The sequence below is a fragment of the Schistocerca americana genome, chromosome 2 (genome assembly GCF_021461395.2).
Source record: "Schistocerca americana isolate TAMUIC-IGC-003095 chromosome 2, iqSchAmer2.1, whole genome shotgun sequence".
In the NCBI taxonomy this organism is placed as follows: domain Eukaryota; kingdom Metazoa; phylum Arthropoda; class Insecta; order Orthoptera; family Acrididae; genus Schistocerca; species Schistocerca americana.
Window position 1 is genome coordinate 560,829,583 of NC_060120.1, and position 72,089 is coordinate 560,901,671.

General features: G+C 42.0%; 1 protein-coding gene across 2 annotated transcripts; it reads left to right on the plus strand.

The window, feature by feature from the left end:
• Positions 1 to 21,311: 21,311 nt before the first annotated feature.
• LOC124596542 (polyadenylate-binding protein 4-like) lies at positions 21,312 to 30,923 on the plus strand. 2 transcript variants are annotated; one of them, XM_047135720.1, is made up of 10 exons: positions 21,312 to 21,824; positions 21,909 to 22,102; positions 22,784 to 23,062; positions 23,144 to 23,260; positions 27,527 to 27,721; positions 27,802 to 28,017; positions 28,877 to 29,123; positions 29,313 to 29,473; positions 29,629 to 29,841; positions 29,951 to 30,923. In XM_047135720.1, exons 1-10 carry the CDS (start codon positions 21,632 to 21,634, stop codon positions 30,020 to 30,022), a joined length of 1,887 nt encoding a protein of 628 aa, XP_046991676.1. In that variant the 5' UTR covers positions 21,312 to 21,631; the 3' UTR covers positions 30,023 to 30,923. The 2 variants fall into 2 exon arrangements, with proteins under 2 accessions (XP_046991676.1, XP_046991675.1); XM_047135719.1 differs by having other exon boundaries at positions 21,313 to 21,824; positions 28,874 to 29,123.
• The last annotated feature ends 41,166 nt before the right edge of the window (positions 30,924 to 72,089 follow it).

Consider the following 72,089-nt stretch of genomic DNA (forward strand, 5'->3'; position numbering starts at 1 on the left):
GTAAATCGTTAGGGAATTCAGTTTTCTGGTAACCGCATTGTCAACAATGTGCCGAGAAAACCATACTTCACGCATTACCTCTCACAACGGACAACGCAGTGTCCGATCGCCTTCACTTAATAACCAAGAGCAATGGCGTTTGAGTAGAGTTGCTAGTGCTTACAGACAAGCAACACTGCGTGAAATAACCGTGCAAATCGAAGTGGAACGACTAAAGTTAGGGCTTTAGTGGGCTATAGATGCAGACGGAAGACGCGAGTGCCTCTGCTAACAGCACGACAGTGCCTGCAGCGCCTCTCCTGGGCGCGTGACCATATATTGGACCATAGACGACTGGAAAACGGTGGCCTGGTCAGGTGAGTCCAGATATCAGTTGGTAAGAGCTGGTGGTGGGGTTCAAATGGCTCTGAGCACTATGGGACTTAACTTCTGAGGTCATCAGTCCCCTAGAACTGAGAACTACTTAAACCTAAGTAACCTAAGGGCATCACACACATCCATACCCGAGCAGGATTCGAACCTGCGACCGTAGCGGTCGCGCAGTTCCAGACTGAAGCGCCTAGAACCGCTCGGCCACTCCGGCCGGGGGTGGGGTTCGAATGTGGCGCTGACCCCACGAAGCTGTAGACTCAAGTTGTCAACAAGGCACTGTGCAAGCTTGTGGTGGCACCATGTAACTCATCCACGAAAGAAGTGGCTTATAAGGCAATTGTTCGCCAGATTTCGAGCATTGTTCATCTATCTGGGATCTTATCAGGTAGGACTGAGGAGATAGAGAAGGTCCAACGAAGAGCGGCGCGAAGAGCAGTCTCTGCCCACGCAGCATACAATGCAAGAGATGGCTGTCAGTTGTGCCTGCACTCCCGTGAGCAGAGTTACCACTGGCTACCTACTTGGAACAAGCTCCATGTATGTTTCAGCCCCCTCCCAAAACTAGCACTCCTCTACTGATTGGTTTGGAAAAGCTCCCTGCGAGTTACAATGTATGCACACACTTTGTCTCCCCTCAAGGTCATCCCCTCCCCCATAATATCCTCCCCCTCTTTCCTCACATTTCCCCCATCCCCTTCATTTCCCCTCCCACGTCTGTGTGTGCCCTAAACTATTTCAGATATTTGGTATTGGATCATGAATGAAGCACACCTATCAGAGCTACCGTCAGGTGGCCTGCGGAGTTTGAATGTAGATGTAGACGACTTGCACTCGAAATACACCTGCATTTTTTTCTCACATAGTTGCCAGAGCTAGAAAGAAGAATCATACCCAGAATGACATGCCTTTTTCCCCACGCAAGCACCTGAGCTGAAAAGAAGAACCCACATTGGAAGATGGCTACATGTGTTGCAGGTGTCAGCATAGGGTGCTCAATAATGAATTAGGTGTGACCATGAGTTGCCTAGCTGACTAAATCATGCTGTGTGTAGAGTGCCAGGTGCTTGCTGTTGGGGTATGTAACACTGAGCTCTCCCAATCTCCCTGTCCCTGTCCCAGACATCAGCATCCACCCCCAAAGCATAAGTACGGATAGATGGCTTTCGACTGCTCCCACTCTTGAGATGAGCAGAGATGCTGGCTGGCTGGCTGGCTGGCTTAAATGAGCTAGTTGCTCTATTTGAGTTATTCATCACTCCTACCACTACCACCAATACCACTACCACTCCTTTACAATCTGGTTTCAACAAGCTCCCTGCAGGTTTCAAATTATTCCCCTCCATCCAAACTCCCCACCACCACCACCACTCCTCTACAGATTGCGTCATACGGATCTGTAGACATGTATTCTACATGTGTGGTTAAACGGTCATATGAGCTTTCAGCTAATAATAATATGTCTTCCTCTATCACGACCACATTACTGACAGAGCTAGAAGTCATCTGAAATATTTTTTAACCACACTGTTACAATTTATTTAAGTCAATCCATTCCTTAAGTTGTTGTGATAGGGCTTGGGATTGAAGGCACTTTTTTCTTTACAAATGACAAGGGTACTGGGTAATTAAATTATTTTGTTTATTCAGTTAATAACAGATGCTAAAGTTGCTTTATGCACAGTGTGTATAAGAATATATTCATGTAATACAATCACAGACAGATACAGATTTCCATTCTGCATTGAAATGTCGTGTGGATAGGGCCTCCCGTCAGGTAGACCGGTCGCCTGGTGCAAGTCTTTTGCGTTGACGCCACGTCGGCGACTTGCTTGTCGATGGGGATGAGATGATGATGAAGACCACACAACACCCAGTCCCTGAGCGTAGAAAATCTCCAACTCAGCCGGGAATCGAACCTGGGCCTCTTAGCATGGCATTCCATTACGCTGACCATCAGCTAACGAGGCGGACAATTCTGCATTAGTAAATAGATATGTTATATAGTTATAGAGCGCATGGGGAGAAAAGTTCTTTCTAGACGCATTTCAATCTCTCTCTGTTAATCACATGTGAAGGAAGACATAACTCTCTTATTGTCAAGGTCAACAGTAAAAATAAACCTTAGTAAGTGCTGTGTGTGTCTCTCCTCTCTCTCTCTCTCTCTCTCTGTGTGTGTGTGTGCATGTGCGTGTGTGTGTGAGGCATGGTGCACACACACACACACATATATATATATATATATATATATATATATATATATATATATATATATAACATTAATTAGGTCACCTGTTCAAAGCCTGAATAACCACCTTCTGCAGCACAGACCACTGCACGACGTATAACAAGAGAATCAGTGGGGTTCTGGAAGGTAAAAACATGGATGTGGAGCCATGGCGACTCCAATGCCATGGCTACCTAATTGAGGATCCACAGCGAGAACAGCCCGATCGAGGTGTCAAGGTGGACCCATGGATTTTCGATTGTGTTTAAATATGCAGAGTCTGGTTGCCAGGGGAGTACAATAAAAACTCATCTTGGCGCTCCTTGAAGCATGCATGTACACTGCAAGTTGTGTGACACATTGCAGGATCCTGCTGGCAGATGCCATTGTGCCGAGGAGAAACAAATTGCATGTAGGAATGAACATAGTTCCCAATCATACATGCAAACATGTGTTGATCCATTGTGCCTTCCACAATCATGAGATCACCCAGGGAATGCCCACTGGATGCTTCTGACAATTGTTGCAGGGTATTTGCTTTCAGATGTGTCCCACCATACATGCCATGGCCATTTGTCTTATGGAGCACAAAATGCGATTCCTCTGAAAAGATATCTGCCTCCACTCAGTGAACGTCCAGTTATGGTGTTGATAAGCAAATTCCAGCTTTCATCGTTGATGAACAGCAGTCAGCATAGGTGCATGAAACAGGCACCTGCTACAGATGCCCATGCATAGCTCATGTTATCTACGGCCTGTGGTACACACAGTTGCCTCGGCGTCAGTTTTGCCAAGCACACTGAATACTGTAACCACTGTGGCAAGTGAACAGTTTACGAACTTAGCCATTTAAGAAATGCTTCCCCTTGGCCCGAAATACAATAATCATGCCCTTTTGGAAGTCAGATAAATCGCTCCATTTCCACGTTACGAGAATGACTACACTGTTTTCCATGTTACCGTGACATGCTTCATATACCCTCCACCGGTAGTGCTGTCACCTGCCTCTGTGACTGGTTATTGCCCATTGACGCTGAACATACTGTATGCAATTTCTCTCTCTGTCTCTCTTTCTCTCTCCCTCCCTCCCACCCTTCCTCTTCCTCTCTGTCTCTCATATACACACACACTCTCTTTCTCCAGTGGATAGTGTGAGTATGACAGGGCTTCAGTTCTGCCATCACAAATTATTTGCTTGATACGATACAGATCGAATTTCAGTTTGGGCTGCATTATGAACAACATGTCCTCTTAGACTGAAAAGTAACCTGACACATCAGATGTGGAGCATCATCAACTGCACCACCATATGGGCATGCTAGGTAATTATCAACCTTAATGGCCCATGTAGCAGCACATAGCGTGTCCTTAGCCCACCTTAAAGTTACACCTAAATCTACACAGTATGCATACGTTTTGGATTGTGAACCTACAAACACCATAAATTGCAACTCATTCACATCACCTTTCATCAAACCATTAACATTGTTGGAGGCTTTATATGCAACAAGTTATCAGTTTTGTATCCAGGCATTGTATTGGTATGGCATCTCATCATTTCACATGGATCACAGTCCTTCAATCAGCAAATGAAGCTGTCTGCATCCATGTATAGCAACGCTGAGTCTTCAGAATGAGTTCTCACAAACTCATAATGAAAACAGTACATGTGGAGTTTGGATAGGGCCGCTACACACATACCAACAGATACAGGTTTTGTGAACTTCGACATCTCCAGAGCCACAAATGGGTAGCGGGGGCGGTGTAGGAGGGACTCAGCGGTTTTTTGGGTTAGAGGGCTTCAGGGAACCACAGAAAGGGCGTCGGTCTAATAGGGGGCAGGTAAAACACAGTAAGTTAGTTGTATAAACCATTGGTATTTTAGTTGTAAATTGTCGTAGCTGTGTTGGGAAAGAACCAGAGCTCCAAGCCCTAATAGAAAGCACTGAAGCTCAAATGGTTATAGGTACAGAAAACTGGGCAAAGCAGGAAATAAGTTCAGCAGAATTTTTTTCAAACGATCTAACAGTGTTCAGAAAGGATAGATTTAATAAAATTGGTGGTGGAGTATTTATGCTGTCAGAAGTAGTTTGCCTTGTAGTGAAACTGAAGTAGATAATTGTTGCGAAGTAGTGTGGGTAGAGGTTGTACTTGACAATCGGACTAAACTATTAATTGGATCGTTTTACCGACCCCCCGACTCAGAAGTTATAGTTGCTGAGCAGTTCAAAGAAAACCTGAGTCTCATTTCAAATAGGTATCCCACTCATACAGTTGTAGTCGGTGGTGACTTTAATCTGCCATCGATATGCTGGAAAAATTATACGTTTACAGCGGGCGGAGGACATAAAACGTCATCTGAAATTGTATTGAATGCTTTCTCAGAAAATTATTTTGAAGAATTAGTTCATGAGCCCACTCGAAACGTAAATGGTTGCGAAAGCACACTTGACCTCTTAGCAACAAATAATCCTGGACAGATAGTAAGTATCGTGACGAATACAGGGATTAGCGACCACAAGGCAGTAGCTGCTAGGCTGAATACCTCAACTTCTACAACCATAAAAAAGAAACGCAAAGTATATCTATTTTAAAAAGCTGATAATAATGCTCTTAACACCGTTTAAGAGACAGTCTGCACTCCTTCCGATCTGATCATGTAAGCGTAGAAAGTTGTGGAATGATTTCAAAGAGATAGTATCGACAGCAATTTGATAGATACATACCACATAAGTTAATAAGGGTTGGTAATGATCACACATGGTACATAAAACGGGTCAGATCACTGTTGTAGAAACAGCGAAAATAGCATGCCAAATTTAAAAGAACGCTAAATCGTACTTCAATGCGAGATGCTTATAATTTTCACAACGAAACTCTGTCTCGAAATCTGGCAGAAAACCCAAAGAGATTCTGGTCATACACAAAGCAGACCAGTGGCAAGACGCAATCAATACCTTCACTGCACGATAGCAAAGGTGAAGTCGCTGATGGCAGTGCCACTAAAGCAGAGTTATTAAACACGATTTTTCGAAACTCCTTCCCCAAAGAGGACGAAGTAAATATTCCTGAATTCAAATCAAGAACAACTGCCAAGATGAGAAACATAGAAATAGATATCCTCGGTGTCGCAAAGCAGCTTAAATCACTTAATAAAAGCAAGGCTTCTGGTCCAGATTGTATAACAGTCAGATTCCTCTCAGAGTCCGGCGATACAATAGCTCCATATTTAGCAATTATGTATAGCCGCTAGCTCACAGAAAGATCCGTACCCAAAGACTGGAAAATTGCTCAAGCCACACCAAAGCCCAAAAATGGAAGCAGGAGTAATCCGTTGAATTACAGGCCCATATCACTAACGTCGATTTGCGTATGATTTTGGAACTTATACTGTATTCGAACGATATGAAGTACCTCGAAGAAAACGATTTATTGACACGTGGGCAGCACAGATTCAGAAAATATCGTTCTTGCGAAGCCCGGCTAGCCCTTTATACTCTTGAAGTAATGAGTCCTATCGTTCTTGCGAGCTAGCCCTTTATACTCTTGAAGTAATGAGTCCTATCGACAGGGGATGTCAAATTGATTCCATATTTTTAGATTTCCAGATGGGTTTCGACACCGTTCCTCACAAGCGTCTTCTAACCAAACTGCGTGCCTACGGTGTATCGTCTCAGATGTGCGACTGTATTCGTGATTTCCTGTCTGAAAGGTCACAATTCGTAGTAATAGACGGAAAGTCATCGAGTAAAGCAGAAATAATATCCGGCGTTCCGCAAGGAAGTGTTATAGGCCCTCCATCGTTCCTGATCTATATTAACGACATGGGAGACAATCTCAGTAGCCGTCTTAGATTGTTTGCAGATGGTGCTGTTATTTACCGTCTTGTAAAGTCATCAGATGACCAAAACGAATTGCAAAATGATTTAGATAAGATATCTGTATGATGCGAAAAGTGGCAATTGACCTTGAATAAAGAAAGGTTTGAAGTTATTCACATGAGTACTAAAAGAAATCCGCTAAATTTTGATTACGCGATAAGTCACACAAATCTGAAGGCTGTAAATTAAACTAAATACTTGTTGTTGTTGTGGTCTTCAGTCCTGAGACTGGTTTGCTGCATCTCTCCATGCTACTCTATCCTGTGCAAGCTTCTTCATCTCCCAGTACTTACTGCAACCTAGATCCTTCTGAATCTGCTTAGTGTATTCATCTCTTGGTCTCCCTCTACGATTTTTACTCTCCACGCTGCCCTCCAATGCTAAATTTGTGATCCCTTGATGCCTCAGAACATGTCCTACCAACCGGTCCCTTCTTCTTGTCAAGTTGTGCCACAAGCTCCTCTTCTTCCCTATTCTATTCAATACCTCCTCATTAGTTACGTGATCTACCCATATAATCTTCAGCATTCTAAATACTTAGGGATTACAATTACAAATACCCTAAATCTGAACGATCATATAGTTAATGTTGTGGGTAGAGCCAACGAAAGACTGCGATTCATTGGCAGAACACTTAGAAGGTGCAACAGGTCTACTAAAGAGACCGCTTACACCACGCTTGTCTGTCCTATTTTCGAGTATTGCTGTACGGCGTGGAATATTGTTCAAGCGTGTGGAACCTGTAACATTTAAGACTCGCAGTGGATATTGAACGTGTACAGAGAAGGGAAGCACGAATGGTCACATGTTTGTTTGATTAGTGGGAGAGTATCACAGAGAGACTGAAGGAACGGAACTCGAAACTCATGAAGACAGACATCCAGAGGAAGTCTATTAACGAAGTTTCAAGAACAGGCTTTAAATGATGACTCTAGGAATACTACAACCCCACTGCGTATCGCTCACATAGTGATCGTGAGAATAAGATTAAAATAATTACTGCATACCCAGAGGTATTCACACAGTCATTCTTCCCGCGCCCCGTGCGTGAAAGGAACAGGAAAACACCCTAATAACTGGTGCAGTGGGACGTACTCTCTGCCAAGCACCTCACGGTTGTTTGCAGAGTATGTGGAACAAATACTACTCAACCACAACATTATTGCACTTGGCTGTTAATGGAAACACGCCATTAACAGTAAACAAGTGTTGGAAAAGTACGAAAATGCATCGTACTGTCAATGCTTTCAGACCAGTTTTGAATATACCATTAACATAGATTACACGCTGACTCACCATAAGCCGACCGAATCGCCTTCTCTCCCAGGTGCCGACAATATAATGGCCGACTCACACAAATTCAGGCCCCAGCAGGAAAGCAAAAAAAGCTGTAAAAGCCATCTGTAAGTAGATTTGTAGCAAATCCGAAACCGGTAATAGGTGGAATTAAATAAAATTTTTTACAATATTCTTGCAGCTGATTGCTGCTTAAATTATAAACCATATACATGTACTGCAGCCACGTTTTTCAAGTCAACTTTTGACAAGCTAACGAAAAATTGACAGATAGCAGGAATACGTCATTCTCCAGAGACCCTGCTATACCATTAATGAGCTTGTAAACATAAGTGAATGTAAGTGAGTAGCATACGAATTATTTTTCAAGTAATATGTGTAACTGTTGTAGAAATGAGACACTGTACATCATTGATAGGATGCATGACACATTGATGACTACTGTTATATCTGAGAGATGTGGTAACACACTTTTTGTCATTACCACCCACATCGTTGCTGAGCATTCTGCATGAACTTTAACAACAAACAAACAGCAAATAATACCATTTGATATATGTGATAATTATTATGCTGTAACAAAAGAAGAGAAATAAGTGGAAAATTGTGGCTTTAAAAATATCAAAGAAAGTATGTTTGTATCAAAGTACCCATGAGGTTTGTCTTGATGGTAAGTTTAATATTGATTTTCCGTAATTCCCTATCATGTTATTCAAAATTATGGCTCGCCTTTGGTCAGCCTGTGTTCCTTGTTGTGTATCTGACAAGCCAACTTTTAACGTAAAATGTAATGTGCTAAAAGGAAAAAGTATCTAATTCTCGGCCAAAACGATAACTTATTTAAGTCACAGCTTCTAAGTGATGCAGATAATCATGACTGGTTTTAGCTGTTAGAGGTCAGGTTAGTTATAGTGTAACGTGTCACATTCGTTACCATATACCATACTTTGACGTTGATACGGTCAGTCACAGCCCAAATTAGTAATGATCACTTGTATCATTCCACAGCTGTGAAAAAAAAAAAACAATCAGCTGTAAGTCATAGACATTTGCTGTGTATCTGGAAAACAAATTATCTGGCATTACGAACAATGATTGGGAAAGTACAAAGTCCAACAAAAAGAAGTAGAAGGATTTAAATGTTCAACAAACTACACTACTGGCCATTAAAATTCCTACACCAAGAAGAAATGCAGATGATAAACGGGTATTTATTGTACAAATATATTTTATTAGAATTGACATGTGATTACATTTTCACGCAATTTGGGTGCATCCGAGAAACCAGTACCCAGAACAACCACCTCTGGCCGTAATAACGGCCTTGATACGCCTGGGTATTGAGTCAAACAGAGCCTGGATAGCGTGTACTGGTACAGCTGCCCATGTAGCTTCAACACGATACCACAGTTCATCAAGAGTAGTGACTGGCGTATTGTGACGAGCCAGTTGTTCGGCCACCATTGACCAGACGTTTTCAGTTGGTGAGAGATCTGGTGAATATGCAGGCCAGGGCAGCAGTCGAACATTTTCTGTACCGAGAAAGCCCCGTACAGGACCTGCAACATGCGGTGGTGCATTATCCTGCTGAAATGTAATGTTTCGGAGGGATCGAATCAAGGGTAGAACCACGGGTCGTAACACATCTGAAATGTAATGTCCACTGTTCAAAGTGGCATCAATGCGAACAAGTGGCGACCGAGACGTGTAACCAATTGCACCCCATACCATCACGCCGGGTGATACCCAGTATGGCGATGACGAATACACGCTTCCAATGTGCGTTCACCGCGATGTCGCCAAACACGGATGCGACCATCATGATGCTGTACACAGAACCTTGATTCATCCGATAAAATGACGTTTTGCCATTCGTGCACCCAGGTTCGTCGTTGAGTACACCATCGCAGGCGCTCCTGTCTGTGATGCAGCGTCAAGGGTAACAGCAGCCACGGTCTCCGAGCTGATAGTCCATGCTGCTGCGAACGTCGTCGAACTGTTCGTGCAGATGATTGTTGTCTTGCAAACGTCCCCATCTGTTGACTCAGGGATCGAGACGTGGCTGTACGATCCGTTACAGCCATGCCGATAAGATGCCTGTCATCTCGACTGCTAGTGATACGAGGCCGTTGGGATCCAGCACCGGGTTCCGTATTACCCTCCTGAACCCACCGGTTGCATATTCTGCTAACAGTCATTGGATCTCGATCAACGCGAGCAACAATGTTGCTATACGATAAACCGCAATCGCGATAGGCTACAATCCGACCTTTATCAATGTCGGAATCGTGATGGTACGCATTTCTCCTCCTTACACGAGGCATCACAACAACGTTTCACCAGGCAACGCCGGTCAACTGCTGTTTGTGTATGAGAAATCAGTTGGAAACTTTCCGCATGTCAGCACGTTGTAGGTGTCGCCATCGGCGCCAACCTTGTGTGAATGCTCTGAAAAGCTAATCATTTGCATATCACAGCATCTTCTTCTTGTCGGTTAAATTTTGCGTCTGTAGCACGTCATCTTCGTGGTGTAGCAATTTTAATTGCCAGTAGTGTAGATAGGCTTCCAAAGAAGAGGCAGTAGCATCGTATCTCCGCAAGATACCCTGAAACGTGTAGCTCCGGAGAGGAGCTTGCAGAAGGACTGTGGCTCGTGTTTGGAAGAATGGTTTACGATGCACTGGATGTCCAGGGTGAACATTAATAAAACCGACAAACTGCAGGGACGAATTTATGACTGGAAATGAAGGGAAAAAGGCGCTATGAACATGTGTCCGGAAGTGCATCGTTGCCACTGTAGATGGCGCTGACGAATGACGGTTCCCCTTCCCCCTTGCCGTGTGTTCCTTGCGTGTTGCAGGCTGTATCATTGACGAAGCGTAAAGTAAGCAGTAGAATGGTCCGATATTCGTGTCGGGAGCAATCCGAGATGGTATTTGTACAGCCAAGCAGATGGAAACGGTAGAGAGGCAGGACGGCTGTGCCAACAAAAGTACCCTCACAGACACCAACCACAGTACACAACATTTCAAGGCCTGTTGGAGCGTTTGTGTGATCATGGGTCCTTCCAGATAGACGAACGTGCAGGGAGGCGGCGGACTGTGCGTACACCAGATTTGGAGGACCGAGTTCTGCAGGATATTGAGACGAACTGTAGTACAAACTCCAGGTAAGTGCCCCGCCAACATGGTTTAAGCCAAAGAACGATTATGTGTATCCTGCATGATAGCCACTTCGAACGTCTGTTGTGATGTGGATGCGATTCAGCTCTGTACTGTGTTCCGGGACGATTTGTTGTCGTTGCACGCGTACAGCCCACTTCTGGACACATGCTCGCAGGACCTTTCTTCTTCCATTTCCAGTCATGAATCCGTCCCTGCAGTTTGTCTGTTTTATTAATGTTGCTTCTGTTATCTACGTAGTATAACCGTTCATGTTGAGAGTGACACTGTAAATAAACTTCTAAAGTGGCAGACTACTGTGTATTAGGTGTGAGAGCAAAGTGCTACCATGGACAGGGAAGTGCTGAATGAAGCACTTTTGGCTGTCGAAAGGGCAGTGCGCGAAATCTTCATCGACTAGTGTAGCAGAATATTGTCGAAGAATCTATCACAAAACACGAAGAAATTCTGCTCTTATCCAGAGTGATTCCGTGAGGATGTTACAAACTTGCAGGAGTGATGGAGAAGAGTAATTTTATTAATTTGAAGAAAGGGACGCTGGCGTGGAAACGACTGAGACGAAATTGTTGCTATGATCGTAGGATAGACAACTTTCAGATGTAGTAGCATGGATCAAAACAAGAAGAAAAGCCCAGTAAACATGGGCTCTAAAATGCATACCTTGAGAGGTATGAGCACTTATTCATCTTCGATGCTGTGAAACACATCTCTTCTGCCGCAAACTCTTCGGTTTCGATATTTTTGGAGAAGGTAGTAGGACCAAAATAAGAAAAAAATGTCCAGTAATGGTTCAAATGGCTCTGAGCACTACGGGACTTAACTTCTGAGGTCATTAGTCCCCTAGAACTTAGAACTACTTAAACCTAACTAACCTAAGGACATCACACACATCCACGCCCAAGGCAGGATTCGAACCTGCGACCGTAGCGGTCGCGCGGTATCAGACTGTAGCGCCTAGAACCGTTCGGTCACTCAGACAGTCAAATCTCCAGTAAGCATGGGCTTTAAAATGCATACCTTAAGAGCTATGATCACTTGTTCATCGCTAATATGAAATACATCTCTTCCACTGAACAAGTGCTCACAGTTCTTTAGTTAGGTATTTTAAAACCCATGTTTAATGGATTTTTCCTTGTTTTGGTCCACACTACCACCTCTGAAAGTTTCCTATCCTATGAGTTTAGTAACAATAATACTGGTACATGTAGTCCACTTCCGGAAGTATCGGAAGTACACTACTGGCCATTAAAATTGCTACACCACGAAGATGAAGTGCTACAGACGCGAAATTTAACCGACAGGAAGAAGATGCTGTGATATGCAAATGATTAGCTTTTCAGAGCATTCACACAAGGTTGGCTCCGGTGGCGACACCTACAACGTGCTGACATGAGGAAACTTGCCAACCGATTTCTCATACACAAACAGCAGTTGACTGGTGTTGCCTGGTGAAACGGTGTTGTGATGCCTCGTGTAATGAGAAGAAATGCGTTCCATCACGTTTCCGACTGTAGCCTATCCCGATTGCGGTTTATCGTATCGCGACATTGCTGCTCGCCTTGGTCGAGATCCAATGACTGTTAGCAGAATATGGAATCGGTGGGTTCAGGAGGATAATTCGGAACGCTGTGCTGGATCCCAACGGCCTCGTATCACTAGCAGTCGAGATGACAGGCATCTTATCCGCATGGCTGTAACAGATCGTGCAGCCGCGTCTCGATCCCTGACTCAACAGATGGGGACGTTTGCAAAACAACAACTATCTGCACGAACAGTAAGACGGCGTTTGCAGCAGCATGGACTATCAGCTCGGAGACCATGGCTGCGGTTACCCTTGACGCTGCATCACAGACAGAAGCGCCTGCGATGGTGTACTCAACGACGAACCTGGGTGCACGAATGGCGAAACGTCATTTTTTCGGATCAATCCAGGTTATTTTTACAGCATCATGATGGTCGCATCCGTGTTTGGCGACATAGCGGTGAACGCACATTGTAAACGTGTATTCGTCATCGCCATACTGGCGAATCACCCGGCTTGTTGGTATGGGGTGCCATTGGTTACTCGCCTCGGTCACCTCTTGTGCACATTGACGGCACTTTGAACAGTGGACGTTACGTTTCAGATGTGTTACGACCCGTGGCTCTATCCTTCATTCGATCCCTGCGAAACCCTACATTTCAGCAGGATAATGCACGACCGCATTTTGCAGGTTCTGTACGGGCCTTTCTGGATACAGAAAATGTTCGACTGCTACCCTAGCCAGCACATTCTCCAGACCTCTCACCAATTGAAAACGTCTGGTCAATGGAGTCCGAGCAACTGGCTCGTCAGAATATGCCAATCATTACTCTTGATGAACTGTGGTATCCTGTTGAAGCTGCATGGGCAGCTATACCTGTACACGCCATCGAAGCTCTGTTTGACTCAATGCCCAGGCGTATCAAGGCCGTTATTACGGCCAGAGGTGGTTGTTCCGGGTACTGATTTCTCAGGATCTATGCACCCAAATTGCGTGAAAATGTAATCACATGTCAGTTCTAGTATAATATATCTGTCCAATGGATACCCGTTTATCATCTGCATTTCTTCTTGGTGTAGCAATTTTAATGGCCAATAGTGTATTTGCGCTTATAACTTTCGACTCAGTCGTTTCCGAATGAGTGTCTCTTACCTCAGATTGATAAATTAATCCTTCTCCATCATCCCTGAAAATCTGTAACATCATCATGGGATCACCCACTAGATAAATGCTACACTCCTGGAAATGGAAAAAAGAACACATTGACACCGGTGTGTTAGACCCACCATACTTGCTCCGGACACTGTGAGAGGGCTGTACAAGCAATGATCACACGCACGGCACAGCGGACACACCAGGAACCGCGGTGTTGGCCGTCGAATGGCGCTAGCTGCGCAGCATTTGTGCACCGCCGCCGTCAGTGTCAGCCAGTTTGCCGTGGCATACGGAGCTCCATCGCAGTCTTTAACACTGGTAGCATGCCGCGACAGCGTGGACGTGAACCGTATGTGCAGTTGACGGACTTTGAGCGAGGGCGTATAGCGGGCATGCGGGAGGCCGGGTGGACGTACCGCCGAATTGCTCAACACGTGGGGCGTGAGGTCTCCACAGTACATCGATGTTGTCGCCAGTGGTCGGCGGAAGGTGCACGTGCCCGTCGACCTGGGTCCGGACCGCAGCGACGCACGGATGCACGCCAAGACCGTAGGATCCTACGCAGTGCCGTAGGGGACCGCACCGCCACTTCCCAGCAAATTAGGGACACTGTTGCTTCTGGGGTATCGGCGAGGACCATTCGCAACCGTCTCCATGAAGCTGGGCTACGGTCCCGCACACCGTTAGGCCGTCTTCCGCTCACGCCCCAACATCGTGCAGCCCGCCTCCAGTGGTATCGCGACAGGCGTGAATGGAGGGACGAATGGAGACGTGTCGTCTTCAGCGAAAAGAGTCGCTTCTGCCTTGGTGCCAATGATGGTCGTATGCGTGTTTGGCCCCGTGCAGGTGAGCGCCACAATCAGGACTGCATACGACCGAGGCACACAGGGCCAACACCCGGCATCATGGTGTGGGGAGCGATCTCCTACACTGGCCGTACACCACTGGTGATCGTCGAGGGGACATTGAATAGTGCACGGTACATCCAAACCGTCATCGAACCCATCGTTCTACCATTCCTAGACCGGCAAGGGAACTTGCTGTTCCAACAGGACAATGCACGTCCGCATGTATCCCGTGCCACCCAACGTGCTCTAGAAGGTGTAAGTCAACTACCCTGGCCAGCAAGATCTCCGGATCTGTCCCCCATTGAGCATGTTTGGGACTGGATGAAGCGTCGTCTCACGCGGTCTGCACGTCCAGCACGAACGCTGGTCCAACTGAGGCGCCAGGTGGAAATGGCATGGCAAGCCGTTCCACAGGACTACATCCAGCATCTCTACGATCGTCTCCATGGGAGAATAGCAGCCTGCATTGCTGCGAAAGGTGGATATACACTGTACTAGTGCCGACATTGTGCATGCTCTGTTGCCTGTGTCTATGTGCCTGTGGTTCTGTCAGTGTGATCATGTGATGTATCTGACCCCAGGAATGTGTCAATAAAGTTTCCCCTTCCTGGGACAATGAATTCACGGTGTTCTTATTTCAATTTCCAGGAGTGTATTTTTGATATCAAAGTTAGTGCCCAGACTGGACGAGGCACGAACTAAAATTGAGGGTAGAAAAGCAAAAGCAGAACTGCTGAACTCAATTTTCAAATGTTCCTTTACCAAGGAAGATGAATGATACAGATATTAGTGCCGGTGATATTGAGAAACAGTTGAAATTGCTAAAACTGATCAAAGTTCCAGTGCCCGATATGTCCCTATCAGATTCTATACAGCATTTGTAATTGAGTTAGTCCCTATTTAAACCTTAATCTACTGTAGTTCCCTCGAACAAAGAACATTGTTCAGAAATTGGAGAAAAGTGCAGGTCACACCGGTCTACAAGAACGGTAGCGGAAGTAATCTACAAAACTACCTTCCAATATGTTTCACATCCATTTATCGCGGAATCTTGCAACGTATTCTGACCTCAAAGATAATGAGGTATCTCGAACAGAGCGATTTCTTCCATACTAAACAGCATGGATTCCGCAAACAACGATTATGTGAAGCTCACCTTTCACTTTTCTCACATGACATACTGAAAGCGATGGGCTAAGGCAGTCAGGTACCGGAAGATGTAGTGTTTGTTGAATTCCGAAAAGCGTTTGACCTAGTTCCACACATACGCTTATTATTGAAAGTACGATCGCTTGTGGTAGCAACTAAATTTGTGACTGGACTGAGGATTTCTTGGTGCAGAAGACGCAGTATGTTATTTTGGAAGGAGAGTTATCGACAGATGTAGAACCAAGTACGGATGTGTGTTGGGGCCCTTGCTGTTCATGTTGTATATTAATGACGTTGCAGGCAGCAATAATAGTAACCTCTCATTTTCGGAAATGATGCAGTCGTCTATAATGAAGTACAGGCTGAAAAAAGCTGCAGAAATATTCAATCGGATTTTGATAAGAATCCAAATTGGTGCAAAGATTGGCAACTTGTTTTAAATGTTCAGAATTGTAAAACTATGCATTTCATAAAACGGAAACATGTAGTAGCCTATGAGTAGACTATCAGTGAGCTAGAACTAGAATCGGTCAACTCATACAGATACCTGGGTGTAAAATTTGTATGGGTATGACATAGAACGATCACATAGGTAAGGTAAAGAAGGTGGCAGACTTCGGTTCATTGGTAGACTACTAGAGAAATGCGATCAGGCTACAAAGGAAATTACTTACAAAACACTCGTACAATCCGCACTAGAATATTGCTCAAGTGTGTGGGAGTCATACTAAATAGGACTAACAGGGTGTACTGAACAGAAATAAGGACCGCACGAATGGTCACAGGTCTCTTTAACCTGTAAAAGAGTGTCACGGAATTGCTGAAGAAACTGAACTGACATATACTGGAAGGTAAATGCAAATTATTCCAAGAAAGCCTACTTACAAAGATTCCAGAACCAGATTTAACTGACGACTCTAAGAATATACAGCAACCCTTTACACGTCGCTCCCCACGGGATCGTGAGGACGAGATTAGGTTAATTACAGCACTCGCAGAGACATTTAAACAGTCTTTCTACTCGCGCTCCATACTTGAAAGGAACGGGAAGAAGCCCTTATAACTGATACAATGCGAAGCACTCTCAGCCGTACTCTTCACAGTGACGTGCAGAGAATGTGTGTAGATGTACTAACCGTTTCATCCTCTTTGCCGTCTTGCACATAAGTTACGACTTCCCATCAGCCTGGTTGATTAATTTTATGTCTCCTCTAACATTTTCTCATGATTAAAGTTCCCATTATATAAATGACCACAACCAAGAGCAGTTTTTATTTGTGACCTGTACTGTGAAGAATAAACTGACGTCTACCTGTGTCATGAAAGCAATGATTTTCTGACGATTTTCATTGAACAAAATGGTTCAAATGGCTCTGAGCACTATGCGACTTAACTTCCGAGGTCATCAGTCGCCTAGAACTTAGAACTAATTAAACCTAACTAACCTAAGGACATCACACACATCCATGCCCGAGGCAGGATTCGAACCTGCGACCGTAGTGGTCGCTCGGCGCCAGACTGTAGCGCCTAGAACCGCACGGACACTCCGACCGGCTTCATTGAACTGTCACCGCTTTTTTAGTCTTCGTTGTTTTGCTTTTTTATTTCCTTGGAACAAGGTCAGTTGCACCCCTACTGTTGCCACATGTACACAACTCCAGTTTTTCTGTCACACATATACCGGGTGATCAAAAAGTCAGTATAAATTTGAAAACTTAATAAACTACGGAATAATGTAGATGGAGAGGTAAAAATTGACACACATGCTTGGGGTGACATGGGGTTTTATTAGAACAAAAAAAAAAAAAATACCCATAATGCTAGACGCGTGAAAGATCTCTTGCGCGCGTCGTTTGGTGATGATCGTGTGCTCAGCCTCCACTTTCATCATGCTTGGCCTCCCATGTCCCCAGACCTCAGTCCGTGCGATTATTGGCTTTGGGGTTACCTGAAGTCGCAAGTGTATCGTGATCGACCGACATCTCTAGGGATGCTGAAAGACAACATCCGACGCCAATGCCTCACCAGAACTTCGGACATACTTTACAGTGCTGATCACAACATTATTCCTCGACTACAGCTATTGTTGAGGAGTGATGGTGGACATATTGAGCATTTCCTGTAAAGAACATCATCTTTGCTTTGTCTTACTTTGTTAAGCTAATTATTGCTATTCTGATCAGATGAAGCGCCATCTGTCGGACATTTTTTGAACGTTCTTTTTTTTTGGTTCTAATAAAACCTCCTGTCATTCCAAGCATGTGTGTCAATTTGTACCTCTCTAACTACATTATTCCGTGATTTATTCAATTTTCAAATTTATACTGACTTTTTGATCACTCGGTATATCTGAAAGATTTATGCGTGCTATCTTTCTCTTTCTGTGTCGGATCTGATTTTTTATCTGTGTACAGAGTGATTATAATTGAACTTTCGCTAGTTGAAAGGACCTCCATGGAAAACGAGTGATCATAGAAAATGAAACTTTTTGGAAACATTTGTAAAGCACATGCGGAAGGGAAATAAAGAAAAAACTACTGAAAGAAACAGATTTGAATTTCCACATAAGAAGGTAACATTTCTTAACTGCATACCGTGTTGACGTTCCAGGTTACAGACATTGCTCATAATGGCAACCATCTGCATTCACGACAGCCTGGAACCGCACTAAATATTGCTGTACTAATCTCCGAAACATCGCTGGTGGTATGTTGGCTTCCTCTCTCGCTATACTCATTTTCAACATCCAACGTGCGTTAGTGTCTCGTTGATAAGCGCTGTCCTTCAGGTAACTCCACAGCCAGAAATCAAAAGGGATCAAATCTAGTGATACTGGTGGGCATGCAGTTTGGAACAATCGGCGAATGATTCGATTTTTTCGAAACCTGTTACGGAGTAACCGAGTCACCTTACGATCAGTGTGAGGTAGAGAGGTACATGGTGTAACAAAACGCCGGCCGGAGTGGCCGAGCGGTTCTAGGCGCTTCAGTCTGGAACCGCGCGACCGCTACGGTCGCAGGTTCGAATCCTGCATCGGGCATGGATGTGTGTGATGTCCTTAGGTTGGTTAGGTTTAAGTAGTTCTAAGTTCTAGGGGACTGATGACCTTCGAAGTTAAGTCCCATAGTGCTCAGAGCCATTTGAACCATTTTAGTAACAAAACAGTTGAGTCCAAAGCACCTCCCTGCTGTAGAGCAGGGATCACATGTTGGTGAAACAGATCACAGTAACGGTTATCGTTCACGCTGCATGGCCTAGGTTCTTGGGGTGCAAGTTTGCCTATTGTGTCCAGCATCCTCAGCCGTGGAAACAGTAAATTGAGGGCGCAATTGGTCGTCGGCCTCTCCCAAGAGCAATTCCCAATTAATTCGAACTTCTGAATGATGTACTTCAACAACGATGCGGAAAGAGAACCTTCCGTATCCTTTAATGCTTCAACACTCGCGAAGAGCAGCACTGTTGTTTTTGTTTCGATACTAGAGCTTAACGAGTACAGCCCTGCTCACCTTGTCCAGATCCATGTTGCCATCTGCAACTATAATGCGCACTGATGAATGATGATTGTTCCAGCCTTACTTCGCCGTACCGGCACCGGCGTCTAACGGCAAGTCATGACACTAAAACTAGCCACAACGCAAATCCTACAGCGCACAGTCTGAACTTCACTCTTGGTTGGGTACCTATACGTTAAACAGTTTTCCGTCTACACTGCCTCAAATAGCGAAAGTTTAGTTATAACGACATCGTGGCTTTGAATAGAAAATGAAGAATGAAATGGTTGGTCTGGTACATAAACTCTCCATATTTGCCTAAATTAGCTAACCACGTGAAACCAAAATCATAATGGCAAATGTTTAAAGGTCAGAGGTTCAAAGCTGTCACGTAGCTACTTTTCTCCGTGATATGATAGAAAAAAAAAAAAAAAAAGAGACGCTATTTACGTGACACTTCAGGAAAGTGTGTTGAGCCCCTTTCTCTTTACGTTATTTATTAATAGTAACTTCAGACTTACCGCTAATGATGTACTGTCTAAAGGAAACTGCATAATTATCACTCACATCTTGATAAGATTGCAAAGTGGCGCAAATACTGGAAACTTGATTTAAATGTTCAGAAATATAATATTGTGCACTTTACAAAACGAAAAAAACGTAGTTTCCTGTGACTATAATATCAGTGAATCACAGTTGGAACAGATCAAAGCATAAAAATACGTGGGTGTAACAATTCGCAGGGATATGAAATGGAACGATCACATAGTATAAGTTGTAGTTAAAGCAAATGGCAGGCTACGGTTCATTGGTAGACTACATACAAAACACTCGTGTGACACATCCTAGAATATTGTTCAAGTTTGTGGGACCTGTACCAAGCAAGGCTAACAGGAGCTACTGAGCAGATACAAAGAAGGGCACCACGAATGGTCACAGGTTTGTTCGACCCATAGGAGAGCGTCGCGGAAATGCTGGAAGAAATGAATTGACGGACGCCTGAAGATAAGCGTGAGCTATCCCCTGAAAATCTATTTAGAAAGTTTCTAGGACCAGCGTTAAGTGATGGATGTATGGACATGTAACGACCCTCTGTGTATCGCTCCCACAAGACATTCACGCAATCATTTTTCCCGCGATCTATGCGTGAAGAGAGCGGGAGAAGACACTAGTAGCTGGTACAGTGGGACTCACTCTCCGCCATGCGCTTCAGAGGGTTAGCACACTGTAGGTACAAATATCAGTTTGCTTTTCCACTGCTTTATCTACAATTATATAGTTATTTTCTCGTTGTGTCCCAGGTATTTCTATGCAGAAGATAAGTGTAAGGAATAATGTTGCAAAATTATTTTGATACATAATAAAAATAAATTAAAACTTTTCGTTAGGGTTTGAAAATTCCGTACACGAAATAGGAACTTCTTTCATGCCAATCAGACTAACTTTTACCACTAACACACATTTCTTTCGTTAAATAATACTTTATATAATCTTTGATACATTTCGAAAAGATAAAAAATACCACGGTCGAAATTCGTATGAAACATTTTACCTGTGATGCTCGTCCAGTCATTAAATACGTACATAATAATATGGTAAATATAAATTCACCTGTTTGAAATGTGTATAAAAAGAATTTGAATAATTCAGGTTAAGTCCCATAAGATTTCACGCATTTTTGAATAATTCAGTAATTCGTTTGGAGCGGTTTCATTGCAATACTTCTGTCCAAGCACTGCAGCATGGTATTGCTGTAGACGCCCTAAATTGATTTGGTGTAATAGCGGGATACAATGATTAAAAGTAGATGCAGCAGTTATTAAATAAATTTTATTATTAACATAAAAATGTCAAATACTGCAGTAGTCCGTTCTTTCTCGTTGCTTTCAGGACGACTAAACGCAACTACGTGACGCCATGAATCACGTGGTACACCAACGACAACGTGCCAGTCGATTGTTAACGGCGGAAAATGGGGACCTAACAGTTACTTAAAATGTTCAGTGTTGCACTACCAAATATCCCAAACTATATATATTTTTCAATTTTCTTCAGATAAACTGCAACAAATCAAAAGGTATTCTACAAGGGTGGTTTAGTTTGATGTTTCAGTACGTACTACTTTTCTGTCTCAGCCATTGCGGAAGGATACAAATGCCGTGCGTATAAAAGCGTTAGCCGACCTACTTTCACTGCTTCTGCCTCTTTCAGGAGTAGGGTTCGTTAATGTGAGGTTGTGTCGCCTGCAATATAGGTTACACAACCCACCTTAATTTCGTGATATAATTTATAAAAAGCCAAAAAAAATTTAAAAGTCAAAAAACACAAAAAAATAGAAAAAATCGAGAAAATTATAATAATTTAACCGAAACGCGTGGTTCTGTGATCATACAACGTGGGCATATTGAGGAGTATTGAAGACGTTTGTGCAACCGCATCGACAGAAGACTTCTGTGATCAGTCTGCATCTGAATTTGCTACTGCGGATCTAGAGAAACAGTGCGACGAAAATGAATCCAGGAGGGCCAAACTATCCTATGGCTTCGCTGTATGTGGGCGACCTGCATCAAGATGTTACAGAAGCTGTACTGTTTGAAAAGTTTTCAACTGCTGGACCTGTGCTGTCTATTCGTGTCTGCAGGGACATGATAACCCGTCGTTCGCTGGGATACGCTTATGTCAACTTCCAGCAACCTGCTGATGGTAAGTGCCAAGCTGTTTTCTAAAAGCGCACTATGACTTCTGCAACACTTACGACTTCACTAATTTCTGTTTAAACTGTTGCAGCGGAGAGAGCTTTGGACACTATGAATTTTGATATAATTAAAGGGCGTCCAATTCGTATCATGTGGTCTCAGCGAGATCCCTCTCTTCGAAAGTCTGGCGTTGGCAATGTTTTCATTAAGAATTTAGACAAAAGCATTGATAACAAAGCCATGTATGACACGTTTTCCGCGTTTGGAAATATATTAAGCTGTAAGGTGAGTAACACGTGGTGAATCAGTTTAAAATGAAGAAACCCAAAATAACTCTTTATCACTTTAGTGTTAGTTGTAGGAATTAAGCCTTCGTATAAATGATTTCCAGTGGTTCATTGTGGGCGCCTGCAAGTTTGTTCATCTGACCACGAACTCTCCTTGGTATTAGTCTTAAAACGCCGTATAGACTTAAAAAAAGTGTGAAGTATTGCGTTCATTTTGTCATAAGGTCGCTGGTACTTCGCTGGAAACGTCTCTTAATTACTCCAGACAGGCCAAAGTAGCTTGAGCGAGATTTCTGTATTTTGTAGACTGTATGTCTCATGCTTCAGGGCACAGTATCTCTGCAGTTAAGGGTAATTATCTGTAGTACCTACCTCAAAAATATTAATTTGAAATGCTCTTACGTATTTTGTGCAATGTATAACACGAATTCAGATGTTACTTGGGAGTATGCAGTAGACATGAACCAAATTGGTAAAACCTGCTAAAATCTGAGGAATTATTCATAAGGGTAATGGAAAGCATTGCAGTAGCTGTCAGTTACACAATATGTCAATCATAGGTTTACAATACTTCATTCAGTATGGGTGTCTAATTACTTGCTGCATTGGCATTAACATTAGTCTACATGGGTTGGTAGCCATATGCCAAATACTTTAAATCTGCTGCATTGTGTTACAGGTTGCTCAAGATGAAAATGGTGTATCAAAGGGATATGGCTTTGTGCATTTTGAAACTGAAGAAGCTGCTACTAAATCAATTGAGAAAGTAAATGGTATGTTACTTAATGCCAAGAAAGTATTTGTTGGAAAGTTCGTACCACGAAAGGAGCGTGAGAAGGAACTTGGAGAAAAGGCAAAACTTTTCACAAATGTTTATATAAAGAACTTTGGTGAAGACTTCACTGATGATATGCTGAAAGAGATGTTCCAGAAGTATGGAAAAATCACCAGCCACAAGGTAAGCATATGTGTATTCCCTCTGTAAATTTGTAATTTTGTAGTCCTCGAATAGTTACACAACTCGCCTTATCTTTTAAAGGTAATGACAAGGGAAGATGGGAAGTCGCGTGGATTTGGTTTCGTTGCGTTTGAAGACCCGGAAGATGCCGAAAGAGCAGTGGAAGAACTTAATGGCAAAGAGCTACCGGATGGGAAGGTAATATTTTCAGATGTCATGAGGAATGCAGTATTCGTAGTTAAGAATATGATTGTGTGGCAGCATTGTGGCCATCATGATAGTTCAAAAGAACTTTTAACACATAACAGCCAACATACAGGTTGCTTCAAGCCCATGTTTGCTTAGGTTTTGCCACTTTTTAAGTAATGTAAGGAATACTCATAACATGTCATCGTATAGCTGTTCTGTGTGGTTTGCAGCCACACAAACAGGACTGAAACTACTTTCAAGATGTCAATGTCCTTCAGAACTCTTTCCGCCTATTGACTGTAGATGCAGATTGCTAAAATGCTTCCCAGCCATTGTTAACTTGAAGGATTTCATTACAAAGATTTCAACTAGTTTTCAGGGAAACCTCAAACATAAAAATGTAACCTATTTCCTCTCACTGTTTCTGTGTGAGCTTTGCATTGTGTTGCTTCATGTTGTACGTGTAAAGAATGTGGCAGCCTCCTGAAGTTCATGTTGTAGAATAAATTTCTTATTTCTTTAATGATCACAAAAATTTTGGTCCCGAGAATACTTATTTCGGTCAGCAGTGATGATCTTAGGCTCTGTTTCATAACATGTCGTGATATAATTAAGCCAAAGTGACACCACAAAAGGCATGCAAAATGAGCTTAACATCTTCGCAAATATTTAAATATGGTGTAAAACTGGAAAATGTTCTGACAGTCATACTCTTCTATCAGGGATCAAAGTTTCTGCATCTTCTATCAACTAGTTTGAATTGCTGATCTTGTCAAAGACTAAATTTGCAAGAGGATAATTGAGAATTAAAAATTCGTAATTTAACACAGAGTAACATGAATTGTGGGAGACTGCAGTTAGAAAAAACTAGCGAAGTTAATACTATGCATACATTTTGTAAATCCGAAAAGAATGGCCAGTAACACGGTATATTTTTCCAGAGCATGTGTGAAATGAGATTTTAAATGATTCTTCAGAATTTTTGTTTAACGGTGTTTATCTCTAGCCAGACGAGCTGCTGTTCAGTACTGAATAATTTGCTGTCTGTTAATTTTCATGTGTAAAGAAATAAGACATTGATCGTATTGTTTTTGGGATGTGGTATTCTGTTTGTGAATGCTGATTTGTTAACTCTGTGCATGTAAGATTTTCAGTAAGATTACTAAGATCCAACAAGCAACAGAAAATGCACTGGAAGTGGCAAAGTTTTGATCAAATGTAATTTAATCATAAGTGTGTAAAATGTATGTACATGTACCTGTATGTCATTGACGGGGTGAGGGGGGGGGGGGGGTCTTTCAAAGACCTTACTGTTACACATAATTGGATTTGTGTCGATAGCCGCTTTCAGAAACTTGGTACCAAACTGTAGCATACCATTAAAAAAAAAAGTTGACCATCATATCTCTGAAGCAACCTCACCTAGCAACAAGTCATGTTATGGCCCCTGTTGTGCCATGCAACTTTTGTCTCTCAAACTTTTCAGCTCCTATCATACTTTCGGAATTATCCTAGTTGGCAATAGTGACTCACCCTGTATAAAGACTACTGTGTTACTAGGGGTAAAATTCTTTGGTGAAAAAAATTGTTCCAGAAACATAACTTTTTTGGAGAGATGTTTTCCCACTAATTAACTCGGCTGCTTGGCAACTTAAAAGAAGTTTACTTCGCAAAAATTCCTTGTATTGTAATAATTGGACACATACCTGGATATTGCATCATACTGGAACATATCCACCTTGATTACCTGTTGTAACTTCTTTTCTTGCCCTGGGTTTCAAAGAGATAATGACCTTGTGATACTTCATGGTTCTCTCCTTCAGCCTTTCTCCTTTCAGATTTTTAGTATGAAATCTATCCACATTCAGTGGAAAAGTTGTTTTGTCACTTTTGAAAATGTGTTGAATTAAAAATTGCCCTGTTGCACCAAAGTACTTGTGCATGGAGCATGCCTTTTCATGGTGTTGTCTGCAAATCAGAATTCTTTCAAATCCTCAACACCTTTGGATTTGACAAATGTGAGCAACCTTTTAAACGGCAAATTTGCTTTCAGGGCATGGTGGACTTCTGCTAAGACATTAATACAAAGAAACACTAGTTCACAACAGCTGATGACACCTCACACTTGGAAGCACTACTTTACAAGAGCTGAGGAGCATGAAGCAACTGATGCTACACAACTTTCGTTTATTGACAGTATGGGAACAGGTTGCACTGTAACTGGCCCTCTATTGGAGGCATAGAAAAAGAAACTGGCTAGTTATTGGTGTCACGTGGGCAATGGCATAATGTCACCCCCCCCCCCCCCCCCCCCCTCCCCACTGGGGTGAACAGTGAAGTTATTGAAATTACAAAGTATAAATGTTTTACAACGCTAATGACCATAGCAGTTTTGCGCCCTAAAACCAAAACAAAAGACAGTGGTTAGAGAACTGTTTAGAGAGAAAAAAATGTAGATACCTAGTTTTTATTGGGTGTAAGTACAGCTGTTTAAATCTTGCATATAAAAGAAACAGAAAAGATGTAGAAAACATGTAATGGCCAGAAGCAGCTTGATCTAACATAAAAAAAGGCTTTGTGCATGGTTCTTTTTTGATTTGGGACCCCTTTGCTTTCTCCACTTTTTGAAGTGGAAACTTTACGAAATCTGTTCTTGTACACTTCATTGGATTTGATAGAGGTTCTGTTCACACTTTACTTGCCACATGCACCACACTTTAACAAGAAAGTTGAAAATTGATTCCAATACTGATGGATAGACTGACAGAAAATTGGCAAAATTTTAATTGCTAAATTACTATGTTTGAAGATGTTTCAGTATCAGTTTGAAATTGTCTGTGTTTGTCATAAGACTACATTCTTCAACTAAAGAATGGCTTCCAATTAATCCACAGTTTGTACTGTTTGATATTCAAAAGTTTGCGACTGCTGAAAACTGGCAAGATGTAGGAGGTTGAGGAAATTGAGTAAATGCTGTTGAATGCAGTATTTGTCAAAAATTGAAATAATGTTTAATAGCAGAACTTGTCAACAAATGGGGTATTGGGGTACTCGGAATGTGTCATAAGGCAGTTTGTAAAAAGGCTATGTAGTGTCTGAAATATAACCTGGAAATTGTCTTGTTAGATTAACGTATCAGCTGAGTGCTTAGTGCTGTTGTCTGATAAACTTCAGAATTGTTTGCCTTATTCAAATAACAGTTAAGCTACATTAACCAAAAATTGGATGTGTGTTTAAATGATCTGTTTCACTGTAGAGTGTTCATGAATTTGGCTTTAAAATGTGATTGTGTAATGTGATTTTGTATGTCAGTGTGGCGATACATCGTTGTTGCAGCTCTATGTAGAGTACTGTACTATAGGTGCTTTCTGCTCTGTGGTATGGTGCAAAGATTTTAATATTATATCCCAAGTGAAAGTTGAAAGTGTATGTTGCCATATTCTCTTTGGAGACCTACTGGCATAGAATTGTAACACGGAGATGTGTAATGGTGTTTTGTGCATTGGAATCGGACATGGTAATTGTGTAGAGAAAGCAGTCTAATGCACTTCTTGTACAAACCAGTAATATGAAGGATATCAACAAACATTGATACATTATAGACATGGTAAATCCAGACACCCTGAATCCAAACTTACATTGTGTGGAGAGTTAAGTGTTCTAAAAGTGGGAGATGCTTGCCAACAAAAGTCTGCAGCCAGCAGAAAGAGATTAAAAAGTCTGTAGAGATTGATCCATTAAAGAAGTTACTGTACCACTCGTATTTTATACTTTGCTGACTAAATTTTTGCATGCCACAATTACATGTATGTAAACCCCATATTTCCAACCTCTACCCGACTACATATTCAGTGATATCTTAGGTCTTTATACAGAGGTCAGTTACACAAAGTGATTGTACAAGAGCTTGGTAGTACTTTCATTTAGAGGCTGTTGGGAACAATTGTCTATGTTAAATGCAGGGGCACTCGCCTGTTTGCATGTTTTCCCCTTCTGCATACTTGCATCATGAAGCTTAAAAATACTTGAAACAAAAACGTTATGTTGTTAACTTTTTTGTGACAAATGACTCAAATTTTTTGTACGAAACTAAAGTCAAGCAGTCATTGCTTGAAATGTTGTGCTGAGCACAGTTTGCATACACTCATTGTTAATGCTTTAGGTGAAAAGGTTGATTAGAAATAGAAGTAAGATTGTGAAGTCAGTGCTGAAGAGAAATTTCATATATTTTACATGGAATGAATAATGTTCGTCTTCACTTTCCACTTGATGTAGATTCTGTACGTGGGCCGTGCACAGAAGAAAGCTGAAAGGCAGCAAGAGCTGAAACGAAAATTTGAGCAGCTCAAGATTGAACGTCTCAATCGCTACCAAGGTGTGAATTTGTATGTGAAAAATCTTGACGACACAATAGATGATGAACGACTGCGTAAAGAGTTCGCACCTTTTGGAACTATTACTAGTGCTAAGGTAAGATCTTTGTCTGAAAATAGGTGTGCATACATTTTAAATTGTTGCAGACTAGCAATGTGTGACATTTCCTTTTTCAGGTCATGCTGGAAGATGGACGTAGTAAGGGATTTGGATTTGTTTGCTTTTCTTCACCGGAGGAAGCAACTAAGGCTGTAACAGAGATGAATGGTAGGATTGTTGGTACTAAACCTCTGTATGTTGCGCTAGCGCAAAGAAAGGAAGACCGCAAAGCTCATTTGGCGTCTCAATATATGCAGAGAATGGCCAACATGAGAATGCAGCAAATGGGACAGGTCAGTAGATATTTATGATGTTACAGAATTTACTTCAGTGGAAGAATAGGAAAACAGGCTCAGACTCTTTAGTATGCATACTGGTGTACAGCAAGAGTGAACCTTGTCTGGATGTGCCATACGTGATTGTCTCTGCAAGGACTGCTGGCACGAAGCCAGATATCACTCTACCTTCTTTGGACAAAGAAAGCTAGGCAGTGACTTACTGACTACACACAAACTTGTAAGAATCCTGAAATTGACAAATGACTGACTGACTGACTGAATATTGGCCACTAACATTAAGAAACATCCAAAATGTAGGTGGTTTCCATTAAATGCTCATGCAATTCCAGGTGCTAGTAATACTAATGTTCACAATCTTGATACCAATTTTCATGATTTTCTTAGTTTGCTAACTTCCTAATGTCACAGGACTTAATTTACCAAATGGATGGTAAAATTATTTAAGATAATACTCAGTCCCTTACGATATTATAGTGAAGTGCAGTTCTACAGTCGTGCAGGGCATCAGTTCTTATTTGTTGCTGGCATTTTAGTGTTAAATTTATCTCTAGTTTTGCCCTAATATTCCCCGTTTGTCTAATACCCAATTGATTTTCCTGATTTAACCTGTAACCCACTGCATTGCCATGTGAAATAATTCCAAAGTGGAAACAACAAATACATTTTAACTCTGGGTTGTTTATAGTAGTTAATGGCCATGTGGTAATGTTTGTGGTTCCATAGAAGTCTTGGCAGTGAATTTGAGAGCAGATTGTAGGGTATTAAATGCCATGTTTTGTAGCTACTCTGTGATTAACTTCTTTGTTGGCCATTACTTGGTTGTTATTCATTGTCCCTAAAACTATTTCAGCAGATCTTCCAGCCAAATGCAGGCGGTGGATACTTTGTTCCAACACTTGCCGCCCAGCCGCAACGTTATTACACTCCAGCACAGATGACACCAATAAGAGCAACACCACGCTGGACTGCACAACCCCAAGTGCGTCCTAATGCTCAGGGCACTGCTTCGACATTTGGAAATTTGCCTTTCCGTGCTGCTCCAAGACCTGCAGCGCAGCCAACTTCAATTCGAAACCAACTGTCTGCAAGGCCAATTACAGGTTAGTGGTCTTTGTGGGTGGGATTTCAATGAAGATTATTAGATTTCCAGTCTCGTACTTTTTAAGTACAGTAGTTCAGATAATGACACAGATGATTAATGCAGAAGAATGCTCATACAAGAAATGTCTTGGTGGTATTACCTGGTTTCCATCCCAGTAATTTTGTTCTGTTGTTGGTTTTTGTTACAGGTCAACAGTCCGTTGGAGCGGGTAGCATCCAGGGCCGTCCAATGGGTGCTCCAACTGTGTCAGTTTCTGCTCAGGGACGTCCTGCTACATACAAGTACACAGCTAATATGCGTAACCCACCACAACCAATGCCTGTGGCACAGCAACCGCCTGTACAGCAGGTAAGTGAGCTTTGTGGCTTTGTTCTGTTGTATTTGAAGTAATTTTGTTCCTTTTATGACAACAGAGTTCTGTTTGAGTGTTTAACTGGAAAATGGTCCTTGGTTTAAAGTATGTATACCAAGAGTGGTGTTATAAAAAATGTTCACCCTTTCAGGCTGTGCACATTCAAGGCCAAGAACCACTGACTGCCTCAATGTTGGCTGAAGCTTCCCATCGTGACCAGAAACAGATGTTGGGAGAACGTCTGTTCCCCTTAATTCAGCATATGTATCCAGAATTAGCTGGGAAAATTACTGGAATGTTACTCGAGATAGATAATTCAGAGCTTCTGCATATGTTGGAACACCATGAGTCTCTCAAAGCTAAGGTAATCCCTTGGTTTTCCTTTTTTGTTTCTTCCATTGAGATACAATCAAAATTTAAAATTTTGTGTTACATGCCTAAGGAAACACTAAGTCGAGGCTCACTGCTTACAGGTTGAAGAAGCTGTTGCTGTTCTTCAAGCCCACCAGGCAAAACAAGCTGCATCTCAAGGAAAGAAGGAATAAAGGTTTAATATGAAAATAGCCACAACTGGATCATTTCCGGTTAACTTGGAACCTGAAGTGGCTTAAAATTTGAAGAAATTTTGGGGCTACTATATACTCCTTATTCAGATCTTATCTGGTAGCTTCCAGCACTAATTTCAGAAAGAGAGAATTAAAACGTGTAGGAATTTTAAAATAATATCCTTAATTTGTTGCTTGTCTTCTGTTACCTAATAGACAGGACTTTAAACAGGAAAAGAAATCTAAGAATATATTTTAAAAGTAAAACTTCGTGAATGAGTTCTAGTGAGTAAGCCCACTTTCTTATTAAAATGATCTTCTTTTAAGTGTTGCTGATAATTGAAGTTTCTTTATTGTATTTGTTGTACATCGTTGATTTGCAAATATTTTGTTTTATGAATGTTCTGATTGGCTTTTAAATTCAAAGAACATTGAGTTAGTTTTAAAACTATTTCAATATACCTTCTGTAATAGATGTGGGCGTATTTTTCATTTCCCTTCATGCTTGTATTCATTTAAAATGTCTCAAATGTTAGTCTTTCTTGTTTGTCAATAATTTTAAACAGCAAAAAAATTGTAATACCTGAAACGGTAACTTGTAATATTTTCTTCCTTTACATCAAAGTGCCCACAAGGAAATAACATCTGTAATCAAGTTACATTAAAAAATCAGCATAAAAAGAGGAAAATCAACATTAAATTACAAATATTGATGAGAGTTCAGTGAGACGGGAGGGTGGGAGAGTTTTTGAAGGTACTGATATTTAGGAAGTTTTCATTTGAAAGTACGTAGTTTTAAGTGAATGTATATATTTCGTGCTTTGGGGTTTGAAATTATGTTTAAAATTCTTATGTAATGATTATGTAATTTGAAAAACAATGGGTTAATGGATAAATAATACATTTGGATTTTTCTTTCCACCAGCTCCTATTCAGCAGCAATTTCCTCTTAAAGGTATCAACCTGCTCACTGTCCATATTTAAATCTGTTGTGTAAACTACTGTAAATCAGATTGTTCTTGCTTTTCTGTAATTTTAAGAGACGTTTCAAAGTGATAGTGTAGCAAGAACAAGTAACATAACACATCTGACATCAGTTCGATAAGATGTTCCTTTTCTGTACAGAAAACACTTCTGTGCCACGCTACTTCATTGCACAGTTTAGTGAGGTATGCACCACAGAAGTTTGTGCTGCAATGTGGGTACCATGTGAATTATGATATGTAAAGTTAATTCTGTTTCAAAATCTCCTGTTTGGAGACAAAAATAACACATTGAAATGTTGTACTTAGTTAAATTGAAATTACTTGATAGTAAACACTTTATGTGCTGTACCTGGTTTCCTCCAGAGTGCTCAATGTCGCACATGAACCATTCACCATTGCCAAACTGCTACAACAGTTAGTTCACTTAGAATGCCTTGTCCACCTTTTTTTTTTAAAAAAATCCTGAAACATGGATCTGGCCCTTTTATCTCTCTCTCTCTCTCTCTCTCTCTCTCTCTCTCTCTCTCTCTCTCTCTCTCTCTCTCTCACACACACACACACACACACACACACACACACACACACACACACACACACACACAAAATTCATTTCATACACAGCCCTATCCAAACACCACTTTATCACTTCTGCAAAGGAAGTGATTCAGCATCATTTATACAGTTAAGTAATCAGAGATCAGCTTAAATTGTACTCTCCTGACATTGCGTCAACCTCAATTTTGGAAGGCTGACAATCATTGTGACTAGGGTAGCAGCCGTAAATACAACTGATTTTGGCAGTGTAATGGTATAGTGTAGTAGTTAGCATGTAAACCTGACATGTAAGAGGTCAAAGGTTCGAGTCTCGTTAAAGAGAGTGACATTTATTTTCTAAATTTAATCTAAACTCATTTTTATTCAAGTAATTGGTTTAAATGTAACTTTGTTTCTGACACTTTGCCACGTAATTTTCATCATATTGATTTCTTATTTTTGTTTCTATCCTTTTTTCATTTGGAATCTGCTTGTCACCTATAATTTGCAACCAAGACTGCCAGTTTCATGTAACCAATTTGCTTTTACTGCTAAAACTGCACTTTTTCTGCAGAATGTGGCTATGTAAACAAACTTATTATGAAATTTTTCTGTCTTAGAGTTTGCTCATTGAGGTTACCCTTAAATGGTGTGAACATAGTGATTGTGATTTTAGTCCTACTGCAGATTGCTGATTGCTGTTTCCTCAGGTACATTGCATGTTACAAAGTCGTGGGCTATAAAACCCATCGTCCGATGTAGTTAAGTGACTGCTCACTTAAAATTGGGCGTCGACAGTGCATCTCCCATATGCATCGTACGTCATGGTGGCCACTTCAAACATTGCTCTGTACGACACATTAGCAGCATTTGTGAAGTGACCTGAAGTTTGCATGTTGCCTATAACTGAGTGGTAGTCAGCAACGAGTATGGCAACAACGTAGTGACAAGTGAGACGTCGATTATCAAGGAAGCTTAATGTGACTACGTACACAACATGGCATACTTCAGCCCTATCAGCAGCTACATGATTCACATTATTAAAAGTCTAATAGTTGATCAGTTTGGCTTTGTGCAGTTAATTTTTAACAGGAATTTATACTTTCATCTTGCCCAATTTTATAAATGTTTTTGTAGCAGCAATGTGACCGAATACTCTGTTGGGACCCATTTAAGCAGGCTACCACTCATTCTGTAGAGAAGTTTGGCATGTGCTTTTTATACCTGGATAACAATGTGATTTACAGCTAGAATATTTCCCCTCTGCAGCAGTGTGTGCGCACTGATATGAAACTTCCTAGCAGATTAAACTGTCGGACCAAGACTCTACCTAACTCGGGACCTTTGCTTTTCACGGGCAAGTGCTCTACCAACTGATTTTATTTACAGCTAATTAATAAAAACTACCATAATAACTAATCAGAGGATGAGGTCCGTCCATTGTTTTGTGCACCATTATTGTATTACTCTGCTCTCCTGGTTACCAGTGTTAGCTCCAGATTACAGATGTGGGGTGAAACTATACTATAACTGTGGCTATATTTTTGCATGTCTGAAGCTAGCAACATGGCTTACATTTTATAAGGAGTATACCATATTGCACATTCTAGTGAAACAGGAACAACTTTCGTACTGAAGAACAGTTTGTTGATGCAGTTGTTTTGCATGCCTAGATTAATACCTGCTATGCTTAACTGTATTTGGCTTTGAAGTACAGCATCTTATACCTGGATGAGAATATGGTTGTTAATGCAGTTATGAAGAGATACGCGACTTAAAAGTAGTTTTATTTTTCCACGGTGGAAATATTTCTGTCATACTCGTAGAACTTTATTCTGTCCTGACTTGTGGAAAACATTTTTCCCAGTCATACACTTGTGAGATCTCTCCCTTGAGAAGGTAAAGTAAAAAGTTAATTGCCTTATGTAGAGTGATTACCCTTTAGGTATTTAAAAAAAAAAAAAAAAACTGCGTATCGTTTAAAACATCACACTTCAACTTTGGAAATCCTGTAGTTAATCTATAAATGTTCATTGTGCATGCCCATGACATTGGCAACCTACATCATTGAAAGTAGTTTTGAAGGCATTGCAACAAATGTTAACTACTAGTAGCAGAAAAGCAAATGACAGTGGTGAACCCTAACACAGTGACTGCATAATGGTTTCATTGCCATGCCTGTTCAAAACATATTTTGAAATAGCATAAAATACTTAATTCCATTGATAAATAGTCCTTTTAGGTCAATATTTCAAAAGGGAATATGGTATTTCTGGAGCTGCAGGTGAACTTGGTGCACATTGAGAACTCTGGCTATCTCAGCTTAATTATTTCTTAGCAAGAATTGCTGACACTATTTATAAGGGAACTATAAACAAAAGAAAATGAAATGATTGAGTAGTATCCGGATTATTAAGAAATTATGGGGGTAGTACAGAGTAGTGAGTGCATGTGGGCAACACACATTTGTTGCAGGTTAGTGTGAATTCCTTGTTCACTCTCTTCAAAGCTTTGGACCTTCCATGAGATTTAGAAATCTTCAGGTAACATTTGTTGCGTTTTGTAATTCCCAATAACAGACCTTGAGATGGTGGTAAGATGTTGGCTTCTAGAGTCTTTATTGCTCAGCTGACTTAACAAGTAAGTATTTAACATCTATTAATTTCTTCAAGATTAGTCATTCCAATTCTTCTATAGCACAGTCTGACTTGCACACTTACCTCTAACAACTATCCAGCATGTCAGTTGATATCATTCACAAACTAATCAGTTCTAAAATTGTTATCTTGATGTGGTGTGAATGTGAGGAATTACAACTTATTTTTCTTGGTACAATTCCTTTCAAGTGGATACCACTGATATACAATTCCACAGTGACTATATTAACCTCTGCAACAGGACTGTTGGACTTTTGTTAACAGTCATCACCATCAGTAATATTCACACACTCATCTTCTGTTAGAAAACACAAAAATTCTGGATCATCAAAATTGAGCCTTTGCTTTTGAATGTTCATAATTTTATAACATCACATTGGTTGAAGGTATGGGATACATTACAGCTACATTTATTCGTCTCACTGTTCATAAAAAAAAAATACATTAGCAGTCAACTTTATGATTGATACAGAATGACTCTGAAATGGTGTAATTACTAACAAACACCTTCGTTACAAGTAAAGTTAAAAAAAAACTGTAGTGCAACATAAGAGCATTGGCTGTTACTTTGCTGATATCACAGATATTCTGTGAGTTGTGACACATCTGGTTAGTAATTAATTCATGCAATAGGTCTGCAATGGAAAAACAATAGTGGCTGAAAGACAGTGGGCTGATTACGTTTGTTGATGCGGTCATGCCACAGAGACATTTTCCTTGTAGTAAGGAATGTCATTGGGGTAATGGGGCCAGGCTTACGACTGTAAGATGGCCTGAATGCAGCAAATCAAAATTTTACTGCTTATTGGAATGTGATTAGTCAAGGCAGTTCAAAAACTTTCTTGTATCGGCAGGGACTGGACCAAACCAAATACGTATCTTGCTAAACCACCAAGCTTTGAAGAAAAGTAATTGCATTATTCTTCCAACAAAATTAGGCATGGAAAGCAATATTGTGATAACTCAGCAATATTTGGAGCTACAGTGTTTCAGAAGTATCATAAGTGGGACTTACAAAACTTAAATCTTGCCAGAATGAATTTCCACTCTGCAGCATTGTGCTGTGCGTGATGTCTAATCTTTGTGTGAGAAAATAATTCGTGTAATATTAACTGATGTTACATGTTTAACTTGGTTGGTTTATGAAGTCGAGGGAGCTGTTCGAAGGTGTACTGGGGTGCTAACAAGGCATACCTTCTGGGGTTTTATCCACTGTTCATTACTACCTGAATTGATTACAGCAAATTGTTGAACATATTTTCTGTGGACACCAAAGGGCATTAGGTTGGTGATGAGTGTTTACAATACCAGCTTTGTAATTAGTAATGGTGATGGAGATACAGATCTTCATTTGGTAGTAGAGCAGCTTACTACAGTGAAAGAACTATATAGGACACAGTCATTTCCACTCATCCATATTTTGATTGTTGGTTCTGAGTAGACCACATACAGTGTTGTCATCAGTTATCTGTGACAAACAATACCCCATGCAGGTGGGCTAGGCAGTAGGAGGTCTGTTCAAAAAATTCTGGAACGTTCGTAATTTTGCGCCAGTTCACTGGAGTGAAATGCGGTTGACATCCCCGCACATGCCTGTCTTTCATATGTAACTACTGGAGGTTTCATTGTTGTATATCTCTTAATGTTCAGTGATGTATTGAGTAAAATTTTGTGTTGCACAGTATGCCAATTTCGAGATGGTAGAGTTAGGGGAGCAATGCATCTACATTAAATTTTGCATGAAAGTCTTGAAAATCCTTACAGGGCACACAAATAATGCAGGAAGCCTATGGTGATGAGTGCTTAAATCCTAATCGGTGTTACGAATGGTTCACACAGTTTAAAAATGGCCGGATGAGAAGTTAAGGATGACCCTCATTTAGGACAACTTCACTGGCTACTGACATCACGTCAGGAATGTCAACAAAACTGCGCGTGCCAGTTTGAATACTGACAGTCAAAGAGATTGCAGAAGAATAAAACATTTTATTTGGATCATGTCATGAAATCATGACAAGGCATCTTGGAATGCATTGTGTTGCCGCCAAGTTGGCCCCATGACTCACGAGTCGGTACCAGAAAGACCTTCATCTCGTAGTCTGTGAAGAGCTTTTGGATCACGCAAATGAGAATGAGACGTTCCTTATGAGAATTGTAACTGCTGATGAGACTTGGGTCTATGGTTATGATGCTGAGACAAGGTCCAATCGTCACAATGGGTCGGAGAAGGTTCTCCAAAGCAAGAAAAAGAATGTCAGGTCAGATCAAATGTCAAAGCTGTGCTGATGGTTTCTTTGACTTTGAAGGATTGTCTCATCATGAATGTATGCCACAGGGAAAAACCGCTACTGTCAGTATGTATTATGATGCATGTGAGAGGGAAACGGCCTGAAACGTGGCAAGACAATTCATTGCTCTTGCATTGTTATAACACACCGCTTTCATCCCTGCTGATGCAAGACTTGTGCAAAAAATGAAATCCTGTGCTGCCTCACGCTCCATACTATCCAGACCTGGCCCCTGTGGACGGTTTTTTTTATTTCCAAAGTCGAAAACTCCACTGAAAGGACGGAGATTTGCAACAAGATGAGATAGAAAGAAAATTTGCAGACAGTACTGGCAAGAGGCTTACCAAGACTGCTTCTGGAAGCTGAAACGGCATTGGGAGCAGTGTATCAATTTTGGAGGAACGTTTTTCCAAGGAGACTGTGCACAATAAGCAAAAGGAAGGGATAGAAAAATTTTGTGGACAAAGTTCCAGAATTTTTGAAAAGACCTGGTTTAAAAGTAATGCGTCAGTGATGGAGCAAGTATTATCCCTGACAGCAAGTTAATGTTGATGGAGTACCAGAAAGCTTACAGTGTTGGCAACATGGTATGGAACTGAGCATGATTTTAAATGTACTAGAATGTGTGACACATTTCATAAATAAGTTTCTTGTCACCTTGTATTCTGCCTTTTCTCACTCAGGAGTTGAATGCGCTTGTAAACTCTGGGATAGAAAGTGTCATTATAATGGGTGCTACAGTATATAAAGATAAACTGAAATTTCTTTATTTTATTTATCTGTAGTGGAAATGTCGTGTGGCTTGGGCTCCCGTCGATGGCGATGAAATGATGATGGTAAGTACAACACAACACCCAGTCCCTGAGCGGAGAAAATCCTCGACCCAGCCGGGAATTTAACCTGGGCCGTTAGGTATGACATACCGTTGCGCCGACCATTCAGCTACTATGTCTGTACATAGTCAATAAATATTGTATGGATGTTGTCCCAAGGTACATGTAAACTGTGAAATCATTGCAAGGAAATGGAACATGCAATTTAAATAAAAAAGTAAATACAAAATAATATTAGCTCACATACAGTACATAGTACTACAATTTAGATACATGTATGCTTGGGTGGTATACACTGAGGTGACAAAAGTCATGGGATACTTCCTGACATCGTGCAGCAACTTGACGTGGTATTGAGCACTGTTGCCTATATAGCCATCCATATTTGCGAAAGTGCTGCCAGTGCAGGATTGTGTGCATGAACTGACCTCTTGATTATACAGAATGTTCTTCAGCCCAACTGTGGCTGTGACGTGGTGCATCATTGTTTGGGAATGTGGCTGCAAATGGTCTCCAAGTAGCTGAACATAACCATTTCAAGTCAATGATTGGTTCAGATGGACCAGAGGACCGAGTCCATTCCATGTAAACACAGACCACACCATTATGGAGCCACCACAAGTTTGCACAGTACTTTGGTGACAACTTGGACCATGGCTTTGTGGGGTCTGCGCCACACTCGAACCCTACCCTCAACTCTTACCAACTGAAATTGGGACTCATCTGACCAGGCCACAGTTTTCCAGTCGTCTAGAGTCTAACCGGTATGGTCGTGAGCCCAGGAGACGTGATGTAGGCTGTGTGCTGTTAACAAAGATACTCATGTCCGTCGTCTGCTGCCATAGCCCATTAATGCCAAATTTCGCTGCACTGTCCTAACAGATACCTTTGTCGTACATACCACATTGATTTCGGTGGTTATTTCATGCAGTGTTGCTTGTCTGTTAGCACTGACAACTCTGCACGAATGCTGCTGCTCTTGGTTAAGTGAAGACAGTGGGCCAGTGCGTTGTCTGTGGTGAGAAATAATGCCTGAAATTTTGTATTTTCGGCACACTCTTGACATTGTGCATCTCGCAATGTTGAATTCCCTCACAGTTTCTGAAATTGCATGTCCCATGCATCTAGCTGCAATTACCATTCCGCATTCAAAGCCTGTTAATTCCTATGATGTGGTCATAATCAGTTCGGAAAACTTTTCAAATGAGTCACCTGAGTACAAATGACAGTTCTGTCAATGAACTGCCCTTTTATACTTGGGTACATGATACTACTGCCATCTGTATATGTGCATATCACTATCCCATGACTTTTGTCACCTCAGTGTAATTACATAGTCTGTTTTTCACACGGCTTTACTTTTGTCCTCCCTAGGCAGCAGGTCCTTATATACAGTAAAATAATTAAGTACAGACTTTACATCACACAACAGCTCTCTATCTGGTATGCAAAGTTTAGGGGAGATAGAAGGTATTTTTAGTTTTGCCTTAATATAAACATTAACAGAAAATGTTTATTGTCCTACATAGTCATTTACCAAGTATAAACATTGTCAAGTAGAATTATTTTGAATTCTGCTTTAAATTTGTTTTCATCTTCTAACCTTCTCATGATGACTGGCAGTCCGTTGTAAAGTTTTGTACCAATATAATTCACATTCCTTTGGATGTTTGTTCTTTTCATCACTGAGTAAAGAGTGTTGTGCTATTTCAGGTATTGTAGTTCTGCAAGTCAGTAGCATTTGTTTGGAGATCTACGTGGTGTGCCCTGACATATAAAACACATTTTGTAATAATGAAAACAATCAGTTTCTGACAATATACTTTAATACAAAATTTTAATCATACATGATGTTTTAGCAGTAATCTATGTCGTGCATATTACCTTGTCTTCCACCTTTAAGCTCTCAAGTTTTCAAATCTCGTCCAGTGCAGTCCCCAACAATCAGTCTTTTAGTAACCTTTTATGTGCATGTTCTACCACTGCTTGGTGAATAAAACACATTTGTGTGTGTGTGTGTTCAGGGTGACAATTATTGAACTGTGTGAAACAAAATCGTTATAATTTCTGAGTGGTTTGTGTTAGGACATTCAAACTTCACAGTTTGGCTTTTTAATCAAGTTATGGCACAAATTTCCTTTCTCCCCAATTCTATTCAGTACCACCTCATTGGCTACATGATCTATCCATCTAACCTTCAACATTCTTCTGTAGCACCATATTTCAAAAGCTTCTATTCACTTCTTGTTTGAACTGTTTATCATCCACATTTCACTTTCATACAAGGCTACACTTCACACATATACCTTCAGAAAAGACTTCCTAACATTTGAGTCTATATTCAATGGTGACAAATTTCGCTTCTTCATAAACGCTTTTCTTGCTGTTTCCAGTCTACATTTCATATCCTCTTTACTTGGGCCATCATCCATTACTTTACCTCCCAAATAACTAAACTCATCTACTACTTTTAGTCTCATTTAATAATGTAATTCCCTCAGCATCATCTGATTTAATTAGAGTATATTCCATTACCCTTGTTTTGCTTTTGTTGATGTTCATCTCGTATCCTCCTGTCGAGACATTGTCCATTCTGTTCAACTACTGTTCCAAGTCCTTTGTTATCTGACAGAATTGCCATGTCATCGACAGGCCTCAAAGTTTTTATTTTGTGTCATAGAACTTTAATTCCTTTTCTAAATTTTTCTTTGGTTTACTTTACTGCTTGTTCAGCGTACTGATTGAATAACATCAGGGATAGGCTACAAGCCTCTTTCACTCTATTCTCAACCACTGATTCCCTTTCATGCTCCTCAACTCTTATAACTGCCATCTGGTTTCTATACAAGTTCTATATAATCTTTTGCTCCCTATATTTTAACTATGCTGCCTTCAGAATTTCAAAGGAAGTATTTCAGTCGATATTGCCAAAAACTTTCTTCAAATTTACAGAATCTATAAAATTAGGTTTGACTTTCTTCTAAAATAAGTCGTAGGGTCAGCATTGCCTCACATGTTTGCACATTTCTCCAGGTTCACACTCATCTTCTCCGAGGTTTGCTTCTACCAGTTTTCTGTTATCCTGTAAAGAATTTGTGTTAGTATTTTGCAACTCTGGCTTATTAAACTGACAGTTCAGTAATTTTCACACGTGTCCTCACCAGCTTTCTTTGGAATTCTAATTAGTACAAGGTGTACAACTTCGCTTCTGCTGTTTTTTCCCCAACATTTGAGACTTTAAAGAAACAAAATGGTTACACATGTATCATTCAAAGTATTTTCCATCGCTGGCCACTACTTTCTCCCATCTTTCATCAGTGTGCAAATCAAAAAAATTGTTCATCTTTTGAAGTGATCCACAAATCGATCCAATTTGTGACTTCTTCATGAGATCGGAAGTGTTGGTCAGCCAGGCCATGCACCAGTGATCTAAACAGGTGATAGTCAGAGGTAGCAATGTCTGGAGAATACAGTGGGTGGGGTAGGACTTCCCATCTTAACATTTCCAAGTACATTTTGACCTCTTTTGCAACGTGGGGTCGGGCGTTGTCGTGCTGCAAGATCACTTTATCGTGCTTCTCGCTGTTATGTGGCCGTTTGTCTTCTAAGGCTCTGCTCAAATGCATTAATTGTGTTCGATAACGAGCACCTGTGATTGTTTCACTTGGTTTTAACACCTCATAGTACATGACACCGAGCTAGTTCCACCAAATGCAGAGCATGACCTTGGAGCCATGATTATTTGGTTAGGCCGTTGATGTGGAAGCATGGCCGGGATATCCCTATGATATTTTGCATTTAGAGTTATCATAATGTACACATTTTTCTTCCCCGATCACAATGCGATGCAGAAATCCCTTCAGTTTTTGCCTCTGAAGCAACTGTTCACAAACACCGTTCAACGTCTCTTGGTTTCAGCTCACACGGACCTAAGTTCCTTCTTTTTGAATCCTGCCCATAGCCTTGAGACATTTTGAAATGGCTTGCTGTGTCACTACCACTAATTGTGCCAGTTCTTCGTAAGTTTAACATGAATCTTCACTTAGCAATGTCTCCAGTTCTGCATCTTTGAAAACATTCTCTCTTCCACCACTATGCCAGTCTACGATGTAACAATCACCATTCTTGAAGCATTGAAACCACTCACGACACGTTCTTTCACTAATAGAGTCCTTACCATATGTTCTTGAGAGCATTTAATGAGACTCAGCCACTGTTTTCTTCATATTGAAACAAAACAGTAACACCTCCTGCAAATGACGAGAATTAAACTCGTAAACTGACATTTTCAATCGAGAATAACTTTATGATGCAGTCAAAAATTGACTAATGTTTGAATGAGGTTATGTTGACCGAGGTCCAAGCTAATTGCCTAACATGTGCGATCTGTTAATTTTGACCGCTACTTACTGTTGTCGCCACTGATTGGCAAACGTCGTTTGTCTCACACATCATGCATAAGAGGTGTTAAAGTTTTGTTGTGGCTGACTCTCCCAAGGCTATCAGTGGTTCTGTGGGATTGTCATCTACTCTAGATTCTAATATGGCAGATTAGTGCAGTAGTGCAGATTAGTGCAACGTTTGACCTTTTATTAGAAAAACATTTAATGGCAACATGATCAAATTTATCCCTTCAAGATGGAGCTTTGTTTCAACTAAGATCTTTCAATGCTCTGTCAAATTTATCTCTCAGTATCGTATCTCATACCTCATCTTCGTCTATGTCCTCTTTCTACAATACTGCCTTCAAGTACATTTCCATTGTATAGCTCTTCTAAATACAGCTCCATATTTCACTTTTCACTTCCTTGCTTAGTGCTGGTGTTCCTCCAGACCCTTGATATTCATACAGCTGCTTTTCTTTTCTCCAGATGTCTCATTAATTTTCCTGTAGGTGGTATCTATCTCTCCCCTAATTATATATGGTTTTATAGACTTATGTTTGTTCTCTAGCCATTCCTGCTGAGCTATTTTGTACTTTCTGTCATCTCATTTTTTGACATTGGTGTTCTGTTTGTCCTACTTCATGTGATGTACCTTTATACAATTCATTATCTTTTGTGATATCCAAGGATTTCTATCAAGCCTTGTCTTTTTATGTATTTTATCCCCTGCTGTGTTCACTGCTTCATCTCACAAAGCTACCCATTCGACTTCTACTGCATTCCTTTTTCCTGTTTGAGTCAATCACTGCCTAATGCTCCCTCTCAAACTCTCAGCAACATATGCTTCTTTTAACTTATCCAGGTCCCATCACCTTATATTTCTGGTCTTTTCACAGTCTCTTCATATACAGGGCTATTACAAATGATTGAAGCGATTTCATAAATTCACTGTAGCTCCATTCATTGACATATGGTCACGACACACTACAGATACGTAGAAAAACTCATAAAGTTTTGTTCGGCTGAAGCCGCACTTCAGGTTTCTGCCGCCAGAGCGCTCGAGAGTGCAGTGAGACAAAATGGCGACAGGAGCTGAGAAAGCGTATGTCGTGCTTGAAATGCACTCACATCAGTCAGTCATAACAGTGCAACGACACTTCAGGACGAAGTTCAACAAAGATCCACGAACTCCTAACTCCATTCAGCGATAGATGCCTCTGTAAGGGAAAATCAACGGGTCGGCCTGCAGTGAGCGAAGAAACGGTTGAACGCGTGCGGGCAAGTTTCATGCGTAGCCCACGGAAGTTGACGAATAAAGCAAGCAGGGAGCTAAACGTACCACAGCCGACGGTTTGGAAAATCTTACAGAAAAGGCTAAAGCAGAAGCATTTCTTAAACAGGAGATTGGAAAACCGATGGATCGGTCGTGGTGGAGATCATGATCAACAATTCATGTCATGTCCTCCATGCTCTCCCAAGTTAACCCCATGCAATTTCTTTCTGTGGGGTTATGTGAAAGATTCAGTGTTTAAACCTCCTCTACCAAGAAACGTGCCAGAACTGCGAGCTCGAATCAACGATGCTTTCGAACTCATTGATGGGGACATGCTGCGCCAAGTGTAGGAGGAACTTGATTATCGGCTTGATGTCTGCTGAATCACTAAAGGGGCACATATCGAACATTTGTGAATGCCTAAAAAAACTTTTTGAGTTTTTGTATGTGTGTGCAAAGCATTGTGAAAATATCTCAAATAATAAAGTTAATGTAGAGCTGTGAAATCGCTTCAATCATTTGTAATAACCCTGTATATCTATATATTTCTGTATATATTTACATATTTCTTCATATATTTATATTCTTCATATATTTATGTTTTTCATGTATCTATTTTTTGGCTATATCTTGGTGTATCAGTTTGTTAGTCTTCTCTGACATTTTTCAGCACCTCTTCCATATATACAAGGGTTGACTGAAAAGTAATGCCTCCACCTTCATAACTCTTCAACAGCTGGCAACATTGGTATGCGGCAGGTACTGGCTTGTTCCGTAGACTCTTCTCTACAGCTCCAGTTGGTGGCAAGCCTTAGCATTGAACGGTTGTGTTGTTACAGTGTAAAGTATGGAATCCTGCGCAGTCAGTCAGTCAATGCGATTTAAGCAACATGCAGTCATTGAATTCTTGACAACAGAAGGTGTCACCCCAAAGGAGATTCATCATAGAATGAAAGCAGTTTATGGTGATTTGATACTATGTCTGTAAAAGATATGTACATATAAGGGGCAGTCAAATGAAAACCAAACACCCATCACAACAAAACCATGGAATGGTTTCATTCAAAAGCAATCATCACACATACTAAGACATTTAACCCACAGGGAGATGAGACTATCAGTTCTGTTTCATAGAGTGCAGTCAGCTGCTTATGGATCCACAACCACACCCACTCTTGCACTTTCTTATGTGAATGAAACCAATGTCCACATGTGTCTTTCTTCAGGTCACCAAAAATTTGAAAATCACATGGTGAAAGACATGGGCTGTATGGAGGATGTTTCTGTTTTTCCAAACAAATTGCTGAAACATTATCCGATTGGCAGTGTGAGGGCAGGCTTTATCCTGCAACAGGATGATTCCATCTGACAGCATTCCTGGGACTTTTGACTTTATGGTGCACCACAGTTTCTGCAAAGTGTCTTCATAGCACTGCACTTCGATTGTGGTTTCACACTCGAGGGGCTCCATAAGCAGAGGGCCCCTGCAGTTGAAGGAGGTCAGTATGGCATCACTGGAAATTGTGTGAACTACTTTGGATTTCCTTGGTGGGTGATGTATGGGATGTTTCCACAGTTGGCTTTTCCATTTGCTGTTGGGCTGATGGAATGCTGTCGGACAGAATAATCCTATTGCATGATAATGCCCGTTTCCAAACTGCTTCACAGATTTTGTTGGGAAACACTGCAACGTCCTCTGCACAGCCCAGATCTTTCACTGTGTGATTTTCACATGCTGCTGGGTGTCAATTTCGGTCAGATGAGAAAATGCAAGAGTGGGTGCAGTTGTGATTCTGTCAGCGGCTGTCTGAATTATATGACACAGGAATTGATCATCTCATTTCCAGTGGGATAAATGTCTAAATGCATGTGGTGTTTACTTTTGAATGGAACCATTCCATAGTCCCATTGTGGCAGGTATTTGGTTTTAATTTGACTGCCCTCATAGTTGGATTCCATATCAGTCATTTCTCTACAGTTAATTTTAGAGATAGTATTGCTTCTCTGATGCTCGGACTGCCACTGTTTAGTTTTTCTTTTATAATAATTACATTTTCAAGTAGATAAGTACATGGAAGTGGCAGTATTTTATTTTTCCTAAGTAGTGGCTTGCATGATGATTTTTGATCTAACCCTTCCATTAATCTAATAATATTTTTCTGCAATCTAAATGATTTATGACTAGCTTCACTATTTCCCCAAAAGATCTGGTGTTGATGAGAAATTGTTCATGTGATTGTACATCTTGTATGAAAGGCAAAATGAATGGTTGACACATGAGACCATAGCATTCGTGCAATTTATGTGGCACTTCTGATTCTTCCGACAAGCGTGTGTGGCCTCTAGCACTCGTCATCAAAGTTTGGGTACTTGCGTGGCCTTGTACACTGTCTTGGTATGTTGCTGTACCTCCTATGATATCAGCACCAGCTGAGTATATCACTTTTACTTGGGCAGATTTTAAAAACGTGCCTCTTCTCTTGACGTTGCTGCTCCACTTGGTTCTCTCACTAACTTTGCTGTGAGTTGACTAACAGAGATCTCTGCATTTGCCAGCTGCTGCTTTGGTGAGACTATACATGTCCCAGGGCTGGTGACTTCAGCATGTGTGGACATGTGCATGCACAGGCCTCCCACCAAAACCTCCTTAACTGATGCACACACACTTGACTTACTTAATGTAACTGTAATGGCATCTGATTTACATGCTAACTCAGTCAGAGGCAGTTCAGAAAAAGCAGAAATAATTGCTGTGACATTGGTCAACAATCTGTATAGCCACAAAATACATAATGGCTGTTCAGACAATAGTCTGATGCTAGCCAAGGAATGAAACAATTGCAAACTTTTTGAGGGCGTGTTTTGTACACTTTAATTTTGTGCAAGCAGGGTACTGGTGGCAGAACATAGTGGCAAACAATGCCTCTTTCAGTATGATGTACTATTGATCTTGTAGGGGTTGGTCAATTTGCTCGGTCATAAGTAAATCCATCTGTGAGACTATCACTGTAACCTTGTCCAAATCATCACTAATATCATATTGCCAAAAGATTGCTGTGTGAGCCACAGATTTGGTTTGATGGGCCAGAATGCAGGGAGCTTTATGTTACTGATCCAAGTGAGCAACTTATTAAGTGCTGATTGTTATTCATTATCAGAAAAGATGTCCGCCCCTGGTAGCTGAATGGTCAGTGCGACGGAATGTCATACCTAGCGGCCCGGGTTCGATTCCTGGCTGGGTCGGAGATTTTCTCCACTCAGGGACTGGGTGTTGTGTTGTCCTTATCATCATTTCATTCCCATCGACACACAAGTCGCCGAAGTGGTGTCAACTCGAAAGACTTGCACCAGGCAAATGGTCTACCTGACGGGAGGCCCTCGCCACATGGCATTTCCATTTTCCGGAAAAGATAAGATGACTGGTGGTTGCTGAAGGCACAAGCAGCAGCAGAGGTGAAAGCTTACCTTGTTACACCACTACATTTGTACTGTGCATGTCCTCTGGCCCATCCATTGTTCTGTAATGCACATTCGAAAATGGGATGCAGCATCATAGAAACCATTCAACTTGGGTACACCACTATGAGCATATGTTATTAAAACTAAAAACTCCATCTGGACAGGGCTCAGTAGCCACAATGGTACCAATCAACTGCCATGTCATCCTCAGCCAATAGGCATCACTGGATGCAGACACGGAGGATGCATGTCGTCAGCACACCACTCTCACAGCTGTTGTCAGTTTTAATGATTGGAGCCACTACTTGTCAGTCAAGTAGCTCCTCAAGTGACCTTACAAGGGCTGAGTGTAGCCCACTTGCGAGCAGTGCTTGGCAGACCCTGATAGTCACCCATCCCAGTGCTAGCGAAACCTGACAGCACATAACTTCATTGATCTGACAAGAACCAGTATTTCCACTTTGGCAAGGCCATTGGTGGACTTGTTATTACTTCTGATATATTAACATACGACATGGTGAGTGGTAGTAAATATAAATTTATTGGACTGAAGCACAGACACTTGCTGTATGAATAATCATCATGGTTACAAGCACTAAAGACCATGACAAAGATGAAAGACAACGTGCATGAGTCTGATATAATGTTCACATTTGCGCCAGTGATGACATGATATCTGTGGATATTCCACTCCTACATCATAGTAGAAAGTCCTAGAAACACTTTTTCACTTAAATATACTTTATTAACAGTCTTTACACAATGCTCACAGAGAAACATAAAGACGACATACGAAACACTCCCCAAAACAAATCAAAGAAGTTTGTCCTGTTCATGCTGAGATAACTGCCGCCACAGAGAATTCCCCCCCCCCCCCCCCCCCCCCTCTGCAAGAGAGGAGGAGGTGAGGAAAGCACAAAGTCATGGTGCCCAAAAAGGGGTGTGGAGGGGATGACCTGCATGGGATAAAGGAATGTGAGGGGTGGGAGAGAAGCCGGTGGTTGAGTCATTGGAGGCGATAATGTTGGCCTTGTCTGCAGAAGGAGTTAAGGGGTAATGTTTCAGAATGATAACGTGAACAGTCTGGTGGGGGCTGTCAAAGGGGCAGGGAGGGGTATGGAGAAGAAAGAGAGTATTATCGCAGAACTGGATCGAAAGATGTGTGGGGGTGAACGACGAGACTTCCTTGTGAAACTTGATAGTGCTCATGAGTGATGAGTTGTCAGAATGAGCACACAAGAATCACTTGTTCCAAGCACAGCACTGGGGAAATCACCATAGCACTGGGAGGGAGGGTGTCAGAAGGGAATGCAGGAACTGGTAGGCTTTGATCGAACGATGAGTCGCTACACTTCACTGGATGGAGGGTGGTACATTGTGATGTCTTCAGTTGTCAAGGCCGGTTTTAGACTGTATAAGGATACAGTTTATGGCTTACCATTGAGGAGAATAACAAAGGTGTACCTTGTGAGGGCCTGAATAAGGGGGCTGTGAAGCCGCTCTGACCAAGTTATTATGAAGCATAACATAGTCGCAGATGGCGAGGTCGTCGTGAATGAAAATGCATGGAGTTGTGTAGGTGTGGGAAGGAGGCACGTGAACACATGACATATATGTGTGTGTGTGTGTGTGTGTGTGTGTGTGTGTGTGTGTGTGTGTGTGTGTGTGTGTACACACTTGACTAATGTAGGTAGAATGAAGGGAAACAAGGATTGGAGTCCTTGACATACTCTGTGGGGAGGATGAAAGGTTTACCACATAGTAACTCAGCTAAAGATGGCTGAAGATCCTCTTTGAAGGTGGTATGTATGCCCAAGAGGACCTACAGCAATGCTCAGTCACTGGTGTGACACATGAGCACCGTTTTCAGGGTGTGATACCAGCACTCCACGAGTCCATTACTTTGTGGGTGGTAGGCGGTGGTACAGAACTTGGCAATGCCACATAGACTACAGAGCTTATCAAAAAGCACCGATTCAAATTGCTGACCGTGATGTGTAGTGATAGATGATGGGCAGCTGAAGCAGGCTAGCCAGGTGCGAATGGAAGCATGGGCTAGAATCAGCTGATTGTCATGAGGAGAACTGCCTCCACTCACGCACTAGTCTACTTGATCATAGAAAGAATCTATTTGAAATTTTCTGAAGGAGAGAGGGGACCAATCGGGTCGAGATGTACCTGGCAAAACTGTTCTTTTGGGATGCTGAAGTGTCCAAGATGAGGTACCACTTGTTGACCAGCCTTGCTATATTGGTAGGGAATGCATGTGCACGCCCAGGTGCGCAGTCACTTTTCGATGTTCAGCCAAACAAAATGCTCCATAAGCAGATGTCTGGTGGCTTTGATACCTGCTGGACAAGGTCGTGAATGGCACTGAAAACTGTGTATCATGGGGCAAAAAGAACTGTGAGATGTGGCGAGCTGGTAGCCGTGTTGCACAACACTGGAATAGCTGGTCCAGACGGGAGTCTGGATTCAATGATAAGGGACGCAGATGAGTCTTGTAACAAGTTATGTACATTGTGGTCATGTTACTGTAAGTGAGCCAACTCATCCAAATCAAGTGTCAATGCTATGCAGTTAATTCTCGACATGTGGTCTGCAAATATAATGTCAGTACCTTTAATGTTATGGACATCTGTAGTGCACTGAAAAGTGAGGTCCTTATGTCAAAAACAATGAGGAGGAAAGTCGGCAGCAGTGTTACATACGGCATCTGTGAGGGAGTCGTGGTCTGTAAAAATGGTAACCTCATGGCCTTCAATGTCTTCTCAGAAGTTATTTATTTATTTATTTATTATTTATCGTATGGCAATACAGACACATAAGAAAGAAACAGACAAGTCACTAATATCACAAACGTTAGTAATTGCAAACAAACATTACTAATATAACAAAGTTTAAGGATTACATACAAACATCAAGTCTATTAATATAATCTATTGACTCTGGAGTTGCGAGCAGGAAGTCGTCGGGGCTCCCATTATAGGCTCTTCTGGAACACTCTTCAACAATGTGGCTGATGGTCTGACTTTCTCCACAGCCACACTGAGGGGATAGTATTTTACCCTGTTTATACAGGGAGTAAGCACATCTGCCATGACGAGTTCTAATCCTATTTAGAGTGGACCATGTTTTGCGTGGTAGGTCAAAACCAGGTGGTTTTTGTGTGATGCAAGCCATGTTATGATTTTGTCATTCGTTTCATTTTTATTTCACTGCCTCCCAAATAGCATGTAACTCCTTGTCAAAAGCAGCCTATTTAAGCCGGCAGGAGAACAATTTCTCAGAGAAGATTCAAAGAGGTTGTGAGATATTGCTTATATGTTGCCGAAGCACAGCACTAACAGTGGAGTCACTAGAATCAATGATAATAGAGATCTGTGCATCAGCAATAGGATGCATGAGTGTGACAGCAGCGGGGAGCGGGAGCTCAAGATTTTCAAAAGCTTGTAATATAGCCTCATACCAGTTCATTCCACGTGATCTGGAAGCATTCTTGCCTGCTAAAGTGTCCATGAGAGGTGCTAGAAGTGAGGAAGCATGGGGTTTATGGTGCCTGAAAAAGTTAACCAGACCTAGAAACCTTTGAAGATCACAGTAGGTTTCAGGGAGCAGTAGGTTGGAGATGAAGCTAACATGATCAGAAGTTGGGTGAATGCCTTTGGTGGTAACGTCATGATCAAGGAAGGTGATATTAGTTGAGTTTTATTATGATTAATTTTGACACCATTGTCCATGAGGACTTGTAACAGATGTAATAGGTGTTTCATATGTTCGTTGCCAGGAGAGGAAAAGGTAAGGATGTCAACCAGATGTCCATAACAGAATGGCAGTGGGAAAAGTAGAGAATGAATAAAGTGATGCCAGGTTTGGGTGGCATTTTTCAGTCCATAAGGGCATGAAACAATATTCAACTATACTGAATGATGTAATGATGGCCATTTTGGGGATGTCATCAATGTACATAGTTATTTGATGGTAAGCATAGTGGCAGTCTATGGCGCTAAACACCCATGCGCTGTTGCGCAAAGTCTTGGATGTGTGGAATGGGGTAATTGTCAATTATTGTTGCATGCATTCAGTTTGTGGTAGTCTGCACAACCTGTAGGTCCCGTCTTTTTTAGGGACCAGATGGATAGGTGAAGACCAGTTACTACAGGAGGGACGGACTATACCTGTGTCTGACAGTTCCTGCACAGCAGCCTTAGCATGGCACAGTTGTCAGCTATCAGGTGCCTCAGCTTGTAATGGATGAGAGAGCCTCCGGTGGTCATTAGCCTACGGCAGGTACCATTTGAAATAGCCAAGATGTGTGAAGAGGGCAAGGGGGTATCGCACACGACAAAATAGAAGAAGAGTCGCCGACCTGTTGAGTCTTTGGAACTACAGTGTGTGTGTCATTGCCGGAGGTGCAGCAGGCTGTATCATGGTGGGGACAGACCAGTTGTGTGACATGCACAAATCAGGTTGTCAGAAGTGTACACAACCAGCTGATGGAATGTGAAGTTGCTGGCATGAAGGCCATTGATGTCATGACGTTGGAGTAAGAGCTTGGTGAGGGAGTTGGCGAGTTGAGCTGTCAGAAGAATACACTCGGATGATGGATGGATGAGCAAGCCACAGTGAGACGGGGGCTGCAACACCCAAGTGAAGGTACCTGATATGCATGTGGAGAAGTATGACGCAACAGTGCCATAGACTGGATGTCTGGAGAGAGGCCAAAGTGCTTAAGGAAGTCAATTCCAAGGACAGGAATCTCAACATCTGCCATGTGGAAGACCCATGGGAACTGCAGATCAGGAGTGAGCTGCAGCTGTAACACAGCTGTGCCTTACCTTGATTTCTGAATTATTAGCCACCCAAAGTGTACCAGGTGAGGGTAGGATGCTTGCGAGAGCTGGCAGGATTACACTTGCATCTGCGCTGGTGTCGACCAGGAAGTGCATATTGGTTAAACTGCCAGGCATGTAGAGGCCTCCAGATGTGCGGTGATCATTGGACGATGACTGATGTTGAATGCAGTGTCTTAGAGAAGTGTGTAATGTGGTGCCTATGCATCCAGCACGACAAGTTTTCCATTGCACATGGGGGCGGCAATTGCGAGCAGTGTCCCCAAAGTTCACAAGGAACCAACACAGTGTTTAGATGGAGCGGGGAGCAAGATGTGAAGTTTCGATGTATGCCGCCGCACTGCATTGGGAACGGTCGAGAGTAGAGGATGAGGAGTGAGGAGCAGGGAGTGCAGTGGCTGGTGGCTGCACTGCTCCATAGTGTGATGTGTGAGACTTCGCCTGGTCTACTTCGTGTGGGCTATGAGGAGGGTAGCCATATTCAAAGCAAGACTGCCAGTTCAGGAGGCAGAATCTGGTCTTACAGAAGTGATGAGCTGGCAGTGTCACACTACTTGATACATATGGTCCACATGCTGAAGTCTAAATTCCACTGGTTCTGAAGACAAAGATAAGAGTTGTAACTGGATGTTGCATCAAAGCTTGATGATTCAAATGGCCCACAAGGTGGTGTCCAGCAGGATGTTAGGATCGACAAGGGCAATTAGGTGATGCCAGAGTGGTGAGGGCACCCTATCGCTGATAATACACATGGGTTACATGATGAAGTGCCTCCTCCAGTGAATGAGAAAGATGCTCATCAATAATCTGCCTTGTGTTGAGGAATTGGGGGGGGGGGGGGGGGGGAGGAAGAGGCAGAGTCAAGATGATATCACTGATAAGTTCCAAGTCAGTGTGCAGAGGTCTAATAAGGGATACAAAGCATCCATCATCACTCGTGATGTCGCTAATGTCCAGAATAGGGTCCACTAGAGCAAACTACATGAGAGGGCTGTTCTTGACAGGGGAGGGGGGGGGGGGGGAGGGGTGGGAAGCTTAGGGCAGTGACCTCAAGGTGAGGCCTGAGCCACCAATGGAGTAGAAAACTGTGTATCAGATGATTGAGGGCAGCATGCGACAGCAGCACAGTCTCCGAAGTCTGGGTCATAATGGCTAAGGCACTTTGGAGTGTCACACATTGTGGCAGATGTGGAAGTTGCAAATGGTGTGGGTGCAAATGTGGATGATGTGGAAGACATGACCAGCATGGTAGGGACAGCCATGGGCATTATATTGTGAAAGAGTCCAGAATGCTCAAATCAAGGGGACGGAGCAACACTGCCTGAAGGCCAAAAAATGAAACAAGTTTTGAGAGGTAGATGCTCATGTGCTGCACAGTCTGGTGTGGGGACACACCTGGATCCTGTTTGATCACTATTTGTTCAAGTTGGGCATTCATAGTGCTATAACTTGTAATGTCCAAGATGGCTGCTGCAGGGGGGCAGTGGTGGCAGCGGTGACACTCTGCACTGCGCTTGAATATAGGGGTTTGGCACATGATGACCAATGTGTAATATGTCCAGGAGGCACTGGTGTAGGAAACACTGTTCACAACAGACAGTGATAATCACTGAGGAAAGTCAGTGTGATGTGGAACACAATAATGGAGTCACCACTATGGGTATTCTAGTGCAACATCTTAGAAGAAAGCACTAGAAACACATTTTTCACTTAAATGCACTTTATTAACACAGTCTTTACACAATGCTCACAGGAAAACATAATGGTAACATACAAAATGTAACTGAAAGCCCAGACTGCCCAAAAGAAATCAAAGAAGTTTATCCTCACAGTGGTGGTGCTCGATTCATGCTGAGTTGACTGCCGCTACTATCTACTGATGTTGCCACAATATCACCACACATTTTCCATATTATATCTTCTTCTTGGAACATGGCTGAAGAAGGTATTTGTGATGCCCAGTTTGTAACTTTGGCAGAATTCCACAAGTTTGTCTCATATCTCATTTATATGCAATTAATATTTTGTGCCTTACGGGTAGAGGTGCCCCAGAAAATTATTCCATATGACATTAATGAATGAAAGTATTGATATGCAAATAACCTGCTTTATGATGCTTCTTTAATCAGGACCAGCAATTACTCACAGAGAAAATGCTGCTGAACTCAAGTGTTTGAGAATTTCTGAAGTATGTAATTTCTATTTCAGTTTAATGTCCTGCCTTGTACAGGAATTAATGAACTGTGTTTTTTTCTAAATTAAATGGTAGGTCATTTAGTGAGAACCAATCACCATTTTTTCTGAATATTTTGTTTATTTTTATTCTGTTGTTTCTGTATCATTGAGAAACATTATGGTAAATGAATTATTAGCAAAGATCACTATCTCTGCATTGTTGCTGTAAGAAAGAAAGTTTTAATTTAAGAGGACAAGATTAGAAACAGCCCCAGTATTGATGCTGTGTAATACCTGTAGTAATGTTCTCATTCAGAAATACATTCATCATGAAAATTTTCTGAATGGCCTAAAATGACTCTTTGCTTAGTGTCAGTTAAATATGAAATAGACCTCTTGTTCAAGGCACAAACTCCAAGTGTCTTTGGAAGAATGTTGTGATTTGCTTAGTCAAATGCCTTAGACAGATCACAAAAAATCCTGGTAAATGAAATCTTATCAGTTGTCATTCATATGTTATAATAGCTGGTTATTTTGTTATTCATATGTTATAATAGCTGGTCATTGAAATGACAGCTATCATGTTTTCTGGGAATCATGTTGAGATTAAATCATAATTTCGTATTTTTAAATATGCTCAGCCATTTTTAAGTACATTACATTTTCCAAAACTTTTAAAAAGGAAGTTAATAGGGAGATGGACTGATAGTTATTAGTACTTTTCCTAACACCTTGTGGGGAGATTAATAGCAGCACACATCGCTGGTGAGTGAATAGAGGTAGATTTGTGGACAGAGCAATTATGGCAGTTCGTTCTCAGCCATGATCAAATATGGATGTGTCATTGTATCATGCTTTGTGAATAAATCAGTTATATGACCAACTGTTCTGACTATGTTATTGAGGATGTTCCCTATCGCTGGTAGGGAATTCCACCATAGTGGTGACCTCACATCAATCACAATATGCACTGTGCAAGTTCTTGTAGCAGTTGCCTTAATACACATTAACAATGCAGCCACCTCTTGTTGTGAATACAGCTCTTTCAGCTACATGGAACACAGCATCTGGGATTAATGCAAGGACTTGTACTGACAATGCAATCACTGTGATAAAACATAAATTTACTATGGATACGAGTGAAATGTTACCAGCCAACACAATTCCTGATAAGCTGTGACAGTAGCAGGGAACAGACATCTTGTTGCCGGACTTTGAATAAGATCCTACTGCAAATCCACAAATGTGTGCACAAAATTAACAAGTGGAAGTTATTTCAAACTGTGATATGCTTCACAAGTCAACTGCGACAACCGCACCGAGTAAAATAACTGGACATTTACTGATTTTGCACATACCTACATAGACAGTCAGTTGTTGCAATGTACCGGGTGCCACATTTCTTACCACACTGTGATCTCAACAAACTCTCATTTTATGTAAGTTGTAGCTGGAGGGTGGAGAAAGGAAAGGAAAGGGAAGGAATTATCAACAGCACCAGTGTCGGGACTTTATGTGGAATCAGCGGTGATGATTGAAAATATGTGCTGCACTGGGACTCAAACCAGGGATCTCCTGCTTACTAGACTGTTACATTAACCACTGCACCATCTGGACACAAAATTTATCACAATTGTGCGAACTATCTCAGCATGCCTCCCAGCCAACTCACATTCTTATCTAGCGCCACCTATCTGTAGTCCCTGTCTGTGTCCTCCATACTCGCTACTTTGAGATTTCCACAGGAGGTCAAATGTAATTATTCATCATGTAATTAATTCACCTTGATGGGTACTGGATGCTCTACCTTCAGTGCAGATGCACAATTATGTCCGATCTCCTGCCGGGAATCTCAAAGTAGCGAGCACGGAGGACACGGACAGGATCTGTGGATAGGTTGTACTGGGTTGGTACTGTGAGTTAGTTGGGAGGTGAACCAAGATAGTCCATGGAATGGCAATAAACACTGTATCCAGATGGTACAGTGGTTAAAGTAACTGCTTATTAAGCAGGAGATCCCAGGTTCACGTCCAGTCCAGCACACATTTTTGCTAATTGCCACTGATTTCACATAAACTCCTTATTCAGCTGACATCAATAACTCCTTCCCTTTACTTTCCTTTCTCCCCCCCTCCACCTTCAATTTACATAAAATGTATCACAGCTGAAAATTCCATGTGATATCTGCTGTTTCCATATAAAGTCCCAATGCAACTGACATCAATTAATTCCTTCCCTTTCCTTTCCTTTCTCCTCCCCCCTCCCCTCCCGCCACCCTCAATCTACATAAGAGATATCACAACTCTGGATTCTGTGAGGTGTCTGTTTTTTCAGATAGGTCTGAAAGAACAGACACCATGCATTCATAAAAGTTTCTCATCACCAAATCAAGTTTTTCCAACTGAAACTGCACTGCATCACATCAATTATCTACCTCACAGGCTCAACTCACAACCTACACTGCCCCCATTCAACCTGTGAAATGTGTGTTTAGTTCATTAAGCATTCTTGACAATAACACATGATTTGTCGCCATCATTTGTTTCCTGGCAGAACACGCAGACCTAATCAGCAACATCACCACAGCACCATCTATCCACAACAAGCATGACACAGCCAAATCAACAGTGATACAACAGCTTTCCTGGACACCTGAACAGCATTTAAAATGGGCTATTTATGATGAACAATTGGATGATAGAATACCATCAGAGGTTGGCAACTATTCTAATCTACACTGGACATTAACCTCATGCTGGATGCGGCGCTTTGGACACTCTGGATTGTTAAATTTCTGCCACAGCTACAACTGACAATGATATCACACAAAGCTAAACCCTTAGAGAAATGGTTGGTTCTTGTAGACAGAATGTGTATGGTGCTATGACATAGGTACCTTATAAATCACAGAGACACAATACAGTCACAGCACATTAGCACTCAGCCGCCTACTCCAGACTGCCTCACGCAGAGCAGAGGATGGCCTGTAGTGATGTCACCACCTCAGACCTGGCCTCCGATCATCAGGCTGTGCAGTTGTACCACCCTTTCAATGGGACACTATACTGACTGCTACTGTTGCCTCAAGGGTACAACCCTGCTGGTTTTTCTTTCTTGGTCATCAGTCTTCTGACTGGTTTGATGGGGCCTGCCACGAATTCCTCTCCTGTGTTAACCTCTTCATCTCAGAGTAGCACTTGCAACCTACATCCTCAATTATTTGCTGGTCTGTCCCCACCATGATACAGCCTGCTGCACCTCCGGCAATGACACACACACTGTAGTTCCAAAGACTCAACAGGTCGGCGACTCTTCTTCTATTTTGTCGTGTGCGATACCCCCTTGCCCTCTTCACACATCTTGGCTATTTCAAATGGTACCTGCCATAGGCTAATGACCACCGGAGGCTCTCTCATCCATTACAAGCTGAGGCACCTGACAGCTGACAACTGTGCCATGCTAAGGCTGCTGTGCAGGAACTGTCAGACACAGGTATAGTCCGTCCCTCCTGTAGTAACTGGTCTTCACCTATCCATCTGGTCCCTAAAAAAGACGGGACCTACAGGTTGTGCAGACTACCACAAACTGAATGCATGCAACAATAATTGACAATTACCCCATTCCACACATCCAAGACTTTGCGCAACAGCGCATGGGTGTTTAGCGCCATAGACTGCCACTATGCTTACCATCAAATAACTATGTACATTGATGACATCCCCAAAATGGCCATCATTACATCATTCAGTATAGTTGAATATTGTTTCATGCCCTTATGGACTGAAAAATGCCACCCAAACCTGGCATCACTTTATTCATTCTCTACTTTTCCCACTGCCATTCTGTTATGGACATCTGGTTGACATCCTTACCTTTTCCTCTCCTGGCAACGAACATATGAAACACCTATTACATCTGTTACAAGTCCTCATGGACAATGGTGTCAAAATTAATCATAATAAAACTCAACTAATATCACCTTCCTTGATCATGACGTTACCACCAAAGGCATTCACCCAACTTCTGATCATGTTAGCTTCATCTCCAACCTACTGCTCCCTGAAACCTACTGTGATCTTCAAAGGTTTCTAGGTCTGGTTAACTTTTTCAGGCACCATAAACCCCATGCTTCCTCACTTCTAGCACCTCTCATGGACACTTTAGCAGGCAAGAATGCTTCCAGATCACGTGGAATGAACTGGTATGAGGCTATATTACAAGCTTTTGAAAATCTTGAGCTCCCGCTCCCCGCTGCTGTCACACTCATGCATCCTATTGCTGATGCACAGATCTCTATTATCATTGATTCTAGTGACTCCACTGTTAGTGCTGTGCTTCGGCAACATATAAGCAATATCTCACAACCTCTTTGAATCTTCTCTGAGAAATTGTTCTCCTGCCGGCTTAAATAGGCTGCTTTTGACAAGGAGTTACATGCTATTTGGGAGGCAGTGAAATAAAAATGAAACGAATGACAAAATCATAACATGGCTTGCATCACACAAAAACCACCTGGTTTTGACCTACCACGCAAAACATGGTCCACTCTAAATAGGATTAGAACTCGTCATGGCAGATGTGCTTACTCCCTGTATAAACAGGGTAAAATACTATCCCCTCAGTGTGGCTGTGGAGAAAGTCAGACCATCAGCCACATTGTTGAAGAGTGTTCCAGAAGAGCCTATAATGGGAGCCCCGACGACTTCCTGCTCGCAACTCCAGAGTCAATAGATTATATTAATAGACTTGATGTTTGTATGTAATCCTTAAACTTTGTTATATTAGTAATGTTTGTTTGCAATTACTAACGTTTGTGATATTAGTGACTTGTCTGTTTCTTTCTTATGTGTCTGTATTGCTATACGATAAATAATAAATAAATAAATAAATAACTTCTGAGAAGACATTGAAGGCCATGAGGTTACCATTTTTACAGACCACGACTCCCTCACAGATGCCGTATGTAACACTGCTGCCGACTTTCCTCCTCATTGTTTTTGACATAAGGACCTCACTTTTCAGTGCACTACAGATGTCCATAACATTAAAGGTACTGACATTATATTTGCAGACCACATGTCGAGAATTAACTGCATAGCATTGACACTTGATTTGGATGAGTTGGCTCACTTACAGTAACACGACCACAATGTACATAACTTGTTACAAGACTCATCTGCGTCCCTTATCATTGAATCCAGACTCCCGTCTGGACCAGCTATTCCAGTGTTGTGCAACACGGCTACCAGCTCGCCACATCTCACAGTTCTTTTTGCCCCATGATACACAGTTTTCAGTGCCATTCACGACCTTGTCCAGCAGGTATCAAAGCCACCAGACATCTGCTTATGGAGCATTTTGTTTGGCTGAACATCGAAAAGTGACTGCGCACCTGGGCGTGCACATGCATTCCCTACCAATATAGCAAGGCTGGTCAACAAGTGGTACCTCATCTTGGACACTTCAGCATCCCAAAAGAACAGTTTTGCCAGGTACATCTCGACCCGATTGGTCCCCTCTCTCCTTCAGAAAATTTCAAATAGATTCTTCCTATGATCAAGTAGACTAGTGCGTGAGTGGAGGCAGTTCTCCTCATGACAATCAGCTGATTCTAGCCCATGCTTCCATTCGCACCTGGCTAGCCTGCTTCAGCTGCCCATCATCTATCACTACACATCACGGTCAGCAATTTGAATCGGTGCTTTTTGATAAGCTCTGTAGTCTATGTGGCATTGCCAAGTTCTGTACCACCGCCTACCACCCACAAAGTAATGGACTCGTGGAGTGCTGGTATCACACCCTGAAAACGGTGCTCATGTGTCACACCAGTGACTGAGCATTGCTGTAGGTCCTCTTGGGCATACATACCACCTTCAAAGAGGATCTTCAGCCATCTTTAGCTGAGTTACTATGTGGTAAACCTTTCATCCTCCCCACAGAGTATGTCAAGGACTCCAATCCTTGTTTCCCTTCATTCTACCTACATTAGTCAAGTGTGTACACACACACACACACACACACACACACACACACACACACACACACACATATATGTCATGTCCCTTCTCCTTATCAGTGTTTTCCACATATTCCTTTTCTCTCCGATTCTGCACAGAACCTCCTCATTCTTTACCTTATCAGTCCACCTAATTTTGAACATTTGTCTGTAGCACCTCATCTCAAATGCTTCAATTCTCTTCTGTTCCAGTTTTCCCACAGTCCATGTTTAACTACCATACAATGCTGTATTCCAGACATATATTCTCAGAAATTTCTTCCTCAAATTAAGGCTGATATTTGATATTAGTAGACTTCTCTTTTTGCCATTGCTAGTCTGCTTTTGATGTCCTCTGTGCTCCATCCATCATTGATTATTTTACTGCCTAGGTAGCAGAATTCCTTAACTTCATCTACTTTGTAACCATCAATCCTGATGTTAAGTTTCTCGCTGTTCTAATTTCTACTACTTCTTATTACTTTTGCCTTTCTTCGATTTACTCGCAATCCATACTCTGTACTCATTAGACTGTTCATTCCATTCAGCAGATCATGTAATTCTTCTTCACTTTCACTCAGGATACTAATGTCATCAGCGAATTGTATCATTGATATCCTTTTACCTTGAATTTTAATTCTACTCCTGAACCTTTCTTTTATTTCTATCATTGCTTCCTCAATCTAAAGATTGAAAAGTAGGGGCAAAAGGCTACATCCTTGTCTACGCCCTTTTTAATATGAGCAGTTGGTTCTTGGTCGTCCACTCTTATTATTCCCTCTTGGCTGTTATACATATTGTATATGACCCATATCTCCTTATAGCTTACCCCTACTTTCCTCAGAATTTCAAACATTTTACATTGTCGAACACTTTTTCCAGGTCAACAAATCCTATGACCATGTCTTGATTTTTCGTAAGTCTTGTTTCCATTATTAACCGCAATGTCAGTATTGCCTCTCTTGTGCCTTTACCTTTCCTAAAGCCAAACTGATCGTCAACTAGCGCACCTCAATTTTCTTTTCCATTCTTCTGTATTTTATTCTTGTAAGCAACTAGGATTCATGAGCTGTTAAGCTGATTGTGCAGTAATTCTCGCACTTATCAGCCCTTGCTGTCTTTGGAATTGTGTGGATGATGCTTTTCAAAAAGTCAGATGGTATGTCACAAGACTCATTCATTCTACGCACCAATATGAATAGACGTTTTTTGCCACTTCTCCCAATGATTTTAGAAATTCTGGTGGAATGTTATCTATCCCTTCTGCCTTTTTTGATCTTAAGGCCTCTAAAGGTCTTTTAAATTCTAATTCTAATACTGGATCTCCTATCTCTTCTAAATCGACTCCTGTTTCTTCTTCTATCACATCAGACAAATCTTCCCCCTCATAGAGGCTTTCAATGTATTCTTTCCACCTATCCACTCTCTCCTCTGCTTGTAACAGTGGAATTCCCACTGCACTCATAGTGTTGTCAGCCTTGTTTTTAATGTCACTGAAGGTTGTTTTGACTTTCCTGTATGCTGAAATCTTTCTTCCGACACTCATTTCTTTTTTGATGTCTTTACATTTTTCCTGCAGCCATTTTCGTCTTAGCTTTCATGCACTTCCTGTTTATTTCATTCCTCAGTGACTTGCATCTCTCTATGCCTGAGTTTCCCGGAACATTTTTGTACTTCCCCCTTTCATTGACTAATTGAAGTATTTCTTCTGTTACCCATGGTTTCTTTGCAGTTGCCTTCTTTGTACCTATGTTTTCCTTCCCAACTTCTGTGATGGCCCTCTTTAGATATGTCCATTCATCTTCAACTGTACTGTCTCCTGAGCTATTCTTTATTGCTGTACCTATAGCCTTAGAGAACTTCAACCGTATCTCATCATTCCTTAGTACTCTCTCATCCCACTTCTTTGCGAAATGATTATTCCTGACTAATGTCTTAAACTTTAGCCTATTCTTCAGCACTACTATATTGTGATCTGAGTCTACATCGGCTCCTGGGTATGCCTTACAATCCAGTATCTGATTTTGCAATCTCTGTCTGACCTTGATGTAATCTAACTGAAATATTCCCATATCTCCTGGCCTTTTCCAAGTATAACTCCTCCTGTCACGATTCTTGAACAGAGTATTTGCTGTTCATAGCTGAAACTTGTTACAGAACTCAATTAGTCTTTCTCCTCTCTCTTTCCTTGTCCCAAGCCCATATTCTCCTGTAACCTGTTTCTCTGCAGCTGCATTCCAGTCTCCCACGACTATCAGATTTTCATATCCCTTTATATACTGTATTACCCTTTCAATATCCTCATACACCTTCTCTATCTCTTCTTCTTCAGCTTGCAACGACAGCACGTATACCTGAACTATCGTTGTCGAGGTTGTTTTGCTGTTGATTCTGATGAGAACAACCCCATCACTAAACCATTCACAGTAACACACTTTCTGCCCTACCTTCCTATTCATGACAAATCCTACTCCCATTATACCATGTTCTGCTGCTGTTTATATTACCGTCTACTCATCTGACCAGAAATCCTTGTCTTCTTTCTGCTCCACTTCACTGACCCCTACTATAACTAGATTGAGCCTTTGCATTTCCCTTTTCAGATTTTCTAGTTTCCCTACCACATTCAAGCTTCTGACATTCCACGCCCCACCTCATAGAATGTTATCCTTCCATTGATTATTCAATATTTTTCTCATGGTAACCTCCCCTGCTGGTACCATGCCCATTTCATCAATGCTGCATGCCATCCTCCCTGTGTGTTCCCAAGCTTCAGACATGAGCTGCCTTAGGCACCTCAGCCCATGCAAAGAGAATGAAGTTGCTGACAGTCACTACAGATGACTCAGGCATGTGCCCGCTTGACTGCACACCTGGTATGCTGGCTCTAGATCTTCGACCTTAATTCAAGAAAGCACTTTTTGGTGGACACTGAATTTGACAAAAACTCAATATCACTGGGGAGCACAGTGACATTCAACAAAACATCAGCACTACAACTTCACTGTGGCTAATAATTCAAAGTCCAAGGTGCACAGACCCACACCACGCACCTTACAACTGTCACCTCAGCACCATCTCACATGGATCTTCTATTTCACAGGCATCATGGAACTGGTGGTTGAAATCAACTTCCTCCATCAGTTTCACCTCTCACTGGACATCCAACACACTTCACTCCTACACCATGATATGGGAGGCCATATTCTAGGGCTGTTTGCCCTGCCAACTACATCCCTTCTCAACATAATGCACTGCCAATCTGGGCAGCAGGATGACAACTTCACACACATCGACAACCTTCAGGAGTGTATCGTGGCAGCAGAAGAACCACTCTCAGCTCATCAGCACGATGATGACTGTTGCACAACTTTTGAGGAACTCTGCTGATATCTCATCTCTCCCACGATGCATCGGGGACACAATGGCTGCACTCACACTGTTAAATGACCACCTCATCACCATCTCATGCACCCATGGCTCTGATGAACATGAGGAAGTGCATGTTACCCCACCCTTTCTGACTGACCACACCCCTCTGCCCAAGCTGCAATGCGGCACACACAGCAACATTAAAATTAGTATTACACATTCCACCTCAACGCAAGGTGCCTTGGACATGGCCTCACTCCCACCATGAAGGCACAAGTGTGTGCAACACGTAACAGAACAGTGCATTATATCCTGACAGCAGCTCGGCTGTTGGTACGTCACAAAGCCCTCTGATTTGTCCTGGTTAACTAAGGCGCTGCTAGGCCAGTGACTGATGAAATGTTACAAGCAGGCATTGTTCACTCAGCTGACAGCCCATGGGCATCACCCCTCAAATTAGTACTGAAAAAAGACAGAACTTTGAGACCCTGCCGCAAATACAGGGTCATCAACAGCCAATAGTGGTATATGATGGATACCCTTTATTCAATATACAGGACTTCATGCACTTGCCAGCTGGTGCATCCATTTTCAGTATAGCTGACAGTAAAAAGCTTATCTACAAATTATTATGTGCAACACAATATTGCACAAACTGTGCTTATCACACCATTCATCCTCTTTGAATATCTTTTCATGCTGTTTGGGTTAAAGAAAGCCACTAAGATATGGCAGCAATTCATTGCTGGGACTCTTTTTCATTTTTATTATAGCTACACCTATTTAGACAACATTGTCATTTCTTTAGTTACACCTTAAGACCATGACTGACACCCTGACCAAGTTCTCACTGTGGTGTAGTGATCAATGAGGACATCTGAGTTATGGAAAGCAGAAGTTACCTTTCTTGGACACTTAGTTAGCACTTCAGGAGTCAGACTGACCGCAGATCAGACCGACATCATAACACTGTTCCCATTGCCCAAGAATTATCATAAACGCCATCATTTTCCAGAAATTTTGAACTTTTACTGGCGACACCTACCTCAAGCAGCAGCTTTACAAACACAGAAAAATGAAGATCGAGAGGACCGTAAAGACGAAAACCACACGAACTCGCAAAAGACTGCCTTGCATGTGCAATCACTTTGGCCCATCTCATTCTAGATGCACAACTCACCATCACAACAGATGTAAGTCACACCACCACTGGCACTGTAGTTCAAAAGCCACTCACCAGAGAGGTACAACCCTCTGATTCCTCTCGCGAAAACTTAGCTCCTCTCAGTCAAAATGGTTAGCGTTTGACTGAGAGCTTTTTTCCAGTTACAAAGCCATGATACACTGACAAGATGATATCAAAGGATGTCATCTTACAGGTTTTACAGTTTATAAAGTGCTTATTGATGCTATATGGCACCTGTCAAAGGATGTCAACCCCTGACACTACTGACAACTGGATCTTATTACTTAGTACACAATGGATATACGTCACCTACACAGAGCAGACGGTCTCATTGTGGACTACTTATTGTGAGTCAATACTATCTCCCTCCATTTTGACTGTGAGAAGCTAGCCACTGATCAGTGCTATGTAGGCGCCGCGGTGGTCCCAGTCGCCTACGGTGGACTGAAGGCCGAGCGGTGACCTCTCCAGTTGTCAGGATGCTAGGAAATGACTGTGGACGCATCAGAAACGCCAAAGAAACATTATTAATTCATAACACCTTTATTCCTGCCGAGTACAATGTGGCCTGCGTAACACAGGCTGGCTGAGCTTGGTGATATCAACGACCTTCCCCGAGTCCTCGCTGACTCGTAGTGATGACACCAGCTCCGGGCTGCACCAGTCTTGCTAGCGCAGCGCTGCATGCTGTGACGTAGCGGAGGAATGTCCTTACTTCGTACTTCGGCCACGTGTGGCTGGTGGCGCCTGGCGGGTCACTGTGCATGGAGGCTCCGGGTTGGAGACCTGGCACTGTCGGCATGGGAGGCGTTCTCGTAGTGCAGAGTGTACTCTATCCCATCCCATCTTCTTCCCTGCTCCTCCTGGTGGCTCGTCCATGGTGGACGGGCGGAACGGGCTGCAGTCCCCCAGCGTCGTTGGCTCACCCGGTTGTGACGGCGGATGCACAGGGCTTAGGCCCCACATGATCTCGACGATGGTTCACTGATGTGGTCAGCATTGGCGGCGAGCGAGTCTGCCGCCGATGTCTGCTGATCCTGGGTTGATGATTGACAGCGACAGCAGAGAGGTCCAGAGCTGGTACTGTTCCCTCACGTCTCCTGCTGGATGGGCCGCCCTTACTGCAACAGCTCCTTAATAAAGATTAACATGTCGATCACCGAGCTGAGTGCTACGCAACTTCCGAGTACACATCTAACTGCAAGTCTAACTGCGAGTGCCTTGTTGCTATCAAAGCTGGCGTATTTATAGGAAGCACGAGCGACATCCTGAATTCATGCTCATTTGTAATGAACGCATTCGTTCCACTTATACTGCTGACTTATCTGTCTTACTCGCCCCTTAGGTGTTCTTGAGACAGAGTTATGTGTTGTTACGACAGACTTAAGTGAAGTTGTGAAATTCAGTACAGCTGACGCTATACCTCTGTCTTACACTCTACGAAAGTCTCCATCTAACACAAACCCACATGCTAAGCAATTCTCTCTCGCCTGTTGTGTGTAACCAGGCCATTGCTCCTGCGTGACGACACATTCCGATACATGTGCAATCCTCTTACCTCTTGGCCAACCTACTGCCTCTGGCTCTCGGCATAGGCAATGAAACTTTGACAATATTCCACGTTTCCAACTCTTTACTAGTCCGCGACACTACACATCCCCCTCCTTTAAGAAAATTCGTCCTGAATTTTACAATTCTGGACTTACTGGTTGTGCATGCCATACTTCCTTATACTCTACAGGTATCTTACAACTACTCCTTCAACACTGTCAAACTTTTCTTATGCGCAAATAATCTATTTGCACTTAATACTGATTCCAATCTTATCATTGGTTATCTATTTGTATTACATTCCACTATTCCCAATCCATCCCATAGGTATTTGATGTACAGTTGTTATTTCAGAACGTGACATCTTTTTCCATTTACAAAAGTAAGTTGCACAAATAAACACTAGAACTAAGATTATGCTAGTCATTGACACACCAAATATAATTGTGTTTTGCTTACGTTTCTCCCGATATTGCTGCACGTGCTGCAGTAGATGATTAACTGAGATCTGTTCTTTTTCTGAGATAATCAGGCTATCTAAAGATTGTAGCAATGTGGGATCCAAGGACTCGTTCTGGTGAGGCAATATGTGTGGTGGTTCCTCTGGATAATATAAGATAGGCTGTGTCATGTTAATCATTATTGTACCCGTGAAAGTAGCTGGCAGGTGAAAATGCTTCCCCTCTATTTCACATCCAGTGCCATTAATCAATAACCCACTCCCCTGCAATTCAAACTTTGATATATCTGTCAATCTACCATTTCTGTAACAAGTGGCAACTACGGTCTCTAGTTCAAACACAGAGTAAATCCAATGTTCCCCAACCTTCTGAAATTTCGGTAACACCTTCTTTGCACATTCTAAGGTTCCCATATTCCCCAAGAACAACTGCATCTCACACAAATGATTGTGGGTTACCACCTCCTTTGTTGGACAAATAAAAACACTTCCCTTGAAACAGTCTGTCAAATCTTCCGTAGCTCTGTCTTGCCACTAACAACACTTCCCGAGTTTGCACTTGCACCCACTTCCCAACTGCACCCCATCTAATTGGATACGGGTGTACTGTATAACACTGGTACCGTGAATTGATACCCATCACTGGTATTTCCACTTCTACGTGTATACTCACCTCATCTGTAATTACTCTCACTTTAGACATGCAATAGACTAATGGTAAATCCCTCTTCGCTGGAGGCACGACATGACGCACTCCTTCCGAGAATACTTTCTGCACTTTCAGCAATGCCTTCAGCATCTGATCTGGACCTAACAAAGTGGCACTCAATTGCCCATCCACTGTGTGATGCATAGCTTCATATAACGCTTCCAATTTCTACATCTACATCCACATCTACATTTATACTCCGCAAGCCACCCAACAGTGTGTGGCGGAGGGCACTTTACATGCCACTGTCATTACCTCCCTTTCCTGTTCCAGTCGCGTATGGTTCGCGGGAAGAACGACTGTCTGAAAGCCTCCGTGTGCACTCTAATCTCTCTAATTTTACATTCGTGATCTCCTCGGGACACGTACATCATCCACCCTGTCTGCTAATGCCCTCAATAAAGCTGCTACTTGTATTTTCCCGTCTATTCGGCTCAATCTCGCCTGTATAGCCTCCATATCCCCATTCAACACTTTCCTGGTATTTGCTGCATACCATTCCAGGTCTGACATCAACTCCCGCACTGTTCTAGTGACAATGAATATCCCCTGCTCCATGTTACCTATATGTGTCATGTGCCAATCAGCTTTCGACTTCGTCTCCTCCGCCAACTCCTGCATCTCCCTCACCATACTATTTAAGTTCCTTATATCTTACTCGTCTGCGATTCCAAACACTGTTTTCAGCAATTTTCCCCCTGCATCCAACCACCCTCGTTTCCTGTGAACGAGAGTTTGCGGGACCACTTCCGTTACTTGTTGCAGCTGCCTTCTCAGCTTTTCGTATGAGAGCTTCAATTCCTGATACTCGTTCCGTATGTCTTGAAACAACCCCTCCTTCTCCGTGGTCGCGTGTAGTGCCATAAACCTATCCTGTAGTGTCCGTACATCATTCTTCACTCCCCATATATTATACGTGAACACAATTGTCCACCTGCGGCTTGACAATACCACATCTAATTGTCTTGCAAACAAAATTCCCTTATCTAGTGGTTGCACCTGCACCAACTCTCCTCTGTAACAGTGTAGCAGTACCAGACTGACGAAAAGTTTCCCGCGCCACATCCTGGCATGGCACCTGAAGGAAAAGGAAGCCATGTCAATCGCTCCCTTCTTTACCATGTCTAAAGCACACAAATGACAAGTAAAAACTACACATACCCTATTACCTAATAACAATAAATATGACATGTTCCTCCCCGAGGACACTTAATCTACTTATCCCTAGACCTAAGTGCATAAGGAACTTTCCTCTGCTGTTCTTTTAGCTTTGGTACCCTCACATCCTTTGTTACTGCTGGAGGAATCTGTGGTAATGCATCCACTGCACCCTTAGATGGCTTAATCCTACTCACATGAACTACTGACGACTTGGTTGGTAACTGCAACTTTACGTTCACTGGAGACACTATTTCATTTACCTGATATGGTCCAGAATATTTCGTCAAAAACTTCTTCGTTTTACCCTTCAGAACATAAGGATTAGCCAACAATACACATTGACCAATTCTGTATTGCGGCAGTTTACCTGTTCTTTGCCCAATACTCTCTTGTTTCTCCAAAGCTTTAGTATTAGCACGCCATACCCTTTGCCAATTTTCTCTCAATTTCTTGGCGAAATTCTTCACTGACTCATCCTGTGAACCTACCTGAGGTTTGAGCACATCAAATTGTGATGGCATATTCCGACCATAAATTACCTCATACGGAGAGAGCCCCATTTCTGTATGAACTTTCGCGTTATATGCGCTTGTCAACAGATTTAAATACACATCCCAATTCGTCTGTTCTGAATTTACGTAATGACTAATCATCTTAACTAACGTCCTATGAACCCGTTCTGTTTGTCCATTCGACTGAGGATGAAATGGGCTTGTCCGCAATTTCTTAACTTTCTCTAAACGGCATAACTGCTTCATCAGCTCCAACATAAAGTTACTATCCTGATCTGTAATTATAGTATCAGGCACACCATACTTCAGCAACCAGTTATTTACTAAGGCTTGCACAACAGTGCTTGCCTTCTGATCTAGAATAGCTACCATTACCAGGTATCGGGAAAAATACTTTAATATTGTTAATATGTATCGATTACCTGCTTGGGTCTTGTTAAATGCTCCGATTATGTCTAATCCAATGAATGCGAACAGACGATCCGCATCAGGTAATCTCTCTAACTGAATTTTCTGATCACTTAAATCTGTGCACACGGTATACAATTTTGCACATACTGCTCTACATCATTGCGACGTGTCTTCCACCTTTCAGCTACCCATCTATCAGTCGTTCTTTTACCACCATGACCCGACAATATATGGTCGTGCGCTTGTTTCAACACTTCTTCCCTCAGCGACTCCGGTACTACGACGCGTAGTCCGCACTTTGTCTTCCAGCAAAGCAACCCATCCTGCATTTCAAACTGCGGTTGCATTTGGAACAATTGACACCCTCTGTCAGTGGCTTGCGCCTTTAGCCACTCCTTCTCACTTATGCCCAAAACTTGTACAGCTGCTATTTTTCTACTAAGTGCATCTGCATTCGTATGTTTTACCCCTGGTTTGTGAATTACCTCATAGTCAAATTCACTTAGTTTCAGTGCCCATCTCAACCCCAACAACCACTTCAATTCTGTGTGATCTTTAATCACTTTGAAATTACGCCCATATAAATAACAGCAAAAATACGAGATACCCTAAATCACTGCCAACATTTCTTTCTCTGTAGTTGAATAATTCTTCTCTGCCTTATTCAGTTGCCTGGAAGCATAAGCCACTAGACGTTCCTGTCCATTAACCCTCTGAGAAAGAATACAACCTACAGCAATATTACTAGCATCACAAGATAGTATGAACTCTTGTTTGAAATCAGGAAGTATCAATACTGGGTCTGATGTTAGTATCTGTTTGAGCATCTCGAATGACTCCTGACACTGTGCTGTCCATTCAAACTTAACACCTTTCTTTAACAATCTTGTTAATGGATGTGCAATTTCCGCGAACCCCTTTACATATCGTCTGTAGTAATTACATAAACCAACATATTGCTGAACTTGTTTAGTGGTCTGTGGTACTGGAAAACCACGCACAGCCGACGTTAGACGAGGATCCATTCTTACCCCATCCTGACTGATAACATGCCCAAGATAAGTCACTTGCGTCTGAGCAAACTGACATTTCTTGACATTAAGTGTAAGATTTGTCGCTCTTAGCCTACTAAATACTTCATTCAGTCGTTCCACATGCTCTTCTATATTACGCGAAAAGTAACGATATCATCAAGGTATACCATAGCAATCTTTGGTTTCAGTCCCTAAAGTAACCATCTAACAGACGCTGGAAAGTAGCGGGAGCATTTTTCAACCCAAATGGCATTCTGCGATACTGAAAGTGACCAAGGCTTGTTGTAAAGGCCGTCTTTGATCTATCCTCGGGATTTACTTTTATCTGATGGTACCCACTCTTTAGATCTAGTGTTGAAAAATATTTACACCGACCTAGATTGTCCAATGTTTCCGGGATGTTGGTATTGGATATGCATCTGTTACAGTTCGTGTGTTCAAAAAACGATAGTCACAACAAAACCTATACTTTTTAGTACCGTCCAATGACTTTTTAGTAACTACCACTATGTTGGCAGACCACGGGCTTTCACTGTTCTCTATAAAGCCGTCCCTTAGCTGTTGATTAATAAATTCTTCCACTAGTGGTTATGGGTGTTTTGCTATCCTGTACGGTTTTCTATAGACCGGCAGACTATCGCCAGTTGGTATACGGTGCTGTGTAATAGGAGTTGCTGGTAATGGACCTTCTGAATTAAACAAATCTAAATACTCTAATAACAAAGCTTCCATAGCTTTCCGATCACCATTCTCCAAATGACGAATCTTATCACGTAGTACAGATGCCTTGATGGTTTGCTTGATGTTATAATCACCTTGGGATTCACCTATATGCTCATCGTCAAGTATTTCCAAGCTTGCTACCACTTATCCCTTTGGGAGATCCACTTCATATGCCCCAAAATTATCTACACTGACCAGAATCATCAGTTCCCCATTTATATCCGTTACGCACGCAACGCTCCTCCTAATAAAACAATGCATTTCATCCAATGCTTCATTGCTCTGCAGTGGCTCCACCACACATAGTCTCTGCTATGGTACATCGGTACCTACTGACAACCAAACTAACTTCCCTGTACCCGAAGGCACTTTGACATGCGTAATCATCTTTAATGCCCTTGTATGCGGTTCAGTTGGTGACATCTTAGCAACAGATGCACCTCGCGACATAGAAACATTTACAGCTCTTGTACCCATTGAAAACAAGTTTCCACTAAGTTCAACTGTACGCTGTGAAAGACTAATTTTGGCATGGTGTTTATCGAGGAAGTCCAGTCTGAGAATCACAGAATAACCTTGTCCCACAGTTGGCAACACTTCCATTTGCTCTCTGAACTCTACAGTTCCAATCTTAAAAACGAGCTGTGTTGTATCCAATGATTGCAACTCATTATTCCCTACTCCACGTAATCTATACCTAGGAGTACCTAGTCTTCTCCTACCCATGAGGTCTAGACTAGCAACAGATACATGTGCCCCTGTATCAATCAAAAACTTACATCTGTTATTCCTTACAACACCCATCAAGCAACAATCCATCTCTGTACTAGTTTTCACCGTACTTCTGCTTACTGGGAATGTCTTCCGATGGAAGAAACACTCCCGTTCCTGTTTAACGCTTTTCCTGTTTATTCCCGTTACCATTCTGCTTACTACGACACTCATTCACCTGGTGACCGTAGCGTTTACAAGCACAGCACTGCGGCTGTCTGAATTGAGCCTTCACATGACCTTTCCTCCCACAACGGTAACAATTCCTCTTTGACACAAAGAAGCGTTTATCATTGCGAACCCTTGTTGCAATGTCTATCTCCTGCAGATGCGTTGTAATACACAGTGCTGCAGCTAAATCCCCAGGATTATCCATCATAACCCTACAAGAAAATTCTGCAGGAATTCCCCTGAGGAATACATCGAGAGCTCTGTTTTCTGCCTCTCGTAGTAATACACTATCCGCATCAGGATTACCCGATAATTGATAGGTCTGTGAATTAATTTTCCATATCCTATCTGAAAAAGACTCCACTGTCTCATTGACCTTCTGTGTCAAATTAGCTAACTTCTCCCTAAAAAATCTTGCACTATTCTGCTTACGATATCTTTGTCGTAACCCATCTGCCAATTCTTCAAACATGCTCACCTTACTAAGCATCTCATGGCACATCACGAACGTCTTGGTTTCCCCTGCAAGTTGCAAATTTCGCATACGGAACGTAGTTATGTCCGACCA

Excerpts from the sequence above, each read along its gene's own strand:
- LOC124596542 (XM_047135719.1), top strand. The coding sequence starts at position 21,632 with ATGAATCCAGGAGGGCCAAACTATCCTATGGCTTCGCTGTATGTGGGC. Across the intron at positions 27,722-27,801 it reads GAACTATTACTAGTGCTAAG|GTCATGCTGGAAGATGGACG; the intron begins GTAAGATCTTTG and ends TTCCTTTTTCAG. Across the intron at positions 29,474-29,628 it reads AGCAACCGCCTGTACAGCAG|GCTGTGCACATTCAAGGCCA; the intron begins GTAAGTGAGCTT and ends TCACCCTTTCAG.